The following is a 69,907-nucleotide window of genomic DNA, read 5'->3' on the forward strand; positions in this document are numbered from 1 at the left end:
GTCCTGCGGCCTGCGGGTCCGACTTGCTCCAGCGTCTCCAGAGCCCACGTCCCCGAGGCCGCGAGAGACGGGAAATGCGTGCGCCCGGTATGCTGACGGCTCTGCGCGGTGCTCCCTGATTCGGAGGAACTGTCGTCCAAGGTGGGTGTGCGGCGGACCTTCCACTGTTCTCACTGGTGTCCAGCTGCATCTCCAGCCCCCATTCAGCCAGGTATCCCGTGGGGTGCGGCAGCTGCGTGGGCAACAGGGGCCAAGGACGCCCCCTCTCCACCACTGGGGGAGCTGAGGGAGGGCAGCCCCCGGGGCTGGGGCTCTCTCTCTGGGACGCTTCGGGGATTCTCGGGGACTCTGGTGGCAGCACCCTGGCATGGGTGGGTGGTCCTTCCTTCCCAGGTGGCCCTCAGCCCTGGGTTCGTGCTGTGCACTCTGCAGACTCTGATGGGATCCACCGCCACCCATCCCAGAGCTGGCCTCTGTCCAGCAGACGTTCCTGCTTACCCTTTGGTGGTCCCGGGAGGCTTGTGTGCTGTCAGTGGGGTGCACGTGCTGTAGCCCACGTGGTCAAGGCCCGCTCAGTCCATGTCGGTCTGGAAGGCTGCCTTGGGCTTATGACCAAGGAGGAAACCTCTTTCCCTGGGGGGAGGTGAGGGAAGGCACCAGAGAGCTCCGGACAGCCCCATGGGACCTCGTCTCACCATCCCAAGTCTCCCTGGGCAGACCTCGGGAGTGTGTGACTTTGGAGTCAACCCTGTGTAGAGCCTCCTGAGATGACCCAAGGCATCTCTGTAGTGTGTGGATCCCGAGCACCCTGTTCTCAGCCTGTGATGGGATGCAGCGTCCCAGCATGGACCCCAGGGAGTCCCCCTCCACAAAGGCACACACTGTTCTTCCTACCCGACCGAGGACAGATCTCATCCCCTCCTGTAGCACTTGACTGCCCTGCGGTCTTTTTGGATGTGAAGAATGTGCCAGAAGTGACACTGTGTTGTTCAGGGCTGACCCCTGAGAGTCCATCCCATGCTCCCACTTCCCTGCAATCCTGCCCCCATGCTGCTGGGGGGAGGGGCCACCTGCAAAGAGAGGTCCTCGTGGAGGACAGACAGCAGGCCACCGTGACTGCTTGATGTCTGCCCAGCGTGTAGGAGAGCTCCCGACCCCCACGGGCCAGCAGAGGGCCGCTGTGCATGTGTCCCCGCCCCGTCAACCCACACTCACGGGAGATGACCTGAGCCTGTGATTCCTAGCCCCCAGATGCTGGATCCGCATTGGGCGACTGGAACTGGGAGCCACAGCAGGTTTTACTGGGAAGGTGTGCTGCTGCCATTGACATGGGTTTGTGATAAGTCTCTGTACGTGACCTGGCAGGTTGACTGTGTGTCCTGAGGTGAGAGGCAGGGGAAGGGGTGCTGTGAGGGGAGACTGATTGGGTCGTTGGAGAGCCGCCCTTCTCCTGGGGACACGGGCATCACCTAGATCCCGGTCTTCCACTCCCAGGATGCAGTCTACTGGGGGGTGAGCGGTATTTCCCAGCCTCGCCGCAGGCCTGCTGGCCTGCTTCTCTGCACACATTTCTGCGCCCGTTGCTGGTGTAGGGTTCAGGCAATGCCCTGCACCCCATTCTCCCGTGGTGGAAGTCCAGGTGACCCAGACGGTGGAGAGAGAGCCCTGTGGGCACAGGTGGAGCCCAGACGCTGCCTGGGGACCCTGCAGCCACAGCCTAGGGATCCCAGGAAACCCGGGCGGACATTTGCTGGCTGCAGCAGGCCAGCAGTCCCACTCACCTTCAGCAGGGCCGTTAACCCCCTCTTGTGGAGGGAGGGGCATCCGACACTTGGGGACCAGCTATGGAACCATCCCGGAGGGAGTGAGTTTTTCAACCCCTGGCTTGGCTTCTGTTTCTGCCCTTGAAAACACTGTGTCCCAGACGGGACTTTCCCTCCCTGAATGCTGGGCCCTGTGGTGGGAGAGTGGCCGTGCTGTGGTTGCCTCGGGTGACAGTGATGGTATCACAGGCTCTGGAATGGGGATTGCTTGTTAGTGCAGCAGAGGCGGGTGGGGCTCCCTGGCCGGAGGGCCAGGACGCAGGGCAGGATGCAGGGCCGGCCGACACGGAGGGAGCTAGCTGTAAGGTAGAAGGAGGATGGAAGGTGGAATGAGGAGGGCTTGGTGGCCAAAAGGCTGCGGGGCTGGGAGGGAGCCGTCCGGGGAACCCCGGGAGCCCCTGCATTGGGTTGGGTCCCACCTCGTGGCCAGCCGGCCATCAGGCAGGGCTGAGTAAAGGAGTCCCAGAGAAGCCCGAGGAGTCTGCGTAGAGGGCAGCTGGTTGGGGGGGTCCTCGAGGCTTGGGTGATCCCCCAGCAGAGTGCGCTGGAGTCCCGAGGGCTCAGCTCTGAGCTGGTTCAGCGCCGTGTGCTTAGGAACTCACTCATTCATCGTTCCTTCAGCCAGCTACCATGTTGTGAGGACCTGCTCTCTGCTGGGCACGTTCCTCTGCATGGGGCACAGAGGCATGGACAAGACAGATTGTAGCCAGCCCTCAGGAGTTGGAAGTCCAGTAAACAGGTGACCCTGGCCTCCTGCCCACAGCCTGCGTCCGCAGGGGAGGTGGTCTCTCCAATCCTCTCTGCCAGGACGTCTGCCGGCACCTTCCTGGCACCACTCGCCGGCTTACCTGGTGGCTGCGTGCCACGTTTGGCCGGCGGCTTGAACCTCTGTCCCCACCCCCACATGCTCCTCTCTGTGTCAGCCTTTCTCATCCGTCCTGTGTGGACATGGACCCTCATGTGAGGATGGAGGTGTTCTCAGAGGAAATCCTCCATGTGAGGGACGGGGAGGTCCTGGCCCTTGGAAGCTGCTGCTTCTGACACCGGGGCCCCTGGTGTCCTAGCACAGGTGTGACCTTCAGAGCCCCAGCAGCGACGGTTCTATCTGCTGCCCCAAAGCCAGTTCCAAAAATAACATCTGTTAGACTCTCACGGACTCCGTCTCTAACTTCTGTCCCCACAGCTCCTTCACGCTCACATTGACAGCATCTCCGTTCCCCAGCGTGTTTGGAAAAATGAGTCAGAGTCCACCACGTCTCCTTCTCAGGGCTGGTAAGTGCTGCAAAGCAGACATCCTGTTTTCCTTTTTGTTGTTGAAGAATGTGTGCCAAATTTCCACAAGAGGGGATTCTTGTTATTAGTGAGGAGCTTTTATTAGGAGGGCTTTTTCCTCACTAGCAGAGTGGGAACCAGTAAGAGTGTTTCTGGGGTTGGGCGAAGGCTAGTCAGACGGAGGTCAGGAGGTCTAGTGGACACTTGTCGTTGGAGGTTGTTGCTGGCCGAACAGCATGAGGGGTTTGCCTTCAGAGCCATGCTGAGGGGCACAGGCATCTTGGAGCCAAGAACACTGAGCCTCGGACCCGTGGCCGGCTTGTTCACCCTCCCTACACCCCGTCCTCTGCTTCGGGACGTCCAGGTGGGAGGGTGACATCTTCTGGCCTGTCGTAGATCCTTCGTCACACGCTTCCCGCCAGCCCTTCCCAGCCTCCGGCTAAGAGCCCCAGCCAGGTGGCCCTTTCCTGAACCCCCCGAGGGCATCTTTCCTCCGGGAGGCCCCGTAGAGCAGCACCGGTGGATGTTTTTATGGGTCATGTTCTGAACGTCACACCCGAGTTAAATCTGTGCTGATTCAATTAGAACACGCAAGCTGAGGGACTTCTTCACGTTCCATGACTGGGTCCTGGGTGAGCGGCTTCTCTCTGGACACAGCTGTCCTCACTGCCGGGCTGCGAGCGAACGGCCGGGCCCTCCCTGCTCAGCCTGTGTGCCGAGCGGTCTTGTGGCAGGATGGCAGAACTGGAAGCCCATGGCCCTGCACACACGGGAAACTGAGGGCCAGGCGGCGGGAGTGGCACACTGCTCGGAGCCACACAGATAGGCTTCTGTCTGGGGTGTGTGGGGGGGATCAGCCCAAGGCCTGAGGGGCTTTAGAAGCTGCACCTGATAGCTGGCTGGGGCTTGGGCCAGATGGGGTGCCGGCCCCCAGAAGATGCCGCGTCCTGCTGCCCCCAAGCTGGGAATGTGAGACGTCCCCTTGCAGGAGGGGCTTCACCGATGTGACTGATTCAAGGTTCTCACTGGGGGTGGGGTGATCCTGGATTGTTGGGCCACACACCAGCTCCGTACGAGGAGCCTCCTACGTGGGGGCAGGTGGGTCTGCATCAGATGAGGTGAGACAAGGGAGGCAGAGGCATGTGTGTGCACACGTGTATATGTTTCTGTGTGTGGGCTTGTGTGTGGAAGACACAGACCGGGAGCGAGGGAAGCAGGCGGAGGATCGCCGCCGCTGCTGGAGGTGGAGGAGGGCCCCGGGGAAAAGGGCACAGTTGTGTCTGGACTCCTCGGAGACAAGAGAACACACTTGCCTGGGGAGCACGGCCCCGAATTTAGACCTCGTGACTCCAGAGCTGCAAGAGAGCGTGTGTGACTTTTCCCGGTGGCCGTGGGAAACCCCTTAGAGGCATGACAGCCTGCCTCTAGTTCAAGAGGGAGACAGGCTGTGAGCAGTGCGTCTCGGTGCTGACCGTGACCTCAGGGTGATGGGGATGGCAGTGGCCTGGAAGCCACCATCCACTCTGAGTGTTCACACTTTCCACTGTGTGGTCCCAGTTTCAGTCTCCTGGAATAAAGAGCAGACAACAGACTTAAACTGATGCCTGCCTTCCTTCGCTGGCGGACCATCACGGGCTGGCCTCACGGGGTTCTCCACCGCGTGGACAGTTTCCATGAGCCCGGGGGAATGGTTCTTGGGGGCTGCCCACTCCTGGACGCCCCCCAGAGCCCTTCTGTGCTGGTCACCCACTGGCCTCCAGCGCTGGAGGCTCGCCCCAGCCCGTACATGTCCTATACTCCAGGGTGCCTGGTGGAGGTGGGGGTGCATCAGCTGTGCTCAGGGAGGGGTTGCCCCATGGTTTGACCAGGGGGTGTGACTGGCCACCAAGGACCTACTTCCCTGAGAAAGGAGGGGGTCCTCCACTGGGGCAAAGACTGTCAGTGATCTTCTCTGCTCATCCAGGTGCTGAGGTCCTGCATCTCAGAGAGCAGCATGGAAGGATCTAGGGCGGGTGGTGCACCCACCGATGAGCTTCTGCAGGGGCCTAATGGCACGTGTTTCTGCAGTTCAGGACTCGGGACCGTGCACCTGCTGCAGGCCATGCCTGGGGCTTGACAAAGAAACCGGCCTCAGGGAACTCCTTGTTTTGAGAAAAAAGCTGAGCGGCAGGTGAACTCCTTGTTTTGAGAAAAAAAGCTGATCTTTGCACGGTTGGGGCTGCAGTCCCAGCTCAGACGGGTGTGGAGGATCACAGGCAAGGGAGCGTCACCATGGACGCAGGGGTCTCTCAGAGGAGCTGTGTCTCCCACTCGTGCAGGAGAACCAGGGAGGGGCTGGACACTGTGACATTCCATTGGCTTTGGGGCCATGAGCTGGGGCGCTCCTTTGGGCCTTTCTTGCTGTGTGGACTGAGAATCCCTGGGGACAGGAACTCTCTTTTGCTCTTTCTTGCCCCTTGGTCCTGAGGGGATGACCAGCAGGCCGGCAGGACCAGCACCAAGAACGTAGTCTTCCTGTCCGTCCTGCTTCTACAGGGCTGGGCCCAGGTCCTCATGTCCACGGAAGGAGCTTGCCCTGGCCTGGGGCTCCCCGGTTGGTCCTGGGGATGGCGTATATGGTGCTGGGGGAGAGGCCTGGCAGCCTCTGATTCCTATCTCCCTCCCTCCGTGCTCGAGGGCTGCATCCCGACCACAAACCTGGGAATCTGTTCAGATGGTTTGGATGTGGAGACCATGGCTTCTTTGGAAGGAAGGACTGCATCCTCGACCCAGTGAGGCTATCTCTCTGACCTCTGCGCCATCTCGCCCGGACCTGAGCATGCTCCCAGGATCCAGGAGGTGTGCATGGCCCCGTCACTCTGTCTGTTCCTTGATGAGCTCCTGCTTTGAGGGCTGTCCAAGAAGAGGACATCCCCGTCAGAAGGACAGCTGCCTCCGGTCTCCTGCCTCTTGGGCCTTCCTGGTTGTCTGTCCTTTCTGCTGCCGGAGGAGCTCAGAGCCAGGAAGTCATCAGCTGCTGGGGCGCTGGCTCAGGTCCCAAGAAGGTGGTGTCTCTATGAAGCACGGGACTGTCCTGGCCCCTGTCGCATGCAGGGCAAATTCTAGGTCCCTTGTCCTGGCGGTGAAGATGCCTTTCTTCCAGGGCTGGGCTCTTCTGGATATCCCTCATCCCTGCGTCCTGGGTGCCGCATGGAGGGCTGGTCAGGTGCTCTAGTGCTGTGCAGTTTGGAACCAACCTCGTGTGCGCTGCTTGGAACAGCCTACCTGTTCTTGGCCAGAGCCAACCCCTTCTCCTCCAGGTAGGGCCAGCCCGTCTCAGCACCGCGTCACACAGCACTTTGCTCGACCCAAGTGTGAACACATCGCGTTCCAGTGGTTTGCCTTGCGGCCCATTCCTCACTGGTCAGGCCCTTCTCTGAGGATGGGGAGCGTGTCACATCAGATTCTCGCATGCTCCGTCCTGGCACAGGAACGCTCACGGTATCCCTGGGAAGAATGGCTAGCACTCGGCGCCTGCTGGAGGGTTTGAGAGCACGTCTGTGAGGAGCTGCCCTGTCCCAGATAAGCTCAGGACCAGAAGTGGGGCCAGAGGTGCGGGGGATGGGGAGCCTCGGACATTGCTGGCGGTGGCCTGGTGAGGAGCTCCCGATTTAGCAGAGTCCCAAGGACTTGTGAGTCCCTGGCTCTGGTCCACACCAGACCTTGAGACCACCCCACCCAAGAGGAAAGCTTTTCTCAGTTGCTCAAGTCCCTGCTGACAGAGTCCACAGCGTGGAGAGGATCAAAGTCTGGTGGAGAAGGTGAGCACCAAGAGTGGTACACGTTATGACAGAGGGGAGTGCAGGCCCCTGTGGGCACAGGCAACGGAGCTGAGGACTGTCATTTGACCTAGAGAGGGTGAGAATCTTCAGGGCGACTCCTGAGTAATCAGGGAGGGCTTCCTGGTGGAGGTGACCCTAGCACAGTCTCAAGGACTTCATCATCAGTGGCAGTCGTGCAAAGGGAAGAGTGGGTCGTGCACAGTACTGACAGAGGCCGCTGGCATGAAGTCCCCGTCCCATGTGGTGCAGCGTGGTGTGTGGAGAACTCGCACATTGTGCTGCAGCTGGAGCCCGACATGCTTGCTGGAGGGCGGAACGGAGGGGTTGCTGAAGCACCAGAGGAGCATGTTGGGCAGGAGTCAGGGAACATTTAGGGAAACATCCACCTACAGGAATCTCGGGGCCTGGTGAGAGCTGACGCCCCTCCCGCGCTCCTCACTGAGCAAGCAGGTGGGACCCTCCCGGACCCTGAAGGACAGGCCTCATGTGAGGCTCCCTTCTGTCTTCGGGCCGTCCTGAGATCCTGGGGCGCAGAAGGGCAGGTTGGGAAAGGCAGGAAACAGGTCAGGCCAGGGAGGCTAGCCCTGTGACGCTTGGGTCCAGCCAGCAAGTTTGCCTTGAGTTGTCTACCCTCCAGACTGCTAGAGAGCAGCGTTTGTGGTCCTGGTCCTTGGGCAGGGTCCTGCTTGGTGCCCCACGTCCACCTGCTGTTCCCTTGGTCTCCCAGTCTCATGGACACCAGCATGCACCTGCTCCATCCCCCAGCCAGGCAGCCAGAGCTGACTCAGGGTCTGCTCCGCAGCAGGTGTCAGGCCAAGAGGGAGCGTGAGCTCCTGTGCTCCTGCATGGGGTTCCGGGCATGGGCGTCTGGGTGGGTCATGAAGGAATTCGTTTTCGGACATGCCCAGCGGGGCGCTGGGAGCCCTGTGCCCACTTCATGCTGTCTTGGACATCAGCATTCATTGGCAGTGTAATGTCGCCCTAGGTGGAGCTCCTTTGTGCAGTACACAACAGAACAACCACACAGGGTGGCCCTGATGAGGTGCTTGGCCTTGGCAAACTGTCTGACCTCTCGAAGGCTGTCTCTCTTTTGTAAGATGGGAGTAGTGAGAACACGCCCTCAGAGTGCTATCGTGACTCCTGTGGGCTCTGGAATAAGCCACTAGTAAGCAGATGTGGTATCATCGTGGCCGTCCTTGTCCTGTTCAGAAAGGTGGTCCAGGCTCACCTGTCCTGAAGTCACACAGCAGCAAAGGGCAGAGTCGCATGGGCTCAGACCTCCAGAGTCTGAGGGACTTTGTGCTTCTTCCCCTCAGTTTCTAGGCAGAGGACAGGTGAGGGGGAAAGGGCCTCCCTGGAGCTCCGCGGGGAGGGGCTGGCACCGCCGTGGATTGGACCGTAGTCATAGGAAAGGAAAATGAAGAGACAGTCCCCAAGCGTGGTCTCTCTTTTTCCGATTCAGCTTTGTCTTTCAACAGCCAGTATCGTCATCACAGGCCGGGGGCCCGGGTCTTTAGGAACCTCTATCACCAGGACAGAAATCTCAGCCCTGGCAGAGACACTCCTCCAAATCACACTGCACACTCCCACCCCCATCTTGGGCATGTGCCTCTTATTTGAAGAGTTGATTGGGAGGCTTTGCAGCCCCATGAAGAGATGTTTTGTCCCGCATCCCATTAAGGGTTCACTCAGCTGGCTGGAACAGCAAGAACTGCCATGGGGCAGCCAACACTGTGATGGGCAGATGGCTCACGTCACATCGCGGCTTCTCGAAGCACCTCAGTCACCGTGCAGCTGGTGCCACTGTCCAGGGCGATCCGGGGACCTGTCTGTGTACCGCCTGCCTGGCCTGCCCACCCTGGGCCTTTGCTAACCATCTGCCGGCTCCAGTGCTCCACCCAGCACCCCTGCCTGCATCCCAAGCCCGCTGCAAGCGGGAGCCCCAGGTTCTGAAGTCCTGGCCCCTCCACCTAGTAAGCTGTTCTCCACCAGGGCAGCGGTGTCTCCCAACCTGGGCCAGAGTGAGCCAGGGTCGTTCCGCATGACAGGGAGCCAAGCCGGGGCAAATGCAGTGGAAGGACACTGCTCAAATCCTACAGAGCCCAGGACAGCCTCTCAGCAGGTAGTGTCAGCAGTGTGGTGGCTGGGAAACAGGTACTGTGTGGCGGGGTGGACACAGAGTGCATGAGGGTCAGACCCTGCAGACCAGAGTGAATGAGCTGGGGAGACCCTGCCGACTAGAGCTTATGAGCTGGGGAGACCCCATAGACCAGAGTGCAGAGCTGGGGAGACCCCCCAGACTAGAGCACGAGAGCTGGGGAGACCCCACAGACGAGAGCACGTTAGCAGGAGACCCCCACAGACCAGGGTTTGTGAGCAGGGGACCCCTCAGTCCAGAGCCCCCAAGCCAGGGAGGTGCGGCAGACCAGGGTGCGTGAGGGGGAGACCCCACAGACCAGAGCGCATGAGCCAGGGAGACCTCGCGGACCAGAGCTTACGAGCAGGCAACCCCAGACTAGAGCACGTGAGCGGTGGACCCCCGCAGACCAGGGCAGATTAGCAGAGGACTCTGCAGATCAGTACGGGTGAGCCAGGGACCCTACAGACCAGAGACCGGGAGCCCAGAATACCCCGCACACCAGAGTGCATGAGCGGGGGACATCACAGACAAGAGCACGAGGGCGGGTGACCCTGCAGACCTCAGTGCATGAGAAGGGGAATCCCTCAGACCAGAGCGTGTGAGCCCGGAGACCCCGGAGACCAGAGCGCGTGAGCTGGGGACCCCGCAGACGGGCTGTTACAGCAGGTGCCTTCCAAGCACACGCTGTGTCCCACGTGTGCCCTCCCTGCTGTCCATGGGTCCATTCTTCTACACCCTTAAGTCCACAGCAACCCAGGGGGCAAAGGGTTGTTTTTACCAACCACCCCCCTCGCCCCTCAGCACCCACGAGACTCTAACAAGCTGCCCGCTGCCCCTTAAGTGTCCCTGGGGGATCTGGAATCAGTGTCCCGGGGGGGCCGGACATCCATGCGCGAGGCGAGGCCACAGCAGCCACTCAGGCCAGGCTCTGAGGCAGGGTCTGTCTGGCCCTGCATAGCCGCTGTGGCCCCAGTGTCTGTGGTTATGGCTGCGTCCCTCCATTGGTCTCTGTGTCCGTGTGTCCTGTCCTCTGTGTGTGTGTCTGGTAAGGACGCTTGTGTCTGGGTTGGGGGATGATCCAGGACCGTCTCATGTTGAGATCCTTCGTTTATTTACATCAGGCAAGACCCCTTAAAGGTATCCGCCACAGGTTGCAGAGTCGCGAACGCAGACGTGCCTCTCTAGCGGCCACTGTTTAGCCCCCTCCGGACCGCAATGTCTGACCCAGTGAGCGCGGTCCTAAGAGTAAAAGCGCCACCACTCACGGGGGACGAGAGATCTTAGAGGAGGCACTTGTGCGCGTGAGAGGGGCTGGATGACCCACGGGAGACACTGCGGGCTTGGCTGGCCGCGGCCCGTGGGAGTGCCCTGCACTCCAGGCATGGGGGGCTATAGGCTGTCCGTGGCTGGGGGCTAAGTGTGCAAGGTTACAGGCCCGGCACGAGGGGTGCTGACCTTCCCACCCCTTCGGCAGGGCGCAGCCTTGGGACTGGCTCAGCGGGCGGGTAGAGTGCACCTGACGTTCAGTTAGGGCCGGGGTGAGTCTGGCAAGAGCACGTTCACATACAGTGCTGGTCACCACAGCACATAGCAGAGAGAGAGGAGGAGGAGGACCTGGCTGCCCAAGGCAGGGTCCTGAAGGCATATGCCCCGTAGAAGGGGCCTACAGGCTGAGGGACATGGAGGCTATGGGGAGCCATAGGTTCAGGGGGAGGGACCGCCTGGGAGGAGGCAGGGTGGGGGCAGGGAAGGGCTCAGAAAGGGGAGGAGGAGGAGCGGGTAGGAGGAAGTGGTACCTGGGGCGCTGGGAGCAGAAAGCATGGCAGGAGTGAGCTGAGCGCATGGCCCGGGCTGGGTACGCAGGTGGGGGCGCGAGGTCTGGTCAGCGGGCAGGTTGGTGGGTTTGCGGATAGTCTCCGGCTGTGCTCGCCATCGGGCATGGCCCAGGGAAGGGACCTTCATGGATGGAATGTGATTTAGGGGGTGTCTGCTCCCTTGGGGAGTGGCAGGGTCCAGGAGACCCTGGGCTCTCCACTCTCCAGCAGGTGCAGGCATGAACACAGAGCAGAGGGAACTGGGCGGCCAGAGGGATGGTGTGCGCAGCGCCCCACGGGAACAGAAAAGAGGAGCCTGACTCGCAGGGGGCAGAGCCTGGCGTCGAACCCAGGGAGACCTGAACCCAAAGCGCACATCTGCACCCCACACTGCGCCGCCTCCTGGTCATGGAAGGCTGCAGGTGGGAGAGTGGGTCGGCGGGGCCGGCCACCTGTGCGGATGCGCAGTTCCGCTGGAGGTGGGGTGTCGGTGCCCTGACGGGCCTGAACCCTTCAGATCCACAGAAGCATAAATGAGCTCGGCTCGCTTTGACGCTGGTTTCGGCTTCCAAAGACCCGTCAGCTCAGGGGAAACTGAGGCAGCGTGACCCTTTGTCCTGCCGTCACAAGGCAGGCTTCCCCGGAGCATGCTCAGGCTGGCGGGGCAGGCAGCGGTCCCCACCTTTTTGGTCTGAGTGCCAGAGACCCAGGGAGGCCACGGCGAGGCTGTTGCTCTGAGGGCCCCAGGCAGGGCGTGCCCTCCCCGCCCCCCATCCTGTTACTTCCCCCCACGGGGTGTTTCCCGGCCCATTATCACATGAGTGCTTGGCTGGGTCTCCCTTTGTCAAGGCAAACATAAGGCATGTGCTAATGGTCCCCTTAACCATGGCCATTTGGGTCTTAATGTCTGTTCAATGATACCTGCTATGAAGGCTCCCATAACGGAGCTCTTAATGGCAGACTAGGGGCTGTTAGACCTCAGAAGCTTAGCCCACAGCCATGGACAGCTCCCGCAGGGCAGCCTGCCCCTCCAGAGCACCAAGGGGAGGGGCTCGGAGGAGACGCATAGAGCCCCCCTGGTTCTGCTGGGCCCCTGAGAGTGGGGGACACAGAAGTTGCTCTGGGGGGATGTGGCCAACACCAGAGCCCATCCTGGTTTCCTGTACAGACCACTGACCCGCGCTCAGAATGAACACCAAGCACTCAGTTTCCCATGTGGGGTTGGGGGTAAGAAATACCAGGGACGGGGAGCCGGAGACAGGTCCCTCCATGCCGGGTCCCTCCCAGCAGCAAGCAGGTCCCTCCCTGCCCTCCTGCCCCAGCCTCAACCTCCACACTCGGGTGCGGGGCAGAGACGGCTTGGGAGGGTGCGTGGGGACGTCACCGGCTGGCACATCTGTTCTCAGACGCTCTGTTTGTCCTCACGCCTCCCCGCTTGTGGTACCGAGGCGCGTCCAGGCAGCTGGTGCCTGCTTGCTCCTGGGGCACCTGTCCCACTCGGGAGGAGGGGTCTCTAGGTGTGGGGATCGTTGGTCACACACGAGTAACTGGAAGCCAGTGGCCAGGGAGGTAAGACACTCCATGAGGACGGGACAGTGTGTGGAACAAGGGGTCCCAGGAGGGCACCCACGTCCCATGGAGGACAGGACAGGGAGCTCCCGGACGCCCTCTGAGGGGGCCCTCAGAACTGCGGCTGAACACCCAGCATCTTCCTCGAATACAATTAATTCTTTCCATCAGCAGGGAAGTTAAAACATTTTTATATTGAAGTTAACAAGAATATATCACTGTCAAAAAGCAAGCATTGCATGATTCTTTTTTTTTTTTTTTTAGGATTGAATTTTTGAAAGTGAGGTATATTTTGTGCCTCCCCAGGCCTTGCTGAAATGTCCGTGGCAGTGTCGGCACTCGGGCCCAAAGGACAGAGGCGTCAAGGGGCTACTGATGGTGAGGGGTCACTCCGGGAGGTTCTCATCTGGGAGTGAGCTGGGAGCAGACCCCCATTGGAAATAAGCGAGTTGGACGGTTCGCGCAGGACTGAAGCCAGGGCTCCAGCTTGGATCCTCCTGGAATGGCCAGTGTAGAGGCCCCGTGGAGGGCATGACAGCTGGGAGGAGCAGAGGGGTCCGCCTGGAAAGACCTCTGAGGCTCAGAACCCGTGGCACTGTCTGGGACTGCAGGCCCCGTGAAGCATCTGGCGTCCGCATCCGCTCACCACGCCACCGTGCTGGGTGCTCATGGCATCAGTATCCACACAGTGCGGCCCCATGGAGTACTTCCCGCACACCTGGCAGTCTGTGGGCTCACACTGTCCAGAGCACGTTCGCCCATGAGACAGCTGCTGAAGCAAGAACTGTCTGGAACTAAGTAGAACACGGCTGACAGGTGCCCAGGAGCATGTCCGGAGCCCAAGGCCCCTCCAGCCCATCACTGTCCCCTTGGTCCCACATGGTCAGAGGTTCCATTCAGGTGTTTCTGGAGAGAAGGCAAATGAGCAGCGTCTCTCGCGAAACTTTGTCCTTTTACTCAGAAAGGAATGCGCTCACCAAAATTTCTATCTGTGCTCACGGACAGGAACCGGGGTGCGTGGCCCACGTGGCCGCAGAGAGCCTGGGAAGGTGAGCCGTCATCAGGAAGCATGGCCGTCCCAACAAGCTCAGGGTTCTCTCAGGGAACAAGGGGGTATGGCAGACATGTGTTGGCTGACGTGGGTGTCCCCGCCGTCCTGGGATGTGATTACCATTTTCATTTTCATAATTTGACGGAGAAGGAGATTAAGGGACAGGCAAGCCAGGTCATTTCTTTCCTGAAGACTACCTAATAGACGGGGAACCGTATCTCTGTGAGACCATAGGAAACCTGAGAGCAGGACTGTGTATTTGTCCTTTGCCCTGTGTAGCTGTGACCCCATCACCAGACAGAATGTCACTTGGATCGATGCCTGATCGAATGCCTCGTTGATGGCCCAGTAAAGTCCCGTGCATGTCTCAGGCTTCCCCGTCCTCCCACTCAGAGGAAAGAGTTCCAGAAGCCTCCCCATGCCGGCATGCAGTTCCTCTGGGCCCAGGCAGCGTGGGTGTGCCGGGAGGACCAGTTTCGGCCGATTGCCATCCCAGCCACGTTCAGCTGAGCTCACCAGGACCGAACAAGGCCTGAAGTGTCTCAAGGAGTATTTTTAACAAGTTGTAAATAATATCTCACCAAGTCCCATCACTGCCTAGAATTGATGCAGCTGGTGAGAAGTAGTCACGATCCCGTGAATCATTTGTCCATTTACAAGAACATTTCATTCACCTCCTTCCAGAAGGAAGCCCAGAACACGCTTTAAAAGAAGGCGTAACTGGTACTGACATATGGGAAGGCTGTGTTGCACTGGCTCATGCGGTGTGTGCAGAAGAAGGGATACTCGTAATTACTGGGGATTTTTAAAAAAATAGAGATAATTTGTCTTAAGAAGAAACATGGGCTTCTGCAGAATGATGACTTTGTCTCCGCGTGGTCTGCTCTTGGGTCAGAAACGTGGCCGGTACCCTGCCATGTGATTGCTGGCTTCTGGCCCTGTTCTCACTCTCGAAGAAAGGGCGTATGTCTCAGCCTCCTGCAGAACCACCCCGCTCTTGCCTCTTGTCGCCGCTGCTAAGGCTGAGCATGGATCTCCGTATGTTGGCACATGAACTAAGGAATAAGCCTCTGGAAGAAAGTCAGAATATCTCTAATGGGGAAGTCTTTCCTGCTACAGCGACCATCCCTATGACAGTTGGGCTTAAGGAGGAAGGGCGGAAGCTTGGATGACCAGGGTTGCATCAGCCCGCAAACCGAGCAGCCACGCCACGTAACAAAGCATCCGACCCTCAGTGACTTGAGACAAAGGCTATTTCTTCTCATGACCAGGGCTCTGCGGGTTCACCTCGCTGCAGCTGATCTGGGCTACCCTCATTCTGGGGCGGGCGAGCGGGGCATGGCTTTAGGCTCCTGAATAGACTTTGGTCTATTCCTCAGGTTTCTGCAGAGGCCATATCTGAAGTGGCGCCTCTGCCTGGTGCATAACCTTCTCGGGGGATCCCAGGAATGAAAGCTTGCCCAACTCCAGGGCACAAGGACTTGGCAAGCCTCTGGAGGCATTGCATCAAGAATATCTCATTAGCCCAGACAGGTCACATGGTCCACCCATGTGGACCACCATGGTGCACCTCCCTCCCAAGGGCAGGGAGGGAGCAGGGGGTGGCCTTGGGGCTCTGGGGATGGGGGAGGGGCTGTGGTGCCTGGGAAAGGGCTGTGGGGTGGGGGAGAGGGGCTGTGGTGCCTGGGCAAGGGCTGTGGGGAGCGGGGAGGGGCTGAGGGCCTGGGAAGAGCATGGGGCCAGGGGTGGTGCTGTGGTGCCTGGGCAAGGGCTCTGGGGATGGGGGAGGAGGGGCTGTGGTGCATGGGCAAAGGCTCTGGGGAAGGGGGAGGGGCTGTGGTGCCTGGGCAAGGGCTGTGGGGCAGGGGGAGGGGCTGTGGTGCCTGGGGAAGGGCTGTGGGGCAGGGGGAGGAACTGTGGGCCGGGGGAGTGGCTGTGGCGCCTTGGGAGGGGCATGGGGCTGGGGGAAGGCTGAGAAGTAAGATCTAGAATGAGGCAAACGCATTCTCTCCAAACTGGAGATTCAGTCTGCCCCAGAGGAAACCATGAGGTAGTTGGGTGGGGTAGGGGCAGCAGAGAAACGCAGGAGAAGCAGAAGGGATACTCGGAGTGGGCAACGGGTGGAATGTGCATGGGGAGGGAAAGGGCAAATGTCTCCCAGATCCCCCAAGTCCGGGTTTCTGCCCCAGAAAGGTGAGAGCCACAGGTATAGGTGGGGCGTTCCCCCCACCGCCGACCTCACTCCTCTTCTTCCTCCTATTTATCTCCTGAGTAGGTACCATGTACCAGCTACTGCCAGCCTATGTCCTGGGGCCTGGACACTCAAAACTCCTCTTGATCCTGCTGGTCTCCTTGGAGGACCAGGAGGTGGGACTGTCCAATCTCAGCACCTTCCAGAACTTCACCTTCTGATGTCCCAATGTGAACTGTTGTCCAGATCTGTCCATCTGTCTGTCAGTCCTCCGTCTGACCTCCTGCTGAAGGGCACCCAATACATATCCCTGTACCTTCCCTCAGTTTTAAGTCTGGTTAAAAACAAAAGCACTTGGGGTTCTTGGGTGGCTCAGTCAGTTAAGCATCTGCCTTGGGCTCAGGTAATGATCTCAGGGTCATGGGATCAAGTCCCACATCTGGCTTCCTGTTCAGTGGGCAATCTGCTTCTCCCTCTCCTCTGTGCTCCTCTCCTGCTCTCTCTCTCTCAAATAAATTAATAGAATCTTTTTTTAAAAAGGAGGGGGAAGAAAGGAATCCAGACTGGAGATAAGGCTGGAACATGGTTCCAGACCTAAGCAAGCGGAACCCAGGGTGTGAGAAACCTATGGATGATGTATTGAGTGTCCTTCATCTGTCACGCATATGTCATGTATTGGTGTCTTTCACTCAGCAGGTGGAATGGGCAATGCTGTTAGAACCCAGTCAGGATTCTGTGGAGTACTCAAGTCCAATCCCAACCCAAGCTGGATATCCTGTAACTAAACATTAGGTTCTAAAGTTTATCTTCCAAAAATTGATATGCAACAAAATTATCCACAACTGAATAGAAAGAATTTTTGAGGAACTAAAAAGAATGAAAACAACACAAGGGGAACAAGCGACCACCCCTATGGCATGGAGCACAGAGGGGAAAGTTTGGAGTTATTCACACTTAGGAATTCCTCAGAACATTAACACTAGAATAACTATATGATACAGCAATTCAACTTCTGGGTACACACCAAGAATTGAAAGTAGCATCTCAAAAATACTTGTATATCTGTGTTCTCAACAGCACTACACACAGTAGGCAAAAGATAGAAGCACCCCAGGGGTTCATGGATGGTGAGCAGATAAACAAAATGTGGCCCATACACACAATGGGATAATTGTCATCCTTAAAAGGAAAGGGAACTCCGACACCTGTTTCATCATGCATGAATCTTCAGGATATCATGCTAATGGAAATAAGTTAGTTACAAAAGGACAATTACTGTGCAATGCCACTTACGTAAATACCTACAGTGGTCAAAATCATGGATACACAGTAAAATGGTGACAACCCAGGCCGGGGAGGACAGAGAAATAGGGAGTTGCTGTTCAATGGGAATAAAGCTTCCATTCTGTAAGATGAGAAGAGTTTTGGAATTTGGTTGCACCCACCACGCGAGTGCTCTTAACAATTTTGAACTGTATGCTTAAAGTGATTACAGTGGTAAACTCCATATGGTGTGTATTTTACTGTTAATGAAAGAAAACTGAAGTTTGGACCAGGCACCCTGCAGAGTTGAACCTCGGAGCCTGGGTGCTGGCATCCTGGGTGGTGGCCCTGGGGGCTGGGAGATGGGCTCCCAGTTCCGCTGGAGCTGTCATCTCTGAAGGGGCAGGAACAAGGCTAGGTCTATGTGCACCAGGAACACTGCAGACTGGAATCCAGGGCCGGAACTGGGGCTGAAGGCACCCAGTCTAGGCTTCTAGATTAGGCAATGTGGACAAGACACAGAGGGGAGGGGGAGATCCCGTCTTCCTTCTGGGCCTCTAATCTCCTGTTGGTGTGGCCTCTCAGCAGAGTTCAGCTCCCAGCCACCTAGTGAACAGAGAAGCAGTTTGCAGAGTCCAGGGTGGGGTGACTTTGAGGGTGAGACATGCTAGCTCAGGGTCACTGATAAGGATCTAAAGTTGCCTCTGGGGGGTGCCTGGGTGTCTCAGTCTGTTCAGTGTCCAGCTCTTGATTTTGGCTCAGGTCATGATCTCGGGGTCATTGGATTGAGCTCTGCATTGGACTCCACGCTCAGCATGGAGTCTGCTTGAGATTCCTTCTCTCCCTCTGCCCCCTCTGCATGCACTCTTTTTTTTTTTTTTTTTTTTTTTAGAAAATTTACTTTATTTAAAAAGTATACATAATATGTCCCATGATATAAAATTCTAGAGAGTAGATTTAAAAAAGCATACTGGAAAATATAAATATCCATTTTCCTATGTATATCTTTTGTGTACTTAGAGTCTTTTCCTAGGTTTACATTTTTCCTTATTTTACAATCTGATCCTTACTTGTAGTAAAAACAAATATCATAGACAGGTATACAGCAAAAAGTAATTCCCTTCTATCCATCTCTTTCTCGGATATTGGTAAAATCCTTCCAAACTTTCAAGCACACAAATATATTTTTGTTTTTTACATTCATGATTTCATATTATACATGTTGGTCTGTAACTTAATTTTTTTCACTGAATACTGTAATGGAAATCTTTCATGATAGTACAGATAGAGCTACTTTAAAAAAAATAGTTGTATTGCAGTCCTTTATATATCAATAACTATTTAGCTAGTTCCCTCATGAAAACTATTTAAGGTGCTTCCAATATTTTACTAATAAAAGCAATACAGCAATGAACATGCTGGCAGCTTATTTAGAGAAAAGCACTTATTGTATTTACCTGCATATCTTTACACCCCTCTCTTCCTTTTAAAAGTCAGATTTTTTTAAAGGACAAGTGAAGTATTAAAAGCAACTAATGGAATATGTAGATACTGTGTGAATTCAAAGGGGAAAAAAATCAAGGTTTTAGCAAAACATTATTAAGTTATTTGTGTCAACAAACCAGAAAGCCATGTAAAACTAATTTTTTTTTAAAGATTATGTCTGAGCTGGGCAGATGGAAAATTATCTAGATTGACTGCTCACTCCTTGTGGAAGTTTTTGAGGATTCCACTTTATTTCTTAAAACCATCCTTTTCCTGTTCCATGCTCAGAACTATGTGGTGTAGCTCAGTTCACTTTAAACTATCAGGCTTGTTTGGCAGCAGGTGATGGGCATTTTAAAAATTTAAGATGTTTCTAACAAGATGCCATCAGCCACAAGGAAGAACCTGGGTTGGTGGGCAGGAGGGCATATTTTCTTTCAGTCATTTGTTTTGACAATAAATGCAGGACATGGCTTCATTAGCATATGGTCTTAGGACAGCTGCCCTTTATTTTATACTCGTGACCTTGTACTTTTGAACAGTTGGTGGGTGTTTTCCTTGAATACTTGGTTTTGATGATCCTGTTCTATGCTCTCGTCTAGTTATGCAATTCTGTGTTCTTCTTGACCTCATAAAAGGATATGACAACTATAAAGTGGTTACACTGTTTTTCAGATTAAGTAAATATTTCAATTAGGGGAGTAAATATTTTTAGCCTGGGAGTGTAGCTAACTCTTGCTTTGGGAGTGTGCTCCTTAGTGGAGTGGATCTTGGATTAGTGGTTTTACAAGGAGTGTGTAATGGATATCTGGGCTATAAGTCTTAAGTCTTGACCCTGTCCAAAAAAAAGCAAAGGAAATTTCTAAAGTTTTTCTTGCAGCAATGCACTGAAACAGAGGAGGGGTGCAGTTAGGATGCTTGCCTTTCTTATCCGCTGGTGAATTTCGAAGGTATCAGGCTTGCTACTGCTTCTGGCAGCTGTTTTCAAGTGTCCCTTTTAAGGATTCAACCAAGTAGTAGAGAGCGCCACCTGACTCTTGTTATCTTCCATTTATTCTACATAGATAATGGGTGGTACCCGCAGAATGTTCTGATCTACTAATAATTGTGTTGTCCTTGATGGGTGTGCTACCCTGATAGATTGGGAATTTCTAGTTTATGGCATAATTTCTCCTTAATTTTGACTCAGGCCTTGATAAAACTTAGCTAAAAACATATGAGTGAGTTTTATCAGCCAAAAATTCCATGCTGCTGGGCCAGGCACAGCCTACTCTGTTTATCTGCAAGACTATGGTCGATGTAGGACTCCCATTCCTTCTGGTTGACCTACAAGATCCAAGACTAATGTATAACCTCCTCGTTTGTTGGTTGTGATCTTGTATCTAATCAATATGGGACTGAGGAGTTTTGGGGGGTGACAGTCCTTTCAGCGTTGTCCTTGCTCCCTCCCTCTCCCAGGTGACTTGTTTTTGCTCATTCTTCTCCTGAGTGCCATCAGGAAGGGGCCCCCAAATGCCTGGCAGAGGGAAGAGATGCACGGAGGGAGGCCTGGTGCTTGTGTGAAGTGGGATGTCACTCAGCGCTCAGGGAGCTGTCATACCCTCAAGGCAAAGCTGTCCTCCTTTGCCCTGAGCCACAATCTTTGATGCCAGACCCATACTCTAGGCCAGGAGTGTCTTTACATCGCCCTAGGGCTGTGAAGCAAGAAGATTCCGTGGGGTCCCCAGTGGGAGAGGACCAGCGCTTCCAATAGGCAAGGGTGAGTCTCCCCAGTTTGCCCTCGCCAGGCCAGTGTTCTCCCAGGCCCATCCCCGAAACGGAAAACCTACTCTCACTCTTCAAGGGTCTGTCCTTCCAGCCCGCCCTGCTCCGCTGGGCCACGGGAACCTGGAAACGATGGCGTCTGGCTTCCCATGCCAGCATCCATTCGGCCCCCAACTTTTGCCCACATGACCCACAGAAGAGACTCAGGAGAGCTATGCAGAGAAACTAGAACAGGCTTTAATTAATGAAATGAACACTACCTAAAGGTTTTGAGAGGAACGTGGGGAGAGGGGAGGGGAAATCTGTGGGCAGAGGCAGGAGTCCCAGTAGCTGTGGGACTGGAGGCCAAAGGGACACGATCTCCGTGTACTGTCCCAGGGCCATGACCCCTGGGATCACAGACGAGGCCTCAGGCCCCCACCTTCCTTAAAAATGGTGGGTCAGGGATTGGGAAGATTTCCCAATGTTGGATGGCAGGCTGGGAGTCCGTTCTTGCTCCAGAACCAGGCTTGATTTGTGTCTCCCGTTCCACACTAGTCTTGCACCGGTGTCACATGGAAGTACACCACTAGATACATTTCCAGGTAGCTATTGGATCAGCCGAGCCTCTGCCTCTTGGGCCCAAGGAAGTGGGCTGTGAAGGGGGAAAAGATGGTTTGTTGCATGGTGCAGCTCTTTTACGTCCTCTTAGGTGCTGGGAAGGGAGGACGGGTTCTTGGTGGCAGACTGGTGTGGGCCTTGCTGACCACAAAGGCAGTGCTACTAGGAGGAGAGGCCCGGATGCCCTCGTCCCCGCGGGCAGCCTTGCTGGAAGTGCCGCCGTTTGATCTGGACCTCTCCTTGGTCTGGTGCCTGGGGATGTGATTAGAGGGAGGAGCACTCGGGGCTCCCGACACAGGCTGGTTCATTGTGCTGGCTCCCCTGTTCCCGGACAGGGTGCTCTGGTATGGGTGGTTCCCTGTGTTCAGGCCCAGGCTTGCCCTGGAGCCCTGCGGGCCACGTGGGGCCCTGCTCATTGCTGGTGCGATGCAGAGTGCCCCAAATCTGAAGCACAGATCGGCAATATTATCGGGTCTCCCCAAAACTGAGGGTACTGCCGAAAGCTTCATGCTGATGGGGGCAGGCATTGTGGTGCCTGTTGTAGGGCCGGGGTGCTGGCTGTTGGGCCCAGCATGGGACATGGTTCCCCGTACCTGGGCGCCAACTGCCAAGCCAGGGGCAGCGGCAGTGGACTGTGATGTGGCGGAAGATGGCTTGATACATGTTGCAGCTCTTTTGCACCTAATCAGTCGCTGGGCAGGGGATGAGGTGGTCTTGGTGGCAAGGCTGCTCTGGGCCTTGCTGACCAGGGACGTGGGGCCACTAGGAGGAGAGTCCAGGACGCACCCTTTCCCGCGGGCTGCCTTGTTTGAAGTCCGCCGTCTTATCTAGACCTCTGCTTGGTCTGGTGCCTTGGGATGTGACTGGAGGGAGGAGGATCACTCTGGGCTCCCGACACAGGCTGGTTCGTTGTGCTGGCTCCCGTGGTCCCGGACAGGGTGCTCTGGTGTGGGCGGTCCTCTATGTTCGGGCCCATGCTTGCCCTGGAGCCCTGCGGGCCACGTGGGGCCCTGCTCGTTGCTGCTGGGATACAGAGTGCCCCCAATCTGAGGCACAGATCGGCAATATCATTTCCTCTCCCCAAAACTGTGGGTACTGCTGAAAGCCCCATGCTGATGGGGGCAGGAATTTTGGTGCCAGTTCGGGGGACGGGGTGCAGTCTCTTGGGCCCACATGGACACTGCGCCGGGCAGCTGGGGGGCCGCTGTCAAGCCAGGGGCAGCGGCAGTGGGCTGGGATGTGCAGGAAGATGGCTTGTTGCACTGTGAAGCTCTTTTGAACCTAATCAGTCTCTGGGCAGGGATTGAGGGGCTCTTGGTGGCAAGGCTGGTGTGGGCCGTGCTGACCACAAGGGCGGTGCTGCTAGGAGGAGAGGCTAGGACGCCCCGTCCCCGCGGGCAGCCTTGCTGGAAGTGCCGTTGTCTGATCTGGACCTCTGCTGGGTCTGGTTCCTGGGGATGTGACTCAAGGTAGGAGCACTCCTGGCCCCCGACACAGGCTCGTTCGTTGTGCTGGCTCCCGAGGTCCCCGACAGGGTGCTCTGGCATGCGCTGCCGCCTGTGTTCAGGCCCAGGATTGCCCTGGAGCCCTGTGGGACTTTGGGGCCCTGCTCGTTGTTGCTGTGATACATAGTCCCCCAAATCTGGAGCACAGATCGGCAATATCATCTCCTATCCCCAAAACTGAGGGTACTGCCGAAAGCCCCATGCTGACGGGGGCAGGCATTGTTGTGCCAGTTCGGGGGCCGGAGTTTTGGCTGTTGTGCCCAGCATGGGACAAGGTGCCAGGTACCTGGACGGCAACAGCCAAGCCAGGGGCATCGGCAGAGGGCGTGATGTGGCAGAAGATGGCTTGTTACACGTTGCAGCTCTTTTGCACCTAATCAGTCGCTGGGTAGGGGATGAGGTGGTCTTGGTGGCAAGGCTGCTCTGGGCCTTGCTGACCAGGGAAGTGGGGCCACTAAGGGGAGAGTCCAGGAAGCCCCTGTTCCCGCGGACAGCCTTGCTGGAAGTGCCGCCGTCTGATCTGGACCTCTGCTTGGTCTAGTGCCTGATGATGTGACTGGAGGGAGGAGCACTCGGGCTCCCGACACAGTCTGGTTCATTGTGCTGGCCACCATGGTCCCCGACAGGGTGCTCTGGCGTGGGCGGCCCCCTGTGTTCGGGCCCAGGTTTGCCCTAGAGCCCTTCTGGCCACGGGGGGCCCTGCTTGTTGCTGCTGTGATGCAGAGAGCCCCAAATCTAGAGCACAGATCGGCAACATCATCTCCTCTCCCCAAACCTGGGGGTGCTGCCGAAAGCCCCATGCTGATGGGGGCAGGCATTGTGGTGCCAGTTGAGGGGCTGGGGTGCTGGCAGTTGGGTCCAGCATGGAGACGGCACCGGGCAGCTGGGGGGCCGCTGTAAAGCCAGGGGCAGTGGCAGTGGGCTGGGATGTGCAGGAAGATGGCTTGTTGCACGGTGAAGCTCTTTTGAACCTAATCAGTCTCTGGGCAGGGGTTGAGGGGATCTTGGTGGCCAGGCAGGTGTAAGCTGTGCTGACCACAAAGGCGGTGCTGCTAGGAGGAGAGGCCAGGACGCCCCCGTCCCCGCGGGCAGCCTTGCTGGATGTGCCGTTGTCTGATCTGGACCTCTGCTGGGTCTGGTTCCTGGGGATGTGACTAAAGGGAGGAGCACTCCTGGCCCCCGACAAAGGCTGGTTCGTTGTGCTGGCTCCCGTGGTCCCCGACAGGGTGCTCTGGCATGTGCTGCCGCCTGTGTTCGGGCACAGGATTGTCCTGGAGCCCTGCGGGCCTTTGGGGCCCTGCTCGTTGTTGCTGTGATACATAGTCCCCCAAATCTGGAGCACAGATCAGCAACATCATCTCCTCTCCCCAACACTGGGGGTGCTGCCGAAAGCCCGATGCTGATGGGGCAGGCATTGTGTTGCCAGTTGGGGGCCAGGGTGCTGGCTGTGGGGGCAAGCATGGGACACAGCGCCGGACAGCTGTTAGGCCGCTGTCAAGCCAGTGGCTGCGGCTTTGGGATGGGATGTGCAGGAAGATGGCTTGTTGCACGGTGAAGCTCTTTTGCACCTAATCAGTCTCTGGGCAGGGGGTGAGGGGGTCTTGGTTGCAAGGCTGGTGTGGGCTGTGCTGACCACAATGGCAGTGCTGCTAGGAGGAGAATCCAGGACGCCTCCGTCCCCGCGGGTAGACTTGCTAGAAGTACCACGTCTGATCTGGACCTCTGCTGGTTACTGTTCCTGGGGATGTGACTAGAGAGAGGAGCACTCGGGGCTCCCGACAAGGCTGGTTCGTTGTTCTGGCTCCCGTGGTCCCCGACAGGGTGTTCTTGTATGTGCTGCCGCTTGTATTCGGGCCCAGGCTTGCCCTGGAGCCCTGCGGGCCACTTGGGGCCCTGCTCGTTGCTGCTGCGAGAGTGCCCCAAATGTGGAGCACAGATTGGCAACATCATCTCTTCTCCCAAAACTGGTGGTGCTGCTGAAAGCACCATGTTGATGGGGGCCGGCATTGTGGTGCCAGTTGGAGGTCCTGGATGCTGGCTCTTGGGCCCAGCATGGGACACGGTGCCACATACCTGGGAGACTACTGCCAAGCCAGGGTTAGCAGCAGTGGGCTGTGATGTGGCGGAAGATGGCTTGATACATGTTGCAGCTCTTTTGCACCTAATCAGTCATGGACAGGGGATGAGTTGGCCGTGGTGGCAAGGCTGCTCTGGGCCTTGCTGACCAGGGACGTGGGGCCACTAAGAGGAGAGTACAGGTAGCCCCTGTTCCCGCGGGCAGCCTTGCTAGAAGTACCGCCGTCTGATCTGGACCTCTGCTGGGTACTGTTCCTGGGGATGTTACTAGAGGGAGGAGCACTCGGGGCTCCCGACACAGGCTGGTTCCTTGTACTGGCTCCTGTGGTCCCCGACAGGGTGTTCTGGCGTTTGCTGCCGCCTGTGTTCGGGCCCAGGCTTGCCCTGGAGCCCTTCGTGCCACTTGGATCCCGGCTCGTTGCTGCTGCGATGCAGAGTGCCCCAAATCTGGAGCACAGATCGGCAACATCATCTCTTCTCCCAAAACTGGTGGTGCTGCTGAAAGCCCCATGTTGATGGGGGCCGGCATTGTGGTGCCCGTTGGAGGTCCTGGGTGCTGGCTGTTGGGCCCAGCATGGGACACGGTGCCACGTACCTGGGCAGCAACTGCCAAGCCAGCGTTAGCAGCAGTGGGCTGTGATGTGGCGGAAGATGGCTTGATACATGTTGCAGCTCTTTTGCACCTAATCAGTCGCTGGGCAGGGGATGAGGTGGTCTTGGTGGCAAGGCTGCTCTGGGCCTTGCTCACCAGGGACGTGGGGCCACTAGGAGGAGAGTCCAGGACGCCCCCGTCCCAGCGGGCAGCCTTGCTGGAAGTGCCGCCGTCTGATATGGACCTCTTCTTGGTCTGGTGCCTTGGAATGTGACTAGAGGGAGGAGCACTCGGGGCTCCCGACACAGGCTGGTTCGTTTTGCTGGCTTCCGTGGTCCCCGACAGGGTGCTCTGGCATGGACGGCCCCCTGTGTTCGGGCCCAGGCTTGCTGGGCGCCCTGTGGCCCACTTGGGGCCCTGCTCGTTGCTGCTGTGATGAAGAGTGCCCCTAATCTGGAGCTCAGATCGGCAACATCATCTCCTCTCCCTAACCCTGGGGTTGCTGTCGAAAGCCCCATGCTGATGGGGGCAGGCATTGTGGTGCCAGTTGAGGGGCCGGGTTGCCGACTGTTGGGCCAAGCAGGGGACACAGCGCCGGGCAGCTGGGGGGCCGCTGTCAAGCCTGGGGCAGCGGCAGTGGGCTGGGATTTGCAGGAAGATGGCTTGTTGCATGGTGAAGCTCTTTTGCACCTATTTAGTCTCTGGCACAGGATGAGTGGTTCTTGCTGGCAAGGCTGGTGTGCGCCATGCTGAACACAAAGTCGGTGCTACTATATGGAGAGACCAGGACTCTGCTCTCCCCGCGGGCCTCCTTGCTGGAAGTGCCGCCGTCTGATCTGGACCTCTTCTTGGTCTGATGCCTGGGGATGTGAAAGGAGGGAGGAGCACTCGGGGCTCCCGACACAGGCTGGTTCGTTGTGCTGGCTCCCGTGGTCCCCGACAGGGTGCTCTGGCATGTGCTGCCGCCTGTGTTCGGGCCCAGGATTGCCTTGGAGCCCTGCAGGCCTTTGGGGCCTGCTTGTAGCTGCTGTGATCCATAGTCCCCCAAATCTGTGCACAGATCGGCAATATAATCTCCTCTCCCCAAAACTGAGGGTACTGCCGAAAGCCCCATGCTGACGGGGGCAGGCATTGTGGTGCCAGTTCGGGGACCGGAGTGCTGGCTGTTGGGCCCAGCATGGGACACGGTTCCACGTACGTGGACGGCAACAGCCAAGCCAGGGGCATCGGCAGTGGGCGTGATGTGGCAGAAGATGGCTTGTTACACGTTGCAGCTCTTTTGCACCTAATCAGTCGCTGGGTAGGGGATGAGGTGGTCTTGGTGGCAAGGCTGCTCTGGGCCTTGCTCACCAGGGACGTGGGGCCACTAAAAGTAGAGTCCAGGAAGCCCTGTTCCTGCGGGCAGCCTTGCTGGTAGTGCCGCCGTCTGATCTGGACCTCTGCTTGGTCTGGTGCCTGGGGATGTGACTGGAGGGAGGAGCACTCGGGCTCCCGAACAGTCTGGTTCGTTGTGCTGGCCACTATGGTCCCCGACAGGGTGCTCTGGCGTGGGCGGCCCCCTGTGTTCGGGTCCAGGCTTGCCCTAGAGCCCTTCTGGCCACGGGGGACCCTGTTCGTTGCTGCTGTGATGCAGAGAGCCCCAAATCTGGAGCACAGATCGGCAACATCATCACCTCTCCCCAACACTGGGGGCGCTGCCGAAAGCCCCATGCTGATGGGGCAGGCATTGTGGTGACAGTAAGGGGGCCAGGGTGCTGGCTATGAGGGCAAGCATGGGACACAGCGCCGGGCAGCTGTTGGGCCGATGTCAAGCTGTGGCTGCGGCAGTGGGCTGGGATGTGCAGGAAGTTGGCTTGTTGCACGCTGAAGCTCTTTTGCACCTAATCAGTCTCTGGGCAGGAGATGAGGGGTCTTAGTTTCAAGGCTGGTGTGGGCTGTGTTGACCACAATGGCAGTGCTGCTAGGAGGAGAATCCAGGACGCCCCCGTCCCCGCGGGTAGACTTGCTAGAAGTACCGCCGTCTGATCTGGACCTCTGCTGGGTACTGTTCCTGGGGATGTGACTAGAGGGAGGAGCCCTCGGGGCTGCCGACACAGGCTGGTTTCTTGTACTGGCTCTCATGGGCCCCTACAGGGTGCGCTGGCGTTTACTGCCGCCTGTGTTTGGGCCCAGGCTTGCCTGGAGCCCTGGGGGCCACTTGGGTCCATGCTCGTTGCTGCTGTGATTTAGAGTAGCCCAAATCTGGAACACAGATCGGCAACATCATCTCTTCTCCCAAAACTGGTGGTGCTGCTGAAAGCCCCATGTTGATGGGGGCCGGCATTGTGGTGCCAGTTGGAGGTCCTGGGTGCAGGCTGTTGGGCCCAGCATGGGACACGGTGCCACGTACCTGGGAGACAACTGCCAAGCCAGCGTTAGCAGCAGTGGGCTGTGATGTGGCGGAAGATGGCTTGATACATGTTGTAGCTCTTTTGCACCTAATCAGTCTCTGGGCAGGGAATGAGGGGGTCTTGGTGGCAAGGCTGATTTGCGCCGTGCTGACCACAAAGTCGGTGCCTCTAGGAGAAGCCAGAATGCTGCCGTGCCCATGGGCAGCCTTGCAGGAATGCCGTCTTCTGATCTGGACCTCTGCTTGGTCTGGTGCCTGGGGATATGACTAGTGGGAGGAGCACTCGGGGCTCCCGACACAGGCTTGTTCATTGTGCTGGCTTCCGTGGTCCACGACAGGGTGCTCTGGTGTGGGCAGCCCCCTGTGTTCGGGCCCAGGCTTGCCCTGGAACCCTGCGGGCCACTTGGGGCCCTGCTCGTTGCTGCTGCCATGCAGAGTGCCCCAAATCTGGAGCACAGATCGGCAATATCATCTCCTCTCCCCAAAACTGTGGGACTGCTGAAAGCCCCATGCTGATGGGGGCAGGTATTGTGGTGCCAGTTCGGGGGCCGGGGTGCAGGCTCTTGGGCCCAGCATGGACACTGCGCCGGGCAGCTGGGGGGCCGCTGTAAAGCCAGGGGCATGGCAGTGGGCTGGGATGTGCTGGAAGATGGCTTGTTGCATGGTGAAGCTCTTTTGCACCTAATCAGTCTCTGGGCATGGGATGCGGGGGTCTTGGTTGCAAGGCTGGTGTGGGCTGTGCTGACCACAATGGCAGTGCTGCTAGGAGGAGAATCCAGGACGCCCCCGTCCCCGCGGGTAGAATTGCTAGAAGTACCGCCGTCTGATCTGGACCTCTGCTGGGTACTGTTCCTGGGGATGTGACTAGAGGGAGGAGCACTCGGGACTCCCGACACAGGCTGGTTCCTTGTACTGGCTCCTGTGGTCCTTGACATGTGCTCTGGCGTTTTCTGCCACCTGTGTTCGGGCCCAGGCTTGCCCTGGAGCCCTGTGGGCCACATGGGGCCCTGCTCGTTGCTGCTGCGATGCAGAGTGCCCCAAATCTGGAGCACAGATCGGCAACATCATCTCTTCTCCCAAAACTGGTGGTGCTGCTGAAAGCCCCATGTTGATGAAGGCCGGCATTGTGGTGCCAGTTGGAGGTCCTGGGTGCTGGCTGTTGGGCCCAGCATGGGACACGGTGCCACGTACCTGGGCAGCAACTGCCAAGCCAGCGTTAGCAGCAGTGGGCTGTGATGTGGCGGAAGATGGCTTGATACATGTTGCAGCTCTTTTGCACCTAATCAGTCGCTGGGCAGGGGATGAGGTGGTCTTGGTGGCAAGGCTGCTCTGGGCCTTGCTCACCAGGGACGTGGGGCCACTAGGAGGAGAATCCAAGATGCCCCAGTCCCAGCGGGTCGCCTTGCTGGAAGTGCCGCCGTCTATATGGACCATGCTTGGTTTGGTGCCAGGGGATGTGACAGGAGGGAGGAGCACTCGGGGCTTCCGACACAGGCTGGTTCGTTGTGCTGGCTCCCGTGGTCCCCGACTGGTTGCTCTGGCGCGGACGGCTCCCTGTGTTCGTGCCCAGATTTGCTCTGGCGCACTGCAGGCCACTTGGGGCCCTGCTCGTTGCTGCTGTGATGAAGAGTGCCCCAAATCTGGAGCTCGAATCGGCAACATCATCTCCTCTCCCCAAACCTGGGGGTGCTGTCGAAAGCCCCATGCTGATGGGGGCAGGCATTGTGGTGCCAGTTGAGGGGCCGGGGTGCTGGCTGTTGGGCCAAGCATGGGACACGGTGCCACGTACCTGGGAGACAATGCCAAGCCAGCTTTAGCAGCAGTGGGCTGTGATGTGGCGGAAGATGGCTTGATACATGTTGCAGCTCTTTTGCACCTAATCAGTCGCTGGGCAGGGGATGAGGTGGTCTTGGTGGCAAGGCTGCTCTGGGCCTTGCTCACCAGGGACGTGGGGCCACTAGGAGTAGAGTCCAGGACGGCCCCGTGCCAGCGGGCAGCCTTGCTGGAAGTGCTGCCGTCTATATGTTCCTTGCTTGGTCTGGTGCCTGGGGATGTGACTGGAGGTCGGAGGAGCACTCGGATCTCCCGACACAGGCTGTTTCGTTGTGCAGGCTCCCGTGGTCCCCGACAGGGTGTTCTGGCATTGGCGGTCCCTGTGTTCGGGCCTAGGCTTGCCCTGGAGCCCTGAAGGGCCACTTTAGGCCCTGCTCATTGCTGCTGCGATGCAGAGAGCCCCAAATCTGGAGCAAAGATCTGTAACATCATCTCCTTTCCCCAAAATTGGGGTTGCTGCCGAAAGCCCCATGCTGATGCGGGCAGGCATTGTGGTGCCAGTTGGGGACGGTGTGCTGGCTCTTGTGCCCAGCATGGGATACAGCGGCGGGCAGCTGGGGGCCCGCTGTCAAGCCAGTGGCAGCGGCAGTGGGATGGGATGCCCAGGAAGATGGCTTGTTGCATGGTGAAGTTCTTTGAACCTAATCGGTCTCTGGGCAGGGAATGAGGGGGTCTTGGTGGCAAGGCTGATTTGCGCCGTGCTGACCACAAAGTCGGCGCCACTAGGAGAAGCCAGAATGCTGCCGTGCCCATGGGCAGCCTTGCAGGAATGCCGTCTTCTGATCTGGACCTCTGCTTGGTCTGGTGCCTGGGGATATGACTAGTGGGAGGAGCACTCGGGGCTCCCGACACAGGCTTGTTCATTGTGCTGGCTTCCGTGGTCCCCGACAGGGTGCTCTGGTGTGGGCAGCCCCCTGTGTTCGGGCCCAGGCTTGCCCTGGAAGCCTGCGGGCGACTTGGGGCCCTGCTCGTTGCTGCTGCCATGCAGAGTGCCCCAAATCTGGAGCACAGATCGGCAATATCATCTCCTCCCCCCAAAACTGTGGGACTGCTGAAAGCCCCATGCTGATGGGGGCAGGTATTGTGGTGCCAGTTCGGGGGCCGGGGTGCAGGCTCTTGGGCCCAGCATGGACACTGCGCCGGGCAGCTGGGGGGCCGCTGTAAAGCCAGGGGCATGGCAGTGGGCTGGGATGTGCTGGAAGATGGCTTGTTGCACAGTGAAGCTCTTTTACACCTAATCAGTCTCTGGGCATGGGATGCGGGGGTCTTGGTTGCAAGGCTGGTGTGGGCTGTGCTGACCACAATGGCAGTGCTGCTAAGAGGAGAATCCAGGACGCCCCCGTCCCCGCGGGTAGAATTGCTACAAGTACCGCCGTCTGATCTGGACCTCTGCTGGGTACTGTTCCTGGGGATGTGACTAGAGGGAGGAGCACTCGGGACTCCCGACACAGGCTGGTTCCTTGTACTGGCTCCTGTGGTCCTTGACATGTGCTCTGGCGTTTATGCCACCTGTGTTCGGGCCCAGGCTTGCCCTGGAGCCCTGTGGGCCACATGGGGCCCTGCTCGTTGCTGCTGCGATGCAGAGTGCCCCAAATCTGGAGCACAGATCGGCAACATCATCTCTTCTCCCAAAACTGGTGGTGCTGCTGAAAGCCCCATGTTGATGAAGGCTGGCATTGTGGTGCCCGTTGGAGGTCCTGGGTGCTGGCTGTTGGGCCCAGCATGGGACACGGTGCCACGTACCTGGGGAGCAACTGCCAAGCCAGCGTTAGCAGCAGTGGGCTGTGATGTGGCGGAAGATGGCTTGATACATGTTGCAGCTCTTTTGCACCTAATCAGTCGCTGGGCAGGGGATGAGGTGGTCTTGGTGGCAAGGCTGCTCTGGGCCTTGCTCACCAGGGACGTGGGGCCACTAGGAGGAGAGTCCAGGACGCCCCCATCCCAGCACGCCGCCTTGTTGGAAGGGCCGCCGTCTATATGGACCTTGCTTGGTCTGGTGCCGGGGATGTGACAGGAGGGAGGAGCACTCGGGGCTTCCGACACAGGCTGGTTCGTTGTGCTGGCTCCCGTGGTCCCCGACTGGGTGCTATGGCGTGGACGGCACCCTGTGTTCGGGCCCAGGCTTGCCCTGGCGCCCTGCGGGCCACCTGGGGCCCTGCTCGTTGCTGCTGTGATGAAGAGTGCCCCAAATCTGGAGCTCATATCGGCAACATTATCTCCTCCCCCCAAACCTGGGGGTGCTGCCGAAAGCCCCATGTTTATGGGGGCAGGCATTGTGGTGCCAGTTGAAGGGTTGGGGTGCTGGCTGTTGGGCCGAGCAGGGGACACAGCGCCGGGCAGCTGAGGGGCCGCTGTCAAGCCCGTGGCTGTGGCAGTGGGATGAGATGTGCAGGAAGATTGCTTGTTGCACGGTGAAGCTCTTTTGCACCTAATCAGTCTCTGGGCAGGGGATGCGGGGGTCTTGGTTGCAAGGCTGGTGTGGGCTGTGCTGACCACAATGGCAGTGCTGCTAGGAGGAGAATCCAGGACGCCCCCTTCCCCGCGGGTAGACTTGCTAGAAGTACCGCCGTCTGATCTGGACCTCTGCTGGGTACTGTTCCTGGGGATGTGACTAGAGGGATGAGCACTCGGGGCTCCCGACACAGGCTGGTTCCTTGTACTGGCTCCTGTGGTCCCCGACAGGGTGTTCAGGTGTTTGCTGCCGCCTGTGTTCGGGCCCAGGCTTGCCCTGGAGCCCTTCGTGCCACTTGGATCCCGGCTCGTTGCTGATGCGATGCAGAGTGCCCCAAATCTGGAGCACAGATCGGCAACATCATCTCTTCTCCCAAAACTGGTGGTGCTGCTGAAAGCCCCATGTTGATGGGGGCCGGCATTGTGGTGCCAGTTGGAGGTCCTGGGTGCTGGCTGTTGGGCCCAGCATGGGACACGTGCCACGTACCTGGGAGACGACTGCCAAGCCAGCGTTACCAGCAATGGGCTGTGATGTGGCGGAAGATGGCTTGATACATGTTGCAGCTCTTTTGCACCTAATCAGTCGCTGGGCAGGGGATGAGGTGGTCTTGGTGGCAAGGCTGCTCTGGGCCTTGCTCACCAGGGACGTGGGGCCACTAGGAGGAGAGTCCAAGATGCCCCTGTCCCAGCGGGTCGCCTTGCTGGAAGTGCCGCCGTCTATATGGACCTTGCTTGGTCTGGTGCCAGGGGATGTGACAGGAGGGAGGAGCACTCGGGGCTTCCGACACAGGCTGGTTCGTTGTGCTGGCTCCCGTGGTCCCCGACTGGTTGCTCTGGCGCGGACGGCTCCCTGTGTTCGTGCCCAGATTTGCTCTGGCGCACTGCAGGCCACTTGGGGCCCTGCTCGTTGCTGCTGTGATGAAGAGTGCCCCAAATCTGGAGCTCGAATCGGCAATATCATCTCCTCTCCAAACCTGGGGGTGCTGTCGAAAGCCCCATGCTGATGGGGGCAGGCATTGTGGTGCCAGTTGAGGGGCCGGGGTGCTGGCTGTTGGGCCAAGCATGGGACACGGTGCCACGTACCTGGGAGACAATGCCAAGCCAGCTTTAGCAGCAGTGGGCTGTGATGTGGCGGAAGATGGCTTGATACATGTTGCAGCTCTTTTGCACCTAATCAGTCGCTGGGCAGGGGATGAGGTGGTCTTGGTGGCAAGGCTGCTCTGGGCCTTGCTCACCAGGGACGTGGGGCCACTAGGAGGAGAATCCAAGATGCCGCAGTCCCAGCGGGTCGCCTTGCTGGAAGTGCCGCCGTCTATATGGACCATGCTTGGTTTGGTGCCAGGGGATGTGACAGGAGGGAGGAGCACTCGGGGCTTCCGACACAGGCTGATTCGTTGTGCTGGCTCCCGTGGTCCCCGACTGGTTGCTCTGGCGCGGACGGCTCCCTGTGTTCGTGCCCAGATTTGCTCTGGCGCACTGCGGGCCACTTGGGGCCCTGCTCGTTGCTGCTGTGATGAAGAGTGCCCCAAATCTGGAGCTCAGATCGGCAACATCATCTCCTCTCCCCAAACCTGGGGGTGCTGTCGAAAGCCCCATGCTGATGGGGGCAGGCATTGTGGTGCCAGTTGAGGGGCCGGGGTGCTGGCTGTTGGGCCAAGCATGGGACACGGTGCCACGTACCTGGGAGACAATGCCAAGCCAGCTTTAGCAGCAGTGGGCTGTGATGTGGCGGAAGATGGCTTGATACATGTTGCAGCTCTTTTGCACCTAATCAGTCGCTGGGCAGGGGATGAGGTGGTCTTGGTGGCAAGGCTGCTCTGGGCCTTGCTCACCAGGGACGTGGGGCCACTAGGAGGAGAGTCCAGGACGCCCCCATCCCAGCACGCCGCCTTGCTGGAAGGGCCGCCGTCTATATGGACCTTGCTTGGTCTGGTGCCGGGGATGTGACAGGAGGGAGGAGCACTCGGGGCTTCCGACACAGGCTGGTTCGTTGTGCTGGCTCCCGTGGTCCCCGACTGGGTGCTCTGGCGTGGACGGCACCCTGTGTTCGGGCCCAGGCTTGCCCTGGCGCCCTGCGGGCCACCTGGGGCCCTGCTCGTTGCTGCTGTGATGAAGAGTGCCCCAAATCTGGAGCTCATATCGGCAACATTATCTCCTCCCCCCAAACCTGGGGGTGCTGCTGAAAGCCCCATGTTTATGGGGGCAGGCATTGTGGTGCCAGTTGAAGGGTTGGGGTGCTGGCTGTTGGGCCGAGCAGGGGACACAGCGCCGGGCAGCTGAGGGGCCGCTGTCAAGCCCGTGGCTGTGGCAGTGGGATGAGATGTGCAGGAAGATTGCTTGTTGCACGGTGAAGCTCTTTTGCACCTAATCAGTCTCTGGGCAGGGGATGCGCGGGTCTTGGTTGCAAGGCTGGTGTGGGCTGTGCTGACCACAATGGCAGTGCTGCTAGGAGGAGAATCCAGGACGCCCCCTTCCCCGCGGGTAGACTTGCTAGAAGTACCGCCGTCTGATCTGGACCTCTGCTGGGTACTGTTCCTGGGGATGTGACTAGAGGGATGAGCACTCGGGGCTCCCGACACAGGCTGGTTCCTTGTACTGGCTCCTGTGGTCCCCGACAGGGTGTTCTGGCGTTTGCTGCCGCCTGTGTTCGGGCCCAGGCTTGCCCTGGAGCCCTTCGTGCCACTTGGATCCCGGCTCGTTGCTGATGCGATGCAGAGTGCCCCAAATCTGGAGCACAGATCGGCAACATCATCTCTTCTCCCAAAACTGGTGGTGCTGCTGAAAGCCCCATGTTGATGGGGGCCGGCATTGTGGTGCCAGTTGGAGGTCCTGGGTATGGCTGTTGGGCCCAGCATGGGACACGGTGCCACGTACCTGGGAGACGACTGCCAAGCCAGCGTTACCAGCAATGGGCTGTGATGTGGCGGAAGATGGCTTGATACATGTTGCAGCTCTTTTGCACCTAATCAGTCGCTGGGCAGGGGATGAGGTGGTCTTGGTGGCAAGGCTGCTCTGGGCCTTGCTCACCAGGGACGTGGGGCCACTAGGAGGAGAGTCCAAGATGCCCCTGTCCCAGCGGGTCGCCTTGCTGGAAGTGCCGCCGTCTATATGGACCTTGCTTGGTCTGGTGCCAGGGGATGTGACAGGAGGGAGGAGCACTCGGGGCTTCCGACACAGGCTGGTTCGTTGTGCTGGCTCCCGTGGTCCCCGACTGGTTGCTCTGGCGCGGACGGCACCCTGTGTTCGTGCCCAGATTTGCTCTGGCGCACTGCGGGCCACTTGGGGCCCTGCTCGTTGCTGCTGTGATGAAGAGTGCCCCAAATCTGGAGCTCAGATCGGCAACATCATCTCCTCTCCCCAAACCTGGGGATGCTGTCGAAAACCCCATGCTGATGGGGGCGGGCATTGTGGTGCCAGTTGTGGGGCCGGGGTGCTGGCTGTTGGGCCAAGCATGGGACACGGTGCCACGTACCTGGGAGACAATGCCAAGCCAGCTTTAGCAGCAGTGGGCTGTGATGTGGCGGAAGATGGCTTGATACATGTTGCAGCTCTTTTGCACCTAATCAGTCGCTGGGCAGGAGATGAGGTGGTCTTGGTGGCAAGGCTGCTCTGGGCCTTGCTCACCAGGGACGTGGGGCCACTAGGAGGAGAATCCAAGATGCCCCAGTCCCAGCGGGTCGATTTGCTGGAAGTGCCGCCGTCTATATGGACCATGCTTGGTTTGGTGCCAGGGGATGTGACAGGAGGGAGGAGCACTCGGGGCTTCCGACACAGGCTGGTTCGTTGTGCTGGCTCCCGTGGTCCCCGACTGGTTGCTCTGGCGCGGACGGCTCCCTGTGTTCGTGCCCAGATTTGCTCTGGCGCACTGCGGGCCACTTGGGGCCCTGCTCGTTGCTGCTGTGATGAAGAGTGCCCCAAATCTGGAGCTCAGATCGGCAACATCATCTCCTCTCCCCAAACCTGGGGGTGCTGTCGATAGCCCCATGCTGATGGGGGCAGGCATTGTGGTGCCAGTTGAGGGGCCGGGGTGCTGGCTGTTGGGCCAAGCATGGGACACGGTGCCACGTACCTGGGAGACAATGCCAAGCCAGCTTTAGCAGCAGTGGGCTGTGATGTGGCGGAAGATGGCTTGATACATGTTGCAGCTCTTTTGCACCTAATCAGTCGCTGGGCAGGGGATGAGGTGGTCTTGGTGGCAAGGCTGCTCTGGGCCTTGCTCACCAGGGACGTGGGGCCACTAGGAGGAGAGTCCAGGACGCCCCCATCCCAGCACGCCGCCTTGCTGGAAGGGCCGCCGTCTATATGGACCTTGCTTGGTCTGGTGCCGGGGATGTGACAGGAGGGAGGAGCACTCGGGGCTTCCGACACAGGCTGGTTCGTTGTGCTGGCTCCCGTGGTCCCCGACTGGGTGCTCTGGCGTGGACGGCACCCTGTGTTCGGGCCCAGGCTTGCCCTGGCGCCCTGCGCGCCACCTGGGGCCCTGCTCGTTGCTGCTGTGATGAAGAGTGCCCCAAATCTGGAGCTCATATCGGCAACATTATCTCCTCCCCCCAAACCTGGGGGTGCTGCCGAAAGCCCCTGTTTATGGGGGCAGGCATTGTGGTGCCAGTTGAAGGGTTGGGGTGCTGGCTGTTGGGCCGAGCAGGGGACACAGCGCCGGGCAGCTGAGGGGCCGCTGTCAAGCCCGTGGCTGTGGCAGTGGGATGAGATGTGCAGGAAGATTGCTTGTTGCACGGTGAAGCTCTTTTGCACCTAATCAGTCTCTGGGCAGGGGATGCGGGGGTCTTGGTTGCAAGGCTGGTGTGGGCTGTGCTGACCACAATGGCAGTGCTGCTAGGAGGAGAATCCAGGACGCCCCCTTCCCCGCGGGTAGACTTGCTAGAAGTACCGCCGTCTGATCTGGACCTCTGCTGGGTACTGTTCCTGGGGATGTGACTAGAGGGATGAGCACTCGGGGCTCCCGACACAGGCTGGTTCCTTGTACTGGCTCCTGTGGTCCCCGACAGGGTGTTCAGGTGTTTGCTGCCGCCTGTGTTCGGGCCCAGGCTTGCCCTGGAGCCCTTCGTGCCACTTGGATCCCGGCTCGTTGCTGATGCGATGCAGAGTGCCCCAAATCTGGAGCACAGATCGGCAACATCATCTCTTCTCCCAAAACTGGTGGTGCTGCTGAAAGCCCCATGTTGATGGGGGCCGGCATTGTGGTGCCAGTTGGAGGTCCTGGGTGCTGGCTGTTGGGCCCAGCATGGTACACGTGCCACGTACCTGGGAGACGACTGCCAAGCCAGCGTTACCAGCAATGGGCTGTGATGTGGCGGAAGATGGCTTGATACATGTTGCAGCTCTTTTGCACCTAATCAGTCGCTGGGCAGGGGATGAGGTGGTCTTGGTGGCAAGGCTGCTCTGGGCCTTGCTCACCAGGGACGTGGGGCCACTAGGAGGAGAGTCCAAGATGCCCCTGTCCCAGCGGGTCGCCTTGCTGGAAGTGCCGCCGTCTATATGGACCTTGCTTGGTCTGGTGCCAGGGGATGTGACAGGAGGGAGGAGCACTCGGGGCTTCCGACACAGGCTGGTTCGTTGTGCTGGCTCCCGTGGTCCCCGACTGGTTGCTCTGGCGCGGACGGCTCCCTGTGTTCGTGCCCAGATTTGCTCTGGCGCACTGCAGGCCACTTGGGGCCCTGCTCGTTGCTGCTGTGATGAAGAGTGCCCCAAATCTGGAGCTCGAATCGGCAATATCATCTCCTCTCCAAACCTGGGGGTGCTGTCGAAAGCCCCATGCTGATGGGGGCAGGCATTGTGGTGCCAGTTGAGGGGCCGGGGTGCTGGCTGTTGGGCCAAGCATGGGACACGGTGCCACGTACCTGGGAGACAATGCCAAGCCAGCTTTAGCAGCAGTGGGCTGTGATGTGGCGGAAGATGGCTTGATACATGTTGCAGCTCTTTTGCACCTAATCAGTCGCTGGGCAGGGGATGAGGTGGTCTTGGTGGCAAGGCTGCTCTGGGCCTTGCTCACCAGGGACGTGGGGCCACTAGGAGGAGAATCCAAGATGCCGCAGTCCCAGCGGGTCGCCTTGCTGGAAGTGCCGCCGTCTATATGGACCATGCTTGGTTTGGTGCCAGGGGATGTGACAGGAGGGAGGAGCACTCGGGGCTTCCGACACAGGCTGATTCGTTGTGCTGGCTCCCGTGGTCCCCGACTGGTTGCTCTGGCGCGGACGGCTCCCTGTGTTCGTGCCCAGATTTGCTCTGGCGCACTGCGGGCCACTTGGGGCCCTGCTCGTTGCTGCTGTGATGAAGAGTGCCCCAAATCTGGAGCTCAGATCGGCAACATCATCTCCTCTCCCCAAACCTGGGGGTGCTGTCGAAAGCCCCATGCTGATGGGGGCAGGCATTGTGGTGCCAGTTGAGGGGCCGGGGTGCTGGCTGTTGGGCCAAGCATGGGACACGGTGCCACGTACCTGGGAGACAATGCCAAGCCAGCTTTAGCAGCAGTGGGCTGTGATGTGGCGGAAGATGGCTTGATACATGTTGCAGCTCTTTTGCACCTAATCAGTCGCTGGGCAGGGGATGAGGTGGTCTTGGTGGCAAGGCTGCTCTGGGCCTTGCTCACCAGGGACGTGGGGCCACTAGGAGGAGAGTCCAGGACGCCCCCATCCCAGCACGCCGCCTTGCTGGAAGGGCCGCCGTCTATATGGACCTTGCTTGGTCTGGTGCCGGGGATGTGACAGGAGGGAGGAGCACTCGGGGCTTCCGACACAGGCTGGTTCGTTGTGCTGGCTCCCGTGGTCCCCGACTGGGTGCTCTGGCGTGGACGGCACCCTGTGTTCGGGCCCAGGCTTGCCCTGGCGCCCTGCGGGCCACCTGGGGCCCTGCTCGTTGCTGCTGTGATGAAGAGTGCCCCAAATCTGGAGCTCATATCGGCAACATTATCTCCTCCCCCCAAACCTGGGGGTGCTGCTGAAAGCCCCATGTTTATGGGGGCAGGCATTGTGGTGCCAGTTGAAGGGTTGGGGTGCTGGCTGTTGGGCCGAGCAGGGGACACAGCGCCGGGCAGCTGAGGGGCCGCTGTCAAGCCCGTGGCTGTGGCAGTGGGATGAGATGTGCAGGAAGATTGCTTGTTGCACGGTGAAGCTCTTTTGCACCTAATCAGTCTCTGGGCAGGGGATGCGCGGGTCTTGGTTGCAAGGCTGGTGTGGGCTGTGCTGACCACAATGGCAGTGCTGCTAGGAGGAGAATCCAGGACGCCCCCTTCCCCGCGGGTAGACTTGCTAGAAGTACCGCCGTCTGATCTGGACCTCTGCTGGGTACTGTTCCTGGGGATGTGACTAGAGGGATGAGCACTCGGGGCTCCCGACACAGGCTGGTTCCTTGTACTGGCTCCTGTGGTCCCCGACAGGGTGTTCTGGCGTTTGCTGCCGCCTGTGTTCGGGCCCAGGCTTGCCCTGGAGCCCTTCGTGCCACTTGGATCCCGGCTCGTTGCTGATGCGATGCAGAGTGCCCCAAATCTGGAGCACAGATCGGCAACATCATCTCTTCTCCCAAAACTGGTGGTGCTGCTGAAAGCCCCATGTTGATGGGGGCCGGCATTGTGGTGCCAGTTGGAGGTCCTGGGTATGGCTGTTGGGCCCAGCATGGGACACGGTGCCACGTACCTGGGAGACGACTGCCAAGCCAGCGTTACCAGCAATGGGCTGTGATGTGGCGGAAGATGGCTTGATACATGTTGCAGCTCTTTTGCACCTAATCAGTCGCTGGGCAGGGGATGAGGTGGTCTTGGTGGCAAGGCTGCTCTGGGCCTTGCTCACCAGGGACGTGGGGCCACTAGGAGGAGAGTCCAAGATGCCCCTGTCCCAGCGGGTCGCCTTGCTGGAAGTGCCGCCGTCTATATGGACCTTGCTTGGTCTGGTGCCAGGGGATGTGACAGGAGGGAGGAGCACTCGGGGCTTCCGACACAGGCTGGTTCGTTGTGCTGGCTCCCGTGGTCCCCGACTGGTTGCTCTGGCGCGGACGGCACCCTGTGTTCGTGCCCAGATTTGCTCTGGCGCACTGCGGGCCACTTGGGGCCCTGCTCGTTGCTGCTGTGATGAAGAGTGCCCCAAATCTGGAGCTCAGATCGGCAACATCATCTCCTCTCCCCAAACCTGGGGATGCTGTCGAAAACCCCATGCTGATGGGGGCGGGCATTGTGGTGCCAGTTGTGGGGCCGGGGTGCTGGCTGTTGGGCCAAGCATGGGACACGGTGCCACGTACCTGGGAGACAATGCCAAGCCAGCTTTAGCAGCAGTGGGCTGTGATGTGGCGGAAGATGGCTTGATACATGTTGCAGCTCTTTTGCACCTAATCAGTCGCTGGGCAGGAGATGAGGTGGTCTTGGTGGCAAGGCTGCTCTGGGCCTTGCTCACCAGGGACGTGGGGCCACTAGGAGGAGAATCCAAGATGCCCCAGTCCCAGCGGGTCGATTTGCTGGAAGTGCCGCCGTCTATATGGACCATGCTTGGTTTGGTGCCAGGGGATGTGACAGGAGGGAGGAGCACTCGGGGCTTCCGACACAGGCTGGTTCGTTGTGCTGGCTCCCGTGGTCCCCGACTGGTTGCTCTGGCGCGGACGGCTCCCTGTGTTCGTGCCCAGATTTGCTCTGGCGCACTGCGGGCCACTTGGGGCCCTGCTCGTTGCTGCTGTGATGAAGAGTGCCCCAAATCTGGAGCTCAGATCGGCAACATCATCTCCTCTCCCCAAACCTGGGGGTGCTGTCGATAGCCCCATGCTGATGGGGGCAGGCATTGTGGTGCCAGTTGAGGGGCCGGGGTGCTGGCTGTTGGGCCAAGCATGGGACACGGTGCCACGTACCTGGGAGACAATGCCAAGCCAGCTTTAGCAGCAGTGGGCTGTGATGTGGCGGAAGATGGCTTGATACATGTTGCAGCTCTTTTGCACCTAATCAGTCGCTGGGCAGGGGATGAGGTGGTCTTGGTGGCAAGGCTGCTCTGGGCCTTGCTCACCAGGGACGTGGGGCCACTAGGAGGAGAGTCCAGGACGCCCCCATCCCAGCACGCCGCCTTGCTGGAAGGGCCGCCGTCTATATGGACCTTGCTTGGTCTGGTGCCGGGGATGTGACAGGAGGGAGGAGCACTCGGGGCTTCCGACACAGGCTGGTTCGTTGTGCTGGCTCCCGTGGTCCCCGACTGGGTGCTCTGGCGTGGACGGCACCCTGTGTTCGGGCCCAGGCTTGCCCTGGCGCCCTGCGCGCCACCTGGGGCCCTGCTCGTTGCTGCTGTGATGAAGAGTGCCCCAAATCTGGAGCTCATATCGGCAACATTATCTCCTCCCCCCAAACCTGGGGGTGCTGCCGAAAGCCCCTGTTTATGGGGGCAGGCATTGTGGTGCCAGTTGAAGGGTTGGGGTGCTGGCTGTTGGGCCGAGCAGGGGACACAGCGCCGGGCAGCTGAGGGGCCGCTGTCAAGCCCGTGGCTGTGGCAGTGGGATGAGATGTGCAGGAAGATTGCTTGTTGCACGGTGAAGCTCTTTTGCACCTAATCAGTCTCTGGGCAGGGGATGCGGGGGTCTTGGTTGCAAGGCTGGTGTGGGCTGTGCTGACCACAATGGCAGTGCTGCTAGGAGGAGAATCCAGGACGCCCCCTTCCCCGCGGGTAGACTTGCTAGAAGTACCGCCGTCTGATCTGGACCTCTGCTGGGTACTGTTCCTGGGGATGTGACTAGAGGGATGAGCACTCGGGGCTCCCGACACAGGCTGGTTCCTTGTACTGGCTCCTGTGGTCCCCGACAGGGTGTTCTGGCGTTTGCTGCCACCTGTGTTCGGGCCCAGGCTTGCCCTGGAGCCCTTCGTGCCACTTGGATCCCGGCTCGTTGCTGATGCGATGCAGAGTGCCCCAAATCTGGAGCACAGATCGGCAACATCATCTCTTCTCCCAATACTGGTGGTGCTGCTGAAAGCCCCATGTTGATGGGGGCCGGCATTGTGGTGCCAGTTGGAGGTCCTGGGTGCTGGCTGTTGGGCCCAGCATGGGACACGGTGCCACGTACCTGGGAGACGACTGCCAAGCCAGCGTTACCAGCAATGGGCTGTGATGTGGCGGAAGATGGCTTGATACATGTTGCAGCTCTTTTGCACCTAATCAGTCGCTGGGCAGGGGATGAGGTGGTCTTGGTGGCAAGGCTGCTCTGGGCCTTGCTCACCAGGGACGTGGGGCCACTAGGAGGAGAGTCCAAGATGCCCCTGTCCCAGCGGGTCGCCTTGCTGGAAGTGCCGCCGTCTATATGGACCTTGCTTGGTCTGGTGCCAGGGGATGTGACAGGAGGGAGGAGCACTCGGGGCTTCCGACACAGGCTGGTTCGTTGTGCTGGCTCCCGTGGTCCCCGACTGGTTGCTCTGGCGCGGACGGCACCCTGTGTTCGTGCCCAGATTTGCTCTGGCGCACTGCGGGCCACTTGGGGCCCTGCTCGTTGCTGCTGTGATGAAGAGTGCCCCAAATCTGGAGCTCAGATCGGCAACATCATCTCCTCTCCCCAAACCTGGGGGTGCTGTCGAAAGCCCCATGCTGATGGGGGCAGGCATTGTGGTGCCAGTTGAGGGGCCGGGGTGCTGGCTGTTGGGCCAAGCATGGGACACGGTGCCACGTACCTGGGAGACAATGCCAAGCCAGCTTTAGCAGCAGTGGGCTGTGATATGGCGGAAGATGGCTTGATACATGTTGCAGCTCTTTTGCACCTAATCAGTCGCTGGGCAGGGGATGAGGTGGTCTTGGTGGCAAGGCTGCTCTGGGCCTTGCTCACCAGGGACGTGGGGCCACTAGGAGGAGAATCCAAGATGCCCCAGTCCCAGCGGGTCGCCTTGCTGGAAGTGCCGCCGTCTATATGGACCATGCTTGGTTTGGTGCCAGGGGATGTGACAGGAGGGAGGAGCACTCGGGGCTTCCGACACAGGCTGGTTCGTTGTGCTGGCTCCCTTGGTCCCCGACTGGTTGCTCTGGCGCGGACGGCTCCCTGTGTTCGTGCCCATATTTGCTCTGGCGCACTGCGGGCCACTTGGGGCCCTGCTCGTTGCTGCTGTGATGAAGAGTGCCCCAAATCTGGAGCTCAGATCGGCAACATCATCTCCTCTCCCCAAACCTGGGGGTGCTGTCGAAAGCCCCATGCTGATGGGGGCAGGCATTGTGGTGCCAGTTGAGGGGCCGGGGTGCTGGCTGTTGGGCCAAGCATGGGACACGGTGCCACGTACCTGGGAGACAATGCCAAGCCAGCTTTAGCAGCAGTGGGCTGTGATGTGGCGGAAGATGGCTTGATACATGTTGCAGCTCTTTTGCACCTAATCAGTCGCTGGGCAGGGGATGAGGTGGTCTTGGTGGCAAGGCTGCTCTGGGCCTTGCTCACCAGGGACGTGGGGCCACTAGGAGGAGAGTCCAGGACGCCCCCATCCCAGCACGCCGCCTTGCTGGAAGGGCCGCCGTCTATATGGACCTTGCTTGGTCTGGTGCCGGGGATGTGACAGGAGGGAGGAGCACTCGGGGCTTCCGACACAGGCTGGTTCGTTGTGCTGGCTCCCGTGGTCCCCGACTGGGTGCTCTGGCGTGGACGGCACCCTGTGTTCGGGCCCAGGCTTGCCCTGGCGCCCTGCGGGCCACCTGGGGCCCTGCTCGTTGCTGCTGTGATGAAGAGTGCCCCAAATCTGGAGCTCATATCGGCAACATTATCTCCTCCCCCCAAACCTGGGGGTGCTGCTGAAAGCCCCATGTTTATGGGGGCAGGCATTGTGGTGCCAGTTGAAGGGTTGGGGTGCTGGCTGTTGGGCCGAGCAGGGGACACAGCGCCGGGCAGCTGAGGGGCCGCTGTCAAGCCCGTGGCTGTGGCAGTGGGATGAGATGTGCAGGAAGATTGCTTGTTGCACGGTGAAGCTCTTTTGCACCTAATCAGTCTCTGGGCAGGGGATGCGCGGGTCTTGGTTGCAAGGCTGGTGTGGGCTGTGCTGACCACAATGGCAGTGCTGCTAGGAGGAGAATCCAGGACGCCCCCTTCCCCGCGGGTAGACTTGCTAGAAGTACCGCCGTCTGATCTGGACCTCTGCTGGGTACTGTTCCTGGGGATGTGACTAGAGGGATGAGCACTCGGGGCTCCCGACACAGGCTGGTTCCTTGTACTGGCTCCTGTGGTCCCCGACAGGGTGTTCTGGCGTTTGCTGCCGCCTGTGTTCGGGCCCAGGCTTGCCCTGGAGCCCTTCCTGCCACTTGGATCCCGGCTCGTTGCTGATGCGATGCAGAGTGCCCCAAATCTGGAGCACAGATCGGCAACATCATCTCTTCTCCCAAAACTGGTGGTGCTGCTGAAAGCCCCATGTTGATGGGGGCCGGCATTGTGGTGCCAGTTGGAGGTCCTGGGTGCTGGCTGTTGGGCCCAGCATGGGACACGGTGCCACGTACCTGGGAGACGACTGCCAAGCCAGCGTTACCAGCAATGGGCTGTGATGTGGCGGAAGATGGCTTGATACATGTTGCAGCTCTTTTGCACCTAATCAGTCGCTGGGCAGGGGATGAGGTGGTCTTGGTGGCAAGGCTGCTCTGGGCCTTGCTCACCAGGGACGTGGGGCCACTAGGAGGAGAGTCCAAGATGCCCCTGTCCCAGCGGGTCGCCTTGCTGGAAGTGCCGCCGTCTATATGGACCTTGCTTGGTCTGGTGCCAGGGGATGTGACAGGAGGGAGGAGCACTCGGGGCTTCCGACACAGGCTGGTTCGTTGTGCTGGCTCCCGTGGTCCCCGACTGGTTGCTCTGGCGCGGACGGCACCCTGTGTTCGTGCCCAGATTTGCTCTGGCGCACTGCGGGCCACTTGGGGCCCTGCTCGTTGCTGCTGTGATGAAGAGTGCCCCAAATCTGGAGCTCAGATCGGCAACATCATCTCCTCTCCCCAAACCTGGGGATGCTGTCGAAAACCCCATGCTGATGGGGGCGGGCATTGTGGTGCCAGTTGAGGGGCCGGGGTGCTGGCTGTTGGGCCAAGCATGGGACACGGTGCCACGTACCTGGGAGACAATGCCAAGCCAGCTTTAGCAGCAGTGGGCTGTGATGTGGCGGAAGATGGCTTGATACATGTTGCAGCTCTTTTGCACCTAATCAGTCGCTGGGCAGGAGATGAGGTGGTCTTGGTGGCAAGGCTGCTCTGGGCCTTGCTCACCAGGGACGTGGGGCCACTAGGAGGAGAATCCAAGATGCCCCAGTCCCAGCGGGTCGCCTTGCTGGAAGTGCCGCCGTCTATATGGACCATGCTTGGTTTGGTGCCAGGGGATGTGACAGGAGGGAGGAGCACTCGGGGCTTCCGACACAGGCTGGTTCGTTGTGCTGGCTCCCGTGGTCCCCGACTGGTTGCTCTGGCGCGGACGGCTCCCTGTGTTCGTGCCCAGATTTGCTCTGGCGCACTGCGGGCCACTTGGGGCCCTGTTCGTTGCTGCTGTGATGAAGAGTGCCCCAAATCTGGAGCTCAGATCGGCAACATCATCTCCTCTCCCCAAACCTGGGGGTGCTGTCGAAAGCCCCATGCTGATGGGGGCAGGCATTGTGGTGCCAGTTGAGGGGCCGGGGTGCTGGCTGTTGGGCCAAGCATGGGACACGGTGCCACGTACCTGGGAGACAATGCCAAGCCAGCTTTAGCAGCAGTGGGCTGTGATGTGGCGGAAGATGGCTTGATACATGTTGCAGCTCTTTTGCACCTAATCAGTCGCTGGGCAGGGGATGAGGTGGACTTGGTGGCAAGGCTGCTCTGGGCCTTGCTCACCAGGGACGTGGGGCCACTAGGAGGAGAGTCCAGGACGCCCCCATCCCAGCACGCCGCCTTGCTGGAAGGGCCGCCGTCTATATGGACCTTGCTTGGTCTGGTGCCGGGGATGTGACAGGAGGGAGGAGCACTCGGGGCTTCCGACACAGGCTGGTTCGTTGTGCTGGCTCCCGTGGTCCCCGACTGGGTGCTCTGGCGTGGACGGCACCCTGTGTTCGGGCCCAGGCTTGCCCTGGCGCCCTGCGCGCCACCTGGGGCCCTGCTCGTTGCTGCTGTGATGAAGAGTGCCCCAAATCTGGAGCTCATATCGGCAACATTATCTCCTCCCCCCAAACCTGGGGGTGCTGCCGAAAGCCCCATGTTTATGGGGGCAGGCATTGTGGTGCCAGTTGAAGGGTTGGGGTGCTGGCTGTTGGGCCGAGCAGGGGACACAGCGCCGGGCAGCTGAGGGGCCGCTGTCAAGCCCGTGGCTGTGGCAGTGGGATGAGATGTGCAGGAAGATTGCTTGTTGCACGGTGAAGCTCTTTTGCACCTAATCAGTCTCTGGGCAGGGGATGCGCGGGTCTTGGTTGCAAGGCTGGTGTGGGCTGTGCTGACCACAATGGCAGTGCTGCTAGGAGGAGAATCCAGGACGCCCCCTTCCCCGCGGGTAGACTTGCTAGAAGTACCGCCGTCTGATCTGGACCTCTGCTGGGTACTGTTCCTGGGGATGTGACTAGAGGGATGAGCACTCGGGGCTCCCGACACAGGCTGGTTCCTTGTACTGGCTCCTGTGGTCCCCGACAGGGTGTTCTGGCGTTTGCTGCCGCCTGTGTTCGGGCCCAGGCTTGCCCTGGAGCCCTTCGTGCCACTTGGATCCCGGCTCGTTGCTGATGCGATGCAGAGTGCCCCAAATCTGGAGCACAGATCGGCAACATCATCTCTTCTCCCAAAACTGGTGGTGCTGCTGAAAGCCCCATGTTGATGGGGGCCGGCATTGTGGTGCCAGTTGGAGGTCCTGGGTGCTGGCTGTTGGGCCCAGCATGGGACACGTGCCACGTACCTGGGAGACGACTGCCAAGCCAGCGTTACCAGCAATGGGCTGTGATGTGGCGGAAGATGGCTTGATACATGTTGCAGCTCTTTTGCACCTAATCAGTCGCTGGGCAGGGGATGAGGTGGTCTTGGTGGCAAGGCTGCTCTGGGCCTTGCTCACCAGGGACGTGGGGCCACTAGGAGGAGAGTCCAAGATGCCCCTGTCCCAGCGGGTCGCCTTGCTGGAAGTGCCGCCGTCTATATGGACCTTGCTTGGTCTGGTGCCAGGGGATGTGACAGGAGGGAGGAGCACTCGGGGCTTCCGACACAGGCTGGTTCGTTGTGCTGGCTCCCGTGGTCCCCGACTGGTTGCTCTGGCGCGGACGGCACCCTGTGTTCGTGCCCAGATTTGCTCTGGCGCACTGCGGGCCACTTGGGGCCCTGCTCGTTGCTGCTGTGATGAAGAGTGCCCCAAATCTGGAGCTCAGATCGGCAACATCATCTCCTCTCCCCAAACCTGGGGGTGCTGTCGAAAGCCCCATGCTGATGGGGGCAGGCATTGTGGTGCCAGTTGAGGGGCCGGGGTGCTGGCTGTTGGGCCAAGCATGGGACACGGTGCCACGTACCTGGGAGACAATGCCAAGCCAGCTTTAGCAGCAGTGGGCTGTGATGTGGCGGAAGATGGCTTGATACATGTTGCAGCTCTTTTGCACCTAATCAGTCGCTGGGCAGGGGATGAGGTGGTCTTGGTGGCAAGGCTGCTCTGGGCCTTGCTCACCAGGGACGTGGGGCCACTAGGAGGAGAATCCAAGATGCCCCAGTCCCAGCGGGTCGCCTTGCTGGAAGTGCCGCCGTCTATATGGACCATGCTTGGTTTGGTGCCAGGGGATGTGACAGGAGGGAGGAGCACTCGGGGCTTCCGACACAGGCTGATTCGTTGTGCTGGCTCCCGTGGTCCCCGACTGGTGCTCTGGCGCGGACGGCTCCCTGTGTTCGTGCCCAGATTTGCTCTGGCGCACTGCGGGCCACTTGGGGCCCTGCTCGTTGCTGCTGTGATGAAGAGTGCCCCAAATCTGGAGCTCAGATCGGCAACATCATCTCCTCTCCCCAAACCTGGGGGTGCTGTCGAAAGCCCCATGCTGATGGGGGCAGGCATTGTGGTGCCAGTTGAGGGGCCGGGGTGCTGGCTGTTGGGCCAAGCATGGGACACGGTGCCACGTACCTGGGAGACAATGCCAAGCCAGCTTTAGCAGCAGTGGGCTGTGATGTGGCGGAAGATGGCTTGATACATGTTGCAGCTCTTTTGCACCTAATCAGTCGCTGGGCAGGAGATGAGGTGGTCTTGGTGGCAAGGCTGCTCTGGGCCTTGCTCACCAGGGACGTGGGGCCACTAGGAGGAGAATCCAAGATGCCCCAGTCCCAGCGGGTCGCCTTGCTGGAAGTGCCGCCGTCTATATGGACCATGCTTGGTTTGGTGCCAGGGGATGTGACAGGAGGGAGGAGCACTCGGGGCTTCCGACACAGGCTGGTTCGTTGTGCTGGCTCCCGTGGTCCCCGACTGGTTGCTCTGGCGCGGACGGCTCCCTGTGTTCGTGCCCAGATTTGCTCTGGCGCACTGCGGGCCACTTGGGGCCCTGCTCGTTGCTGCTGTGATGAAGAGTGCCCCAAATCTGGAGCTCAGATCGGCAACATCATCTCCTCTCCCCAAACCTGGGGGTGCTGTCGAAAGCCCCATGCTGATGGGGGCAGGCATTGTGGTGCCAGTTGAGTGGCCGGGGTGCTGGCTGTTGGGACAAGCATGGGACACGGTGCCACGTACCTGGGAGACAATGCCAAGCCAGCTTTAGCAGCAGTGGGCTGTGATGTGGCGGAAGATGGCTTGATACATGTTGCAGCTCTTTTGCACCTAATCAGTCGCTGGGCAGGGGATGAGGTGGACTTGGTGGCAAGTCTGCTCTGGGCCTTGCTCACCAGGGACGTGGGGCCACTAGGAGGAGAGTCCAGGACGCCCCCATCCCAGCACGCCGCCTTGCTGGAAGGGCCGCCGTCTATATGGACCTTGCTTGGTCTGGTGCCGGGGATGTGACAGGAGGGAGGAGCACTCGGGGCTTCCGACACAGGCTGGTTCGTTGTGCTGGCTCCCGTGGTCCCCGACTGGGTGCTCTGGCGTGGACGGCACCCTGTGTTCGGGCCCAGGCTTGCCCTGGCGCCCTGCGCGCCACCTGGGGCCCTGCTCGTTGCTGCTGTGATGAAGAGTGCCCCAAATCTGGAGCTCATATCGGCAACATTATCTCCTCCCCCCAAACCTGGGGGTGCTGCCGAAAGCCCCATGTTTATGGGGGCAGGCATTGTGGTGCCAGTTGAAGGGTTGGGGTGCTGGCTGTTGGGCCGAGCAGGGGACACAGCGCCGGGCAGCTGAGGGGCCGCTGTCAAGCCCGTGGCTGTGGCAGTGGGATGAGATGTGCAGGAAGATTGCTTGTTGCACGGTGAAGCTCTTTTGCACCTAATCAGTCTCTGGGCAGGGGATGCGGGGGTCTTGGTTGCAAGGCTGGTGTGGGCTGTGCTGACCACAATGGCAGTGCTGCTAGGAGGAGAATCCAGGACGCCCCCTTCCCCGCGGGTAGACTTGCTAGAAGTACCGCCGTCTGATCTGGACCTCTGCTGGGTACTGTTCCTGGGGATGTGACTAGAGGGATGAGCACTCGGGGCTCCCGACACAGGCTGGTTCCTTGTACTGGCTCCTGTGGTCCCCGACAGGGTGTTCTGGCGTTTGCTGCCGCCTGTGTTCGGGCCCAGGCTTGCCCTGGAGCCCTTCGTGCCACTTGGATCCCGGCTCGTTGCTGATGCGATGCAGAGTGCCCCAAATCTGGAGCACAGATCGGCAACATCATCTCTTCTCCCAAAACTGGTGGTGTTGCTGAAAGCCCCATGTTGATGGGGGCCGGCATTGTGGTGCCAGTTGGAGGTCCTGGGTGCTGGCTGTTGGGCCCAGCATGGGACACGTGCCACGTACCTGGGAGACGACTGCCAAGCCAGCGTTACCAGCAATGGGCTGTGATGTGGCGGAAGATGGCTTGATACATGTTGCAGCTCTTTTGCACCTAATCAGTCGCTGGGCAGGGGATGAGGTGGTCTTGGTGGCAAGGCTGCTCTGGGCCTTGCTCACCAGGGACGTGGGGCCACTAGGAGGAGAGTCCAAGATGCCCCTGTCCCAGCGGGTCGCCTTGCTGGAAGTGCCGCCGTCTATATGGACCTTGCTTGGTCTGGTGCCAGGGGATGTGACAGGAGGGAGGAGCACTCGGGGCTTCCGACACAGGCTGGTTCGTTGTGCTGGCTCCCGTGGTCCCCGACTGGTTGCTCTGGCGCGGACGGCACCCTGTGTTCGTGCCCAGATTTGCTCTGGCGCACTGCGGGCCACTTGGGGCCCTGCTCGTTGCTGCTGTGATGAAGAGTGCCCCAAATCTGGAGCTCAGATCGGCAACATCATCTCCTCTCCCCAAACCTGGGGGTGCTGTCGAAAGCCCCATGCTGATGGGGGCAGGCATTGTGGTGCCAGTTGAGGGGCCGGGGTGCTGGCTGTTGGGCCAAGCATGGGACACGGTGCCACGTACCTGGGAGACAATGCCAAGCCAGCTTTAGCAGCAGTGGGCTGTGATGTGGCGGAAGATGGCTTGATACATGTTGCAGCTCTTTTGCACCTAATCAGTCGCTGGGCAGGGGATGAGGTGGTCTTGGTGGCAAGGCTGCTCTGGGCCTTGCTCACCAGGGACGTGGGGCCACTAGGAGGAGAGTCCAGGACGCCCCCATCCCAGCACGCCGCCTTGCTGGAAGGGCCGCCGTCTATATGGACCTTGCTTGGTCTGGTGCCGGGGATGTGACAGGAGGGAGGAGCACTCGGGGCTTCCGACACAGGCTGGTTCGTTGTGCTGGCTCCCGTGGTCCCCGACTGGGTGCTCTGGCGTGGACGGCACCCTGTGTTCGGGCCCAGGCTTGCCCTGGCGCCCTGCGCGCCACCTGGGGCCCTGCTCGTTGCTGCTGTGATGAAGAGTGCCCCAAATCTGGAGCTCATATCGGCAACATTATCTCCTCCCCCAAAACCTGGGGGTGCTGCTGAAAGCCCCATGTTTATGGGGGCAGGCATTGTGGTGCCAGTTGAAGGGTTGGGGTGCTGGCTGTTGGGCCGAGCAGGGGACACAGCGCCGGGCAGCTGAGGGGCCGCTGTCAAGCCCGTGGCTGTGGCAGTGGGATGAGATGTGCAGGAAGATTGCTTGTTGCACGGTGAAGCTCTTTTGCACCTAATCAGTCTCTGGGCAGGGGATGCGCGGGTCTTGGTTGCAAGGCTGGTGTGGGCTGTGCTGACCACAATGGCAGTGCTGCTAGGAGGAGAATCCAGGACGCCCCCTTCCCCGCGGGTAGACTTGCTAGAAGTACCGCCGTCTGATCTGGACCTCTGCTGGGTACTGTTCCTGGGGATGTGACTAGAGGGATGAGCACTCGGGGCTCCCGACACAGGCTGGTTCCTTGTACTGGCTCCTGTGGTCCCCGACAGGGTGTTCTGGCGTTTGCTGCCGCCTGTGTTCGGGCCCAGGCTTGCCCTGGAGCCCTTCGTGCCACTTGGATCCCGGCTCGTTGCTGATGCGATGCAGAGTGCCCCAAATCTGGAGCACAGATCGGCAACATCATCTCTTCTCCCAAAACTGGTGGTGCTGCTGAAAGCCCCATGTTGATGGGGGCCGGCATTGTGGTGCCAGTTGGAGGTCCTGGGTGCTGGCTGTTGGGCCCAGCATGGGACACGTGCCACGTACCTGGGAGACGACTGCCAAGCCAGCGTTACCAGCAATGGGCTGTGATGTGGCGGAAGATGGCTTGATACATGTTGCAGCTCTTTTGCACCTAATCAGTCGCTGGGCAGGGGATGAGGTGGTCTTGGTGGCAAGGCTGCTCTGGGCCTTGCTCACCAGGGACGTGGGGCCACTAGGAGGAGAGTCCAAGATGCCCCTGTCCCAGCGGGTCGCCTTGCTGGAAGTGCCGCCGTCTATATGGACCTTGCTTGGTCTGGTGCCAGGGGATGTGACAGGAGGGAGGAGCACTCGGGGCCTCCGACACAGGCTGGTTCGTTGTGCTGGCTCCCGTGGTCCCCGACTGGTTGCTCTGGCGCGGACGGCACCCTGTGTTCGTGCCCAGATTTGCTCTGGCGCACTGCGGGCCACTTGGGGCCCTGCTCGTTGCTGCTGTGATGAAGAGTGCCCCAAATCTGGAGCTCAGATCGGCAACATCATCTACTCTCCCCAAACCTGGGGATGCTGTCGAAAACCCCATGCTGATGGGGGCAGGCATTGTGGTGCCAGTTGAGGGGCCGGGGTGCTGGCTGTTGGGCCAAGCATGGGACACGGTGCCACGTACCTGGGAGACAATGCCAAGCCAGCTTTAGCAGCAGTGGGCTGTGATGTGGCGGAAGATGGCTTGATACATGTTGCAGCTTTTTTGCACCTAATCAGTCGCTGGGCAGGAGATGAGGTGGTCTTGGTGGCAAGGCTGCTCTGGGCCTTGCTCACCAGGGACGTGGGGCCACTAGGAGGAGAATCCAAGATGCCCCAGTCCCAGCGGGTCGCCTTGCTGGAAGTGCCGCCGTCTATATGGACCATGCTTGGTTTGGTGCCAGGCGATGTGACAGGAGGGAGGAGCACTCGGGGCTTCCGACACAGGCTGGTTCGTTGTGCTGGCTCCCGTGGTCCCCGACTGGTTGCTCTGGCGCGGACGGCACCATGTGTTCGTGCCCAGATTTGCTCTGGCGCACTGCGGGCCACTTGGGGCCCTGCTCGTTGCTGCTGTGATGAAGAGTGCCCCAAATCTGGAGCTCAGATCGGCAACATCATCTCCTCTCCCCAAACCTGGGGATGCTGTCGAAAACCCCATGCTGATGGGGGCGGGCATTGTGGTGCCAGTTGAGGGGCCGGGGTGCTGGCTGTTGGGCCAAGCATGGGACACGGTGCCACGTACCTGGGAGACAATGCCAAGCCAGCTTTAGCAGCAGTGGGCTGTGATGTGGCGGAAGATGACTTGATACATGTTGCAGCTCTTTTGCACCTAATCAGTCGCTGGGCAGGAGATGAGGTGGTCTTGGTGGCAAGGCTGCTCTGGGCCTTGCTCACCAGGGACGTGGGGCCACTAGGAGGAGAATCCAAGATGCCCCAGTCCCAGCGGGTCGCCTTGCTGGAAGTGCCGCCGTCTATATGGACCATGCTTGGTTTGGTGCCAGGGGATGTGACAGGAGGGAGGAGCACTAGGGGCTTCCGACACAGGCTGGTTCGTTGTGCTGGCTCCCGTGGTCCCCGACTGGTTGCTCTGGCGCGGACGGCTCCCTGTGTTCGTGCCCAGATTTGCTCTGGCGCACTGCGGGCCACTTGGGGCCCTGCTCGTTGCTGCTGTGATGAAGAGTGCCCCAAATCTGGAGCTCAGATCGGCAACATCATCTCCTCTCCCCAAACCTGGGGGTGCTGTCGAAAGCCCCATGCTGATGGGGGCAGGCATTGTGGTGCCAGTTGAGGGGCCGGGGTGCTGGCTGTTGGGCCAAGCATGGGACACGGTGCCACGTACCTGGGAGACAATGCCAAGCCAGCTTTAGCAGCAGTGGGCTGTGATGTGGCGGAAGATGGCTTGATACATGTTGCAGCTCTTTTGCACCTAATCAGTCGCTGGGCAGGGGATGAGGTGGTCTTGGTGGCAAGGCTGCTCTGGGCCTTGCTCACCAGGGACGTGGGGCCACTAGGAGGAGAGTCCAGGACGCCCCCATCCCAGCACGCCGCCTTGCTGGAAGGGCCGCCGTCTATATGGACCTTGCTTGGTCTGGTGCCGGGGATGTGACAGGAGGGAGGAGCACTCGGGGCTTCCGACACAGGCTGGTTCGTTGTGCTGGCTCCCGTGGTCCCCGACTGGGTGCTCTGGCGTGGACGGCACCCTGTGTTCAGGCCCAGGCTTGCCCTGGCGCCCTGCGCGCCACCTGGGGCCCTGCTCGTTGCTGCTGTGATGAAGAGTGCCCCAAATCTGGAGCTCATATCGGCAACATTATCTCCTCCCCCAAAACCTGGGGCTGCTGCCGAAAGCCCCATGTTTATGGGGGCAGGCATTGTGGTGCCAGTTGAAGGGTTGGGGTGCTGGCTGTTGGGCCGAGCAGGGGACACAGCGCCGGGCAGCTGAGGGGCCGCTGTCAAGCCCGTGGCTGTGGCAGTGGGATGAGATGTGCAGGAAGATTGCTTGTTGCACGGTGAAGCTCTTTTGCACCTAATCAGTCTCTGGGCAGGGGATGCGCGGGTCTTGGTTGCAAGGCTGGTGTGGGCTGTGCTGACCACAATGGCAGTGCTGCTAGGAGGAGAATCCAGGACGCCCCCTTCCCCGCGGGTAGACTTGCTAGAAGTACCGCCGTCTGATCTGGACCTCTGCTGGGTACTGTTCCTGGGGATGTGACTAGAGGGATGAGCACTCGGGGCTCCCGACACAGGCTGGTTCCTTGTACTGGCTCCTGTGGTCCCCGACAGGGTGTTCTGGCGTTTGCTGCCGCCTGTGTTCGGGCCCAGGCTTGCCCTGGAGCCCTTCGTGCCACTTGGATCCCGGCTCGTTGCTGATGCGATGCAGAGTGCCCCAAATCTGGAGCACAGATCGGCAAAATCATCTCTTCTCCCAAAACTGGTGGTGCTGCTGAAAGCCCCATGTTGATGGGGGCCGGCATTGTGGTGCCAGTTGGAGGTCCTGGGTGCTGGCTGTTGGGCCCAGCATGGGACACGTGCCACGTACCTGGGAGACGACTGCCAAGCCAGCGTTACCAGCAATGGGCTGTGATGTGGCGGAAGATGGCTTGATACATGTTGCAGCTCTTTTGCACCTAATCAGTCGCTGGGCAGGGGATGAGGTGGTCTTGGTGGCAAGGCTGCTCTGGGCCTTGCTCACCAGGGACGTGGGGCCACTAGGAGGAGAGTCCAAGATGCCCCTGTCCCAGCGGGTCGACTTGCTGGAAGTGCCGCCGTCTATATGGACCTTGCTTGGTCTGGTGCCAGGGGATGTGACAGGAGGGAGGAGCACTCGGGGCTTCCGACACAGGCTGGTTCGTTGTGCTGGCTCCCGTGGTCCCCGACTGGTTGCTCTGGCGCGGACGGCACCCTGTGTTCGTGCCCAGATTTGCTCTGGCGCACTGCGGGCCACTTGGGGCCCTGCTCGTTGCTGCTGTGATGAAGAGTGCCCCAAATCTGGAGCTCAGATCGGCAACATCATCTCCTCTCCCCAAACCTGGGGGTGCTGTCGAAAGCCCCATGCTGATGGGGGCAGGCATTGTGGTGCCAGTTGAGGGGCCGGGGTGCTGGCTGTTGGGCCAAGCATGGGACACGGTGCCACGTACCTGGGAGACAAAGCCAAGCCAGCTTTAGCAGCAGTGGGCTGTGATGTGGCGGAAGATGGCTTGATACATGTTGCAGCTCTTTTGCACCTAATCAGTCGCTGGGCAGGGGATGAGGTGGTCTTGGTGGCAAGGCTGCTCTGGGCCTTGCTCACCAGGGACGTGGGGCCACTAGGAGGAGAATCCAAGATGCCCCAGTCCCAGCGGGTCGCCTTGCTGGAAGTGCCGCCGTCTATATGGACCATGCTTGGTTTGGTGCCAGGGGATGTGACAGGAGGGAGGAGCACTCGGGGCTTCCGACACAGGCTGATTCGTTGTGCTGGCTCCCGTGGTCCCCGACTGGTTGCTCTGGCGCGGACGGCTCCCTGTGTTCGTGCCCAGATTTGCTCTGGCGCACTGCGGGCCACTTGGGGCCCTGCTCGTTGCTGCTGTGATGAAGAGTGCCCCAAATCTGGAGCTCAGATCGGCAACATCATCTCCTCTCCCCAAACCTGGGGGTGCTGTCGAAAGCCCCATGCTGATGGGGGCAGGCATTGTGGTGCCAGTTGAGGGGCCGGGGTGCTGGCTGTTGGGCCAAGCATGGGACACGGTGCCACGTACCTGGGAGACAATGCCAAGCCAGCTTTAGCAGCAGTGGGCTGTGATGTGGCGGAAGATGGCTTGATACATGTTGCAGCTCTTTTGCACCTAATCAGTCGCTGGGCAGGGGATGAGGTGGTCTTGGTGGCAAGGCTGCTCTGGGCCTTGCTCACCAGGGACGTGGGGCCACTAGGAGGAGAGTCCAGGACGCCCCCATCCCAGCACGCCGCCTTGCTGGAAGGGCCGCCGTCTATATGGACCTTGCTTGGTCTGGTGCCGGGGATGTGACAGGAGGGAGGAGCACTCGGGGCTTCCGACACAGGCTGGTTCGTTGTGCTGGCTCCCGTGGTCCCCGACTGGGTGCTCTGGCGTGGACGGCACCCTGTGTTCAGGCCCAGGCTTGCCCTGGCGCCCTGCGCGCCACCTGGGGCCCTGCTCGTTGCTGCTGTGATGAAGAGTGCCCCAAATCTGGAGCTCAGATCGGCAACATCATCTCCTCTCCCCAAACCTGGGGATGCTGTCGAAAACCCCATGCTGATGGGGGCGGGCATTGTGGTGCCAGTTGAGGGGCCGGGGTGCTGGCTGTTGGGCCAAGCATGGGACACGGTGCCACGTACCTGGGAGACAATGCCAAGCCAGCTTTAGCAGCAGTGGGCTGTGATGTGGCGGAAGATGACTTGATACATGTTGCAGCTCTTTTGCACCTAATCAGTCGCTGGGCAGGAGATGAGGTGGTCTTGGTGGCAAGGCTGCTCTGGGCCTTGCTCACCAGGGACGTGGGGCCACTAGGAGGAGAATCCAAGATGCCCCAGTCCCAGCGGGTCGCCTTGCTGGAAGTGCCGCCGTCTATATGGACCATGCTTGGTTTGGTGCCAGGCGATGTGACAGGAGGGAGGAGCACTCGGGGCTTCCGACACAGGCTGGTTCGTTGTGCTGGCTCCCGTGGTCCCCGACTGGTTGCTCTGGCGCGGACGGCACCCTGTGTTCGTGCCCAGATTTGCTCTGGCGCACTGCGGGCCACTTGGGGCCCTGCTCGTTGCTGCTGTGATGAAGAGTGCCCCAAATCTGGAGCTCAGATCGGCAACATCATCTCCTCTCCCCAAACCTGGGGATGCTGTCGAAAACCCCATGCTGATGGGGGCGGGCATTGTGGTGCCAGTTGAGGGGCCGGGGTGCTGGCTGTTGGGCCAAGCATGGGACACGGTGCCACGTACCTGGGAGACAATGCCAAGCCAGCTTTAGCAGCAGTGGGCTGTGATGTGGCGGAAGATGACTTGATACATGTTGCAGCTCTTTTGCACCTAATCAGTCGCTGGGCAGGAGATGAGGTGGTCTTGGTGGCAAGGCTGCTCTGGGCCTTGCTCACCAGGGACGTGGGGCCACTAGGAGGAGAATCCAAGATGCCCCAGTCCCAGCGGGTCGCCTTGCTGGAAGTGCCGCCGTCTATATGGACCATGCTTGGTTTGGTGCCAGGGGATGTGACAGGAGGGAGGAGCACTAGGGGCTTCCGACACAGGCTGGTTCGTTGTGCTGGCTCCCGTGGTCCCCGACTGGTTGCTCTGGCGCGGACGGCTCCCTGTGTTCGTGCCCAGATTTGCTCTGGCGCACTGCGGGCCACTTGGGGCCCTGCTCGTTGCTGCTGTGATGAAGAGTGCCCCAAATCTGGAGCTCAGATCGGCAACATCATCTCCTCTCCCCAAACCTGGGGGTGCTGTCGAAAGCCCCATGCTGATGGGGGCAGGCATTGTGGTGCCAGTTGAGGGGCCGGGGTGCTGGCTGTTGGGCCAAGCATGGGACACGGTGCCACGTACCTGGGAGACAATGCCAAGCCAGCTTTAGCAGCAGTGGGCTGTGATGTGGCGGAAGATGGCTTGATACATGTTGCAGCTCTTTTGCACCTAATCAGTCGCTGGGCAGGGGATGAGGTGGTCTTGGTGGCAAGGCTGCTCTGGGCCTTGCTCACCAGGGACGTGGGGCCACTAGGAGGAGAGTCCAGGACGCCCCCATCCCAGCACGCCGCCTTGCTGGAAGGGCCGCCGTCTATATGGACCTTGCTTGGTCTGGTGCCGGGGATGTGACAGGAGGGAGGAGCACTCGGGGCTTCCGACACAGGCTGGTTCGTTGTGCTGGCTCCCGTGGTCCCCGACTGGGTGCTCTGGCGTGGACGGCACCCTGTGTTCAGGCCCAGGCTTGCCCTGGCGCCCTGCGCGCCACCTGGGGCCCTGCTCGTTGCTGCTGTGATGAAGAGTGCCCCAAATCTGGAGCTCATATCGGCAACATTATCTCCTCCCCCAAAACCTGGGGGTGCTGCCGAAAGCCCCATGTTTATGGGGGCAGGCATTGTGGTGCCAGTTGAAGGGTTGGGGTGCTGGCTGTTGGGCCGAGCAGGGGACACAGCGCCGGGCAGCTGAGGGGCCGCTGTCAAGCCCGTGGCTGTGGCAGTGGGATGAGATGTGCAGGAAGATTGCTTGTTGCACGGTGAAGCTCTTTTGCACCTAATCAGTCTCTGGGCAGGGGATGCGCGGGTCTTGGTTGCAAGGCTGGTGTGGGCTGTGCTGACCACAATGGCAGTGCTGCTAGGAGGAGAATCCAGGACGCCCCCTTCCCCGCGGGTAGACTTGCTAGAAGTACCGCCGTCTGATCTGGACCTCTGCTGGGTACTGTTCCTTGGGATGTGACTAGAGGGATGAGCACTCGGGGCTCCCGACACAGGCTGGTTCCTTGTACTGGCTCCTGTGGTCCCCGACAGGGTGTTCTGGCGTTTGCTGCCGCCTGTGTTCGGGCCCAGGCTTGCCCTGGAGCCCTTCGTGCCACTTGGATCCCGGCTCGTTGCTGATGCGATGCAGAGTGCCCCAAATCTGGAGCACAGATCGGCAAAATCATCTCTTCTCCCAAAACTGGTGGTGCTGCTGAAAGCCCCATGTTGATGGGGGCCGGCATTGTGGTGCCAGTTGGAGGTCCTGGGTGCTGGCTGTTGGGCCCAGCATGGGACACGTGCCACGTACCTGGGAGACGACTGCCAAGCCAGCGTTACCAGCAATGGGCTGTGATGTGGCGGAAGATGGCTTGATACATGTTGCAGCTCTTTTGCACCTAATCAGTCGCTGGGCAGGGGATGAGGTGGTCTTGGTGGCAAGGCTGCTCTGGGCCTTGCTCACCAGGGACGTGGGGCCACTAGGAGGAGAGTCCAAGATGCCCCTGTCCCAGCGGGTCGACTTGCTGGAAGTGCCGCCGTCTATATGGACCTTGCTTGGTCTGGTGCCAGGGGATGTGACAGGAGGGAGGAGCACTCGGGGCTTCCGACACAGGCTGGTTCGTTGTGCTGGCTCCCGTGGTCCCCGACTGGTTGCTCTGGCGCGGACGGCACCCTGTGTTCGTGCCCAGATTTGCTCTGGCGCACTGCGGGCCACTTGGGGCCCTGCTCGTTGCTGCTGTGATGAAGAGTGCCCCAAATCTGGAGCTCAGATCGGCAACATCATCTCCTCTCCCCAAACCTGGGGGTGCTGTCGAAAGCCCCATGCTGATGGGGGCAGGCATTGTGGTGCCAGTTGAGGGGCCGGGGTGCTGGCTGTTGGGCCAAGCATGGGACACGGTGCCACGTACCTGGGAGACAAAGCCAAGCCAGCTTTAGCAGCAGTGGGCTGTGATGTGGCGGAAGATGGCTTGATACATGTTGCAGCTCTTTTGCACCTAATCAGTCGCTGGGCAGGGGATGAGGTGGTCTTGGTGGCAAGGCTGCTCTGGGCCTTGCTCACCAGGGACGTGGGGCCACTAGGAGGAGAATCCAAGATGCCCCAGTCCCAGCGGGTCGCCTTGCTGGAAGTGCCGCCGTCTATATGGACCATGCTTGGTTTGGTGCCAGGGGATGTGACAGGAGGGAGGAGCACTCGGGGCTTCCGACACAGGCTGATTCGTTGTGCTGGCTCCCGTGGTCCCCGACTGGTTGCTCTGGCGCGGACGGCTCCCTGTGTTCGTGCCCAGATTTGCTCTGGCGCACTGCGGGCCACTTGGGGCCCTGCTCGTTGCTGCTGTGATGAAGAGTGCCCCAAATCTGGAGCTCAGATCGGCAACATCATCTCCTCTCCCCAAACCTGGGGGTGCTGTCGAAAGCCCCATGCTGATGGGGGCAGGCATTGTGGTGCCAGTTGAGGGGCCGGGGTGCTGGCTGTTGGGCCAAGCATGGGACACGGTGCCACGTACCTGGGAGACAATGCCAAGCCAGCTTTAGCAGCAGTGGGCTGTGATGTGGCGGAAGATGGCTTGATACATGTTGCAGCTCTTTTGCACCTAATCAGTCGCTGGGCAGGGGATGAGGTGGTCTTGGTGGCAAGGCTGCTCTGGGCCTTGCTCACCAGGGACGTGGGGCCACTAGGAGGAGAGTCCAGGACGCCCCCATCCCAGCACGCCGCCTTGCTGGAAGGGCCGCCGTCTATATGGACCTTGCTTGGTCTGGTGCCGGGGATGTGACAGGAGGGAGGAGCACTCGGGGCTTCTGACACAGGCTGGTTCGTTGTGCTGGCTCCCGTGGTCCCCGACTGGGTGCTCTGGCGTGGACGGCACCCTGTGTTCGGGCCCAGGCTTGCCCTGGCGCCCTGCGGGCCACCTGGGGCCCTGCTCGTTGCTGCTGTGATGAAGAGTGCCCCAAATCTGGAGCTCTTATCGGCAACATTATCTCCTCCCCCCAAACCTGGGGGTGCTGCTGAAAGCCCCATGTTTATGGGGGCAGGCATTGTGGTGCCAGTTGAAGGGTTGGGGTGCTGGCTGTTGGGCCGAGCAGGGGACACAGCGCCGGGCAGCTGAGGGGCCGCTGTCAAGCCCGTGGCTGTGGCAGTGGGATGAGATGTGCAGGAAGATTGCTTGTTGCACGGTGAAGCTCTTTTGCACCTAATCAGTCTCTGGGCAGGGGATGCGCGGGTCTTGGTTGCAAGGCTGGTGTGGGCTGTGCTGAACACAATGGCAGTGCTGCTAGGAGGAGAATCCAGGACGCCCCCTTCCCCGCGGGTAGACTTGCTAGAAGTACCGCCGTCTGATCTGGACCTCTGCTGGGTACTGTTCCTGGGGATGTGACTAGAGGGATGAGCACTCGGGGCTCCCGACACAGGCTGGTTCCTTGTACTGGCTCCTGTGGTCCCCGACAGGGTGTTCTGGCGTTTGCTGCCGCCTGTGTTCGGGCCCAGGCTTGCCCTGGAGCCCTTCGTGCCACTTGGATCCCGGCTCGTTGCTGATGCGATGCAGAGTGCCCCAAATCTGGAGCACAGATCGGCAACATCATCTCTTCTCCCAAAACTGGTGGTGCTGCTGAAAGCCCCATGTTGATGGGGGCCGGCATTGTGGTGCCAGTTGGAGGTCCTGGGTGCTGGCTGTTGGGCCCAGCATGGGACACGGTGCCACGTACCTGGGAGACGACTGCCAAGCCAGCGTTACCAGCAATGGGCTGTGATGTGGCGGAAGATGGCTTGATACATGTTGCAGCTCTTTTGCACCTAATCAGTCGCTGGGCAGGGGATGAGGTGGTCTTGGTGGCAAGGCTGCTCTGGGCCTTGCTCACCAGGGACGTGGGGCCACTAGGAGGAGAGTCCAAGATGCCCCTGTCCCAGCGGATCGACTTGCTGGAAGTGCCGCCGTCTATATGGACCTTGCTTGGTCTGGTGCCAGGGGATGTGACAGGAGGGAGGAGCACTCGGGGCTTCCGACACAGGCTGGTTCGTTGTGCTGGCTCCCGTGGTCCCCGACTGGTTGCTCTGGCGCGGACGGCACCCTGTGTTCGTGCCCAGATTTGCTCTGGCGCACTGCGGGCCACTTGGGGCCCTGCTCGTTGCTGCTGTGATGAAGAGTGCCCCAAATCTGGAGCTCAGATCGGCAACATCATCTCCTCTCCCCAAACCTGGGGATGCTGTCGAAAACCCCATGCTGATGGGGGCAGGCATTGTGGTGCCAGTTGAGGGGCCGGGGTGCTGGCTTTTGGGCCAAGCATGGGACACGGTGCCACGTACCTGGGAGACAATGCCAAGCCAGCTTTAGCAGCAGTGGGCTGTGATGTGGCTGAAGATGGCTTGATACATGTTGCAGCTCTTTTGCACCTAATCAGTCGCTGGGCAGGAGATGAGGTGGTCTTGGTGGCAAGGCTGCTCTGGGCCTTGCTCACCAGGGACGTGGGGCCACTAGGAGGAGAATCCAAGATGCCCCAGTCCCAGCGGGTCGCCTTGCTGGAAGTGCCGCCGTCTATATGGACCATGCTTGGTTTGGTGCCAGGGGATGTGACAGGAGGGAGGAGCACTCGGGGCTTCCGACACAGGCTGGTTCGTTGTGCTGGCTCCCGTGGTACCCGACTGGTTGCTCTGGCGCGGACGGCTCCCTGTGTTCGTGCCCAGATTTGCTCTGGCACACTGCGGGCCACTTGGGGCCCTGCTCGTTGCTGCTGTGATGAAGAGTGCCCCAAATCTGGAGCTCAGATCGGCAACATCATCTCCTCTCCCCAAACCTGGGGGTGCTGTCGAAAGCCCCATGCTGATGGGGGCAGGCATTGTGGTGCCAGTTGAGGGGCCGGGGTGCTGGCTGTTGGGCCAAGCATGGGACACGGTGCCACGTACCTGGGAGACAATGCCAAGCCAGCTTTAGCAGCAGTGGGCTGTGATGTGGCGGAAGATGGCTTGATACATGTTGCAGCTCTTTTGCACCTAATCAGTCGCTGGGCAGGGGATGAGGTGGTCTTGGTGGCAAGGCTGCTCTGGGCCTTGCTCACCAGGGACGTGGGGCCACTAGGAGGAGAGTCCAGGACGCCCCCATCCCAGCACGCCGCCTTGCTGGAAGGGCCGCCGTCTATATGGACCTTGCTTGGTCTGGTGCCGGGGATGTGACAGGAGGGAGGAGCACTCGGGGCTTCCGACACAGGCTGGTTCGTTGTGCTGGCTCCCGTGGTCCCCGACTGGGTGCTCTGGCGTGGACGGCACCCTGTGTTCGGGCCCAGGCTTGCCCTGGCGCCCTGCGGGCCACCTGGGGCCCTGCTCGTTGCTGCTGTGATGAAGAGTGCCCCAAATCTGGAGCTCATATCGGCAACATTATCTCCTCCCCCCAAACCTGGGGGTGCTGCTGAAAGCCCCATGTTTATGGGGGCAGGCATTGTGGTGCCAGTTGAAGGGTTGGGGTGCTGGCTGTTGGGCCGAGCAGGGGGCACAGCGCCGGGCAGCTGAGGGGCCGCTGTCAAGCCCGTGGCTGTGGCAGTGGGATGAGATGTGCAGGAAGATTGCTTGTTGCACGGTGAAGCTCTTTTGCACCTAATCAGTCTCTGGGCAGGGGATGCGCGGGTCTTGGTTGCAAGGCTGGTGTGGGCTGTGCTGACCACAATGGCAGTGCTGCTAGGAGGAGAATCCAGGACGCCCCCTTCCCCGCGGGTAGACTTGCTAGAAGTACCGCCGTCTGATCTGGACCTCTGCTGGGTACTGTTCCTGGGGATGTGACTAGAGGGATGAGCACTCGGGGCTCCCGACACAGGCTGGTTCCTTGTACTGGCTCCTGTGGTCCCCGACAGGGTGTTCTGGCGTTTGCTGCCGCCTGTGTTCGGGCCCAGGCTTGCCCTGGAGCCCTTCGTGCCACTTGGATCCCGGCTCGTTGCTGATGCGATGCAGAGTGCCCCAAATCTGGAGCACAGATCGGCAACATCATCTCTTCTCCCAAAACTGGTGGTGCTGCTGAAAGCCCCATGTTGATGGGGGCCGGCATTGTGGTGCCAGTTGGAGGTCCTGGGTGCTGGCTGTTGGGCCCAGCATGGGACACGGTGCCACGTACCTGGGAGACGACTGCCAAGCCAGCGTTACCAGCAATGGGCTGTGATGTGGCGGAAGATGGCTTGATACATGTTGCAGCTCTTTTGCACCTAATCAGTCGCTGGGCAGGGGATGAGGTGGTCTTGGTGGCAAGGCTGCTCTGGGCCTTGCTCACCAGGGACGTGGGGCCACTAGGAGGAGAGTCCAAGATGCCCCTGTCCCAGCGGGTCGCCTTGCTGGAAGTGCCGCCGTCTATATGGACCTTGCTTGGTCTGGTGCCAGGGGATGTGACAGGAGGGAGGAGCACTCGGGGCTTCCGACACAGGCTGGTTCGTTGTGCTGGCTCCCGTGGTCCCCGACTGGTTGCTCTGGCGCGGACGGCTCCCTGTGTTCGTGCCCAGATTTGCTCTGGCGCACTGCAGGCCACTTGGGGCCCTGCTCGTTGCTGCTGTGATGAAGAGTGCCCCAAATCTGGAGCTCGAATCGGCAATATCATCTCCTCTCCCCAAACCTGGGGGTGCTGTCGAAAGCCCCATGCTGATGGGGGCAGGCATTGTGGTGCCAGTTGAGGGGCCGGGGTGCTGGCTGTTGGGCCAAGCATGGGACACGGTGCCACGTACCTGGGAGACAATGCCAAGCCAGCTTTAGCAGCAGTGGGCTGTGATGTGGCGGAAGATGGCTTGATACATGTTGCAGCTCTTTTGCACCTAATCAGTCGCTGGGCAGGGGATGAGGTGGTCTTGGTGGCAAGGCTGCTCTGGGCCTTGCTCACCAGGGACGTGGGGCCACTAGGAGGAGAATCCAAGATGCCCCAGTCCCAGCGGGTCGCCTTGCTGGAAGTGCCGCCGTCTATATGGACCATGCTTGGTTTGGTGCCAGGGGATGTGACAGGAGGGAGGAGCACTCGGGGCTTCCGACACAGGCTGGTTCGTTGTGCTGGCTCCCGTGGTCCCCGACTGGTTGCTCTGGCGCGGACGGCTCCCTGTGTTCGTGCCCAGATTTGCTCTGGCGCACTGCGGGCCACTTGGGGCCCTGCTCGTTGCTGCTGTGATGAAGAGTGCCCCAAATCTGGAGCTCAGATCGGCAACATCATCTCCTCTCCCCAAACCTGGGGGTGCTGTCGAAAGCCCCATGCTGATGGGGGCAGGCATTGTGGTGCCAGTTGAGGGGCCGGGGTGCTGGCTGTTGGGCCAAGCATGGGACACGGTGCCACGTACCTGGGAGACAATGCCAAGCCAGCTTTAGCAGCAGTGGGCTGTGATGTGGCGGAAGATGGCTTGATACATGTTGCAGCTCTTTTGCACCTAATCAGTCGCTGGGCAGGGGATGAGGTGGTCTTGGTGGCAAGGCTGCTCTGGGCCTTGCTCACCAGGGACGTGGGGCCACTAGGAGGAGAGTCCAGGACGCCCCCATCCCAGCACGCCGCCTTGCTGGAAGGGCCGCCGTCTATATGGACCTTGCTTGGTCTGGTGCCGGGGATGTGACAGGAGGGAGGAGCACTCGGGGCTTCCGACACAGGCTGGTTCGTTGTGCTGGCTCCCGTGGTCCCCGACTGGGTGCTCTGGCGTGGACGGCACCCTGTGTTCGGGCCCAGGCTTGCCCTGGCGCCCTGCGGGCCACCTGGGGCCCTGCTCGTTGCTGCTGTGATGAAGAGTGCCCCAAATCTGGAGCTCATATCGGCAACATTATCTCCTCCCCCCAAACCTGGGGGTGCTGCTGAAAGCCCCATGTTTATGGGGGCAGGCATTGTGGTGCCAGTTGAAGGGTTGGGGTGCTGGCTGTTGGGCCGAGCAGGGGACACAGCGCCGGGCAGCTGAGGGGCCGCTGTCAAGCCCGTGGCTGTGGCAGTGGGATGAGATGTGCAGGAAGATTGCTTGTTGCACGGTGAAGCTCTTTTGCACCTAATCAGTCTCTGGGCAGGGGATGCGCGGGTCTTGGTTGCAAGGCTGGTGTGGGCTGTGCTGACCACAATGGCAGTGCTGCTAGGAGGAGAATCCAGGACGCCCCCTTCCCCGCGGGTAGACTTGCTAGAAGTACCGCCGTCTGATCTGGACCTCTGCTGGGTACTGTTCCTGGGGATGTGACTAGAGGGATGAGCACTCGGGGCTCCCGACACAGGCTGGTTCCTTGTACTGGCTCCTGTGGTCCCCGACAGGGTGTTCTGGCGTTTGCTGCCGCCTGTGTTCGGGCCCAGGCTTGCCCTGGAGCCCTTCGTGCCACTTGGATCCCGGCTCGTTGCTGATGCGATGCAGAGTGCCCCAAATCTGGAGCACAGATCGGCAACATCATCTCTTCTCCCAAAACTGGTGGTGCTGCTGAAAGCCCCATGTTGATGGGGGCCGGCATTGTGGTGCCAGTTGGAGGTCCTGGGTGCTGGCTGTTGGGCCCAGCATGGGACACGGTGCCACGTACCTGGGAGACGACTGCCAAGCCAGCGTTACCAGCAATGGGCTGTGATGTGGCGGAAGATGGCTTGATACATGTTGCAGCTCTTTTGCACCTAATCAGTCGCTGGGCAGGGGATGAGGTGGTCTTGGTGGCAAGGCTGCTCTGGGCCTTGCTCACCAGGGACGTGGGGCCACTAGGAGGAGAGTCCAAGATGCCCCTGTCCCAGCGGGTCGCCTTGCTGGAAGTGCCGCCGTCTATATGGACCTTGCTTGGTCTGCTGCCAGGGGATGTGACAGGAGGGAGGAGCACTCAAGGCTTCCGACACAGGCTGGTTCGTTGTGCTGGCTCCCGTGGTCCCCGACTGTTTGCTCTGGCGCGGGCGGCACCCTGTGTTCGTGCCCAGATTTGCTCTGGCGCACTGCGGGCCACTTGGGGCCCTGCTCGTTGCTGCTGTGATGAAGAGTGCCCCAAATCTGGAGCTCAGATCGGCAACATCATCTCCTCTCCCCAAACCTGGGGATGCTGTCGAAAACCCCATGCTGATGGGGGCAGGCATTGTGGTGCCAGTTGAGGGGCCGGGGTGCTGGCTGTTGGGCCAAGCATGGGACACGGTGCCACGTACCTGGGAGACAATGCCAAGCCAGCTTTAGCAGCAGTGGGCTGTGATGTGGCGGAAGATGGCTTGATACATGTTGCAGCTCTTTTGCACCTAATCAGTCGCTGGGCAGGAGATGAGGTGGTCTTGGTGGCAAGGCTGCTCTGGGCCTTGCTCACCAGGGACGTGGGGCCACTAGGAGGAGAATCCAAGATGCCCCAGTCCCAGCGGGTCGCCTTGCTGGAAGTGCCGCCGTCTATATGGACCTTGCTTGGTCTGGTGCCAGGGGATGTGACAGGAGGGAGGAGCACTCGGGGCTTCCGACACAGGCTGGTTCGTTGTGCTGGCTCCCGTGGTCCCCGACTGGTTGCTCTGGCGCGGACGGCTCCCTGTGTTCGTGCCCAGATTTGCTCTGGCGCACTGCGGGCCACTTGGGGCCCTGCTCGTTGCTGCTGTGATGAAGAGTGCCCCAAATCTGGAGCTCAGATCGGCAACATCATCTCCTCTCCCCAAACCTGGGGGTGCTGTCGAAAGCCCCATGCTGATGGGGGCAGGCATTGTGGTGCCAGTTGATGGGCCGGGGTGCTGGCTGTTGGGCCAAGCATGGGACACGGTGCCACGTACCTGGGAGACAATGCCAAGCCAGCTTTAGCAGTAGTGGGCTGTGATGTGGCGGAAGATGGCTTGATACATGTTGCAGCTCTTTTGCACCTAATCAGTCGCTGGGCAGGGGATGAGGTGGTCTTGGTGGCAAGGCTGCTCTGGGCCTTGCTCACCAGGGACGTTGGGCCACTAGGAGGAGAGTCCAGGACGCCCCCATCCCAGCACGCCGCCTTGCTGGAAGGGCCGCCGTCTATATGGACCTTGCTTAGTCTGGTGCCGGGGATGTGACAGGAGGGAGGAGCACTCGGGGCTTCCGACACAGGCTGGTTCGTTGTGCTGGCTCCCGTGGTCCCCGACTGGGTGCTCTGGCGTGGACGGCACCCTGTGTTCGGGCCCAGGCTTGCCCTGGCGCCCTGCGCGCCACCTGGGGCCCTGCTCGTTGCTGCTGTGATGAAGAGTGCCCCAAATCTGGAGCTCATATCGGCAACATTATCTCCTCCCCCCAAACCTGGGGGTGCTGCCGAAAGCCCCATGTTTATGGGGGCAGGCATTGTGGTGCCAGTTGAAGGGTTGGGGTGCTGGCTGTTGGGCCGAGCAGGGGACACAGCGCCGGGCAGCTGAGGGGCCGCTGTGAAGCCCGTGTCTGTGGCAGTGGGATGAGATGTGCAGGAAGATTGCTTGTTGCACGGTGAAGCTCTTTTGCACCTAATCAGTCTCTGGGCAGGGGATGCGGGGGTCTTGGTTGCAAGGCTGGTGTGGGCTGTGCTGACCACAATGGCAGTGCTGCTAGGAGGAGAATCCAGGACGCCCCCTTCCCCGCGGGTAGACTTGCTAGAAGTACCGCCGTCTGATCTGGACCACTGCTGGGTACTGTTCCTGGGGATGTGACTAGAGGGATGAGCACTCGGGGCTCCCGACACAGGCTGGTTCCTTGTACTGGCTCCTGTGGTCCCCGACAGGGTGTTCTGGCGTTTGCTGCCGCCTGTGTTCGGGCCCAGGCTTGCCCTGGAACCCTTCGTGCCACTTGGATCCCGGCTCGTTGCTGATGCGATGCAGAGTGCCCCAAATCTGGAGCACAGATCGGCAACATCATCTCTTCTCCCAAAACTGGTGGTGCTGCTGAAAGCCCCATGTTGATGGGGGCCGGCATTGTGGTGCCAGTTGGAGGTCCTGGGTGCTGGCTGTTGGGCTTAGCATGGGACAGGGTGCCAAGTACCTGTGGGGCAACTGCCAGGCCAGGGGCTGCTGTAGTGGGCTGTGATGTCGTGGAAGATGGCTTGTTTACACTTTGCAGCTCTTTTGCACGTAATCAGTCGCTGGGGAGGAGATGAGGGGGTCTTGGTGGCAATGCTGCTCTGGGCCTTGCTCGACCAGGGATGTGGGGCCACTAGGACGAAAGGCAAGGATGCTCCCGTCCCTGCAGGCGGCCTTGCTGGAAGTGCTGTAGCCTTCTGATATGGACCTCTTCCTGCTCAGGTTCCTGGGGATGTGAGTGAAAGGAGGGAAACTCGGGGCTCCCGATATAGGCTGGTTCGTCATGCTGGATCAAGTGGTCCCAGACAAGTCTCTCTGGCGTGGGTGGCCACCTGTGTTCGGGCCCAGGTTTGCCCTGGATTCCTGGGGGCCATTTGGGGCCCTGCTTTTTGCTGCTGTGATGCAGAGAGCCCCTAATCTGGAGCACAGACCTGCAAAATTATCTCCTCTCCTTAAAACTGTGGGTGCTGTCGAAAGCCCCATGCGGTTTAGGGCTGGCATTGTGGTGCCAGTTGGGGGCCGGGGTGCTGGCTGTTGGGCCCAGCATTGCACTCAGCGTTGGGCAGCTGGGGGCCGCTGTCAAGTCAGTGGCAGTGGCAGTTTGCTGAAATATGTAGGAAGATGGCTTGTTGCACGGTGAAGCTCTTTTTCACCTAATCATTCTCTGTTTAGGGGATGAGGGTGTCTTGGTGGCAAGGCTGGTGTGGGCCGTGCTGACTACAAAGGCAGTGCTGCTAGGAGGAGAGGCCAGGACGCCCCCGTTTCTGCGGGCAGCCTTGCTGGAAGTTCCTCCCTCGGATCTAGACCTCTGCTTGGTTTTGTGCCTGGGGATGTGAGTGAAGGGAGGAGCATCGGGGCTCCCGACACAGGCTGGTTTGTTGTGCTGGCTCCCGTGGTCCTTGACAGGGTACTCTGGTGTGGGCATCCCGCTACGTTGGTGCCCAGGCTTGCCCTAGAGCCCTGCGGGCCACAAGGGGCCCTGCTCCTTGCTGCTGTGATGCAGAGTGGCCCAGATCTGGAACACATATCGGTAACATCATCTCCTCTCCCCAAAACTGGGTGTGGTGCCGAAAGCCCCATGCTGATGGGGGCAGGCATAGTGATGCCTGTTGGAGGACGGGTGCTGGCTGTTGGGCCCAGCATGGGACACGGTGCCAAGTACCTGTGGGGCAACTGCCAGGCCAGGGGCTGCTGTAGTGGGCTGTGATGTCGTGGAAGATGGCTTGTTTACACTTTGCAGCTCTTTTGCACGTAATCAGTCGCTGGGGAGGAGATGAGGGGGTCTTGGTGGCAATGCTGCTCTGGGCCTTACTCGACCAGGGATGTAGGGCCACTAGGAGGAAAGGCTAGGATGCTCCCGTCCCTTCTGGCGGCCTTGCTGGAAGTGCTGTAGCCTTCTGATATGGACCTCTTCCTGCTCAGGTTCCTGGGGATGTGAGTGAATGGAGGGAAACTCGGGGATCCCGACACAGGCTGGTTCGTCATGCTGGGTCCAGTGGTCCCCGACAAGACTCTCTGGCGTGGGTGGCGACCTGTGTTCAGGCCCAGGTTTGCCCTGGATTTCTGGGGGCCATTTGGGGCCCTGCTTTTTGCTGCTGTGATGCAGAGAGCCCCTAATCTGGAGCACAGACCTGCAAAATTATCTCCTCTCCCCAAAATTGTGGGTGCTGTCGAAAGCCCCATGCTGATTAGGGCTGGCATTGTGGGCCAGTTGGGCGGCCGGGGTGCTGGCTGTTGGGCCCTGCATGGGACACATCTCCAAGCAGCTGGGAAGCCGCTGTCAATGCAGCAGCATATACAGCGGGCTGGGATGTGCAGGGAGATGGCTTGTTGCACGTGAAGCTCTTTTGCAACTAATCTGTTTCAGTGCAGGGGATGAGGGGGTCTTGGTGGCAAGGCTGGTGTGGGCTG

Source organism: Mustela nivalis, assembly GCF_964662115.1.
Source record: "Mustela nivalis genome assembly, chromosome: 15".
NCBI lineage: Eukaryota > Metazoa > Chordata > Mammalia > Carnivora > Mustelidae > Mustela > Mustela nivalis.